Here is a 60,948-nt window from a genome sequence, read left to right as displayed (position 1 = left end):
AACAGCAAGGGATACAGGGGTGGGAGGCTGGGCTGGGGGGCAGTGGGCTGTGGGGGTGGAGGAAGGGGAGAGGGTCGGGGGGTGAGATCGAGAAGGAGCAAGGTCAGAGGGGAGGGTTGAGGGACCAGAGAGGTGGATGGGCTCGCAGGCTGCAGCCAGGGCAGGAAGACCTGGATGTGACCTTCACCTTCAAACAGGTGAAGATACCTCTGTGGGGAGGTGTCTTTAGGACTGATCTGGCCTCTGTCTTTTCACACTCTGGCCCTGCAGGGCTGCATGGAGCTGCTGCAGCAGGAGGAGCCCCTTGGGTTTGCTGAGGGAGGTGTCCGGGTGGGCTGAAGGGGGGCTGCATGGGGCGTCCACTCTGGGCTCCCTCGGGGAGAGTGGGGGCTGGCAGGCTCTGCCCCTGCCCAACACTGTGCTTTGCTCTGAGAGGACACTCCCTCGCAGGCTCAGGTGGCTGAGAGCACATGCTGTATTTGGGTCTTAAGGCACAGCTGTGTCTGCTCCCCTCTCTGCCTCTCCCACGTAGGAGAGGGAGCTCGGGGGACCAGGAGGTGGCCACCTGTGCCCACTGGCACCTCTGTGGTCTCAGCTGTGACCGTCTTGTGCTCCTCACTGAAGGCAGGGGTGGGGAGGAAGCCTGGACCACCGGTCTTTCTCCTGCACGCATAAGGCAGGAGTATCCAGATACAGAATGTGGGAAGGGGAGGGAGGCGGGCCCCTTGGGCCTTGGGGTCAGGACATAGCTCTTCTAGAGTCTGCATGTGGCTGCGCCTGCGAGGGGAAGTGCAGGGGCTGGTACTCTGGTCCCTGGCCCTACACCCTCCGGCAACAGCCAGCCCAACGGACCCATGTCCACAGAGAAAAAGCCAGGGAGGCCTGTGAGCACATCGGGAGCCAGAGATCAAGCAAGGGCCTTCCTCCCCATCCTGTGGGACTGAGAACTAAAATTCACCAGTGCTGGCAGCCAGGGAGTCACCACTTCTGTGCAGCAGTGATGCCCCAAACCTTTCACTGAATCTGATTGTGAGAAAATGCGCTCTGATCTTGGAAGAGACAACTGGCCTATGTTAAAACGTCAAGGCTGAGAGATGCAGAAGAGGGCCAGGTGGGACTCTGCCCAGCTTAAGGACACAGGAGAGGCAAGACAGCGCCATAAGGATCACACAAACATTCTGGACACAGTGTGGGGATAATCAGAAAATCTGGATGTGGCCTGTATATCAGCTATTATTGTATGTTAAATTTTAGAAATACGATGTCTGTGTGTGTGTGAAAGAATGTCATTTTTAGGAGGTACACACCGAAGAATTCAGAAATATTCTGGGGATATTTTATAATGTTATTTACTATTTTCTAATGTTTTGAAACGTCCCTGTGCATGTGTGTGATGCATGTGCCACAGAAGGCGAGTGGGAGTGCAGGATAATAAAACACGACACAGTGTTAACCCAGGTGAGTCTCGGGCAAGGCTTCATGATGCCCATGAACTACTTTTTCAATCTGTCACTTGCAGTCTTTTAAAATTAGAAGTTGAGGGGAAATAGGTACTGAGAAAATAAACAGATGGTGTGGGCCTTCCTTAAGCTGGGCTCATCTTTTCAGTGGAGAAGGAAATGGCAACCCATCCCAGTATTCTTGCCTGGAGAATCCCAAGGGCAGAGGAGCCTAGTGGGCTGCCGTCGCAGAACTGGACACGAGTGAAGAGACTTAGAAACAGCAGCATCTTTTCAAGTCCTATAATTAATGAGCTTCTTTTGGCCATGCTGCGAGGCTTGTGGAATCTTAGTTCCCCAACCACAGAACAATTCTGAGCCCTTGGCAGTGAGTGTTGAGTCCTAACCACTGGACCGCCAGGGAATTCCCGAAGTTATTCTTTGCGGTGATGACAGTCACATCTCTAACGTTCACAAAGCAAGGCGTAGTCACACAGTGTGTTAACTCCTCTTACTGGGCCTCTTTGGCCCGGAGGGAAGCCCATTTGCTCCTGTGATTCCTGGCTCACAGACACATTTCAAAAATCAAACTGGGATGGGCACCACGCCACGTGGGCGGCTATGTGACCACAGACCACACACACCAGTGCTCCTTTTCAGGGTTTATTTCATCTGCTAACATTCATCTTGACCTAGACAAAAACAATTAGATGATTATGACTTGCGTTTCCATCAACTCATTTTTTTGTATGAGTCACCAAAAGGTTTCTTCTCAACACTTTTTTTTTTTTTTTAATAAGAAGCTATAAATAAATAAAGCTTTAAACGCTCCTGGGTTCAAGTTAAAGACTTCCAGTTCCCAAAAAAGTTCACAGACTCATTGCTCGGACAGTACGGCTGTCCCTGACTCCTCCTCCGAGAGGGCGCTGCAGGCCGGCATGGGGAGGGAGCTGTCCGCTCTCCGCACGTTTGCTTCTGTCCCTCGGCCCTGGGAAGAGGCCGGGAGGCCACCTTTCCTGAAGCCCCAGCCCGTGGTGTCGGAGGAGATGCTGCAGGTATGAGAAGCTTTCGCCTCAGAGCGGGTGTTCTGAGCAGGCAGTGCAGGATGGGAGGCCCCAGCAGCTGAGGGTGACGCCAGCTGTGACCCTCACTGGCACCCATCAGGGTGTTGGCCGGAGCCGGGACCACCTCCTCGATGCAGTGGGGAAGCCGAGGAGACCGTGTGACTTGGGACAACGGGCCATAAGCTACAACGTTCCATTATGTACAAACAGATCCTGCACTCAGGCCCTCACACTCAGGAGCCCGCCTTGAGGAGGGTTGATGCAGCCAGGTTACTGGCTGGGTGCCAGGGGCTCAGGCAGAACAGGGCTGAGCTCTCCTCCTAGTGGGAGGCCACTGCACATGCTTGAGTGAGCCCTCAGGGCGCTTGTGAACCTGGAGCATGCCCACCTCACGTAAGTATCAGCAGATCCCCACGCTGACTCTCACATCCCTTCAAAAGAGCCACTCAGTCACCTGGCGCTCACTCCTCAGCATGATGCGTCCACTCTGGGGGTCTGCTGACTGCTCTGCCCTTGAACTGCAGGACGAAGTGGCCAGTGGCATAGGAAGCCCCTGTGCCAGACAAGCGATAACGATTCTGCCTCCTGGGTAGCCACCTCATTTGACAATACCCTAACTTTCCCAGTGCTGTGGAAGGGTCCCCGCTCCCACTCTCTCACTCCACAGTAGGGCAGCTGGGGTGGCTGGGGGAGCCTGAGGCAGACAACCTCAGGGGGATCTGCCCAGGAGGCTGCTGTGGCCCGTGGCCCTCACCTCCTTGAGTCACGTATGAGTCCTCTATTGGACAGAAGAGCAGCCTGTCCACCTCAGGTGTGGGGCTCACACTCAGCTCCCCAGATCTCAGGTCTCACATGGATGGGGGTACTTCCAGAGGTGATGCTGGCCTGGCCCCCTCGAATATCAGAGGGATGGGAATGGGGCAAGTGTTTGCAATGGACTGAACATGGCTTCTCCAATCGGCAGGGTGTGGGGACAGGCCTGACCAGCTGGTGTGGGCAAGGGCGCAGGAAAATGCGGGGAGAGGCTGGGATGGGGGTTTGTGTATCTGGGCATAATGAAGCCACCCAGAGTTTCTTCCAACTCTAGCTGAGAATCTGAAAGAACTGTGTACCCTATCCTGGCTGTGCTGAGACAACATGACCCCAAACTATGGCTCGTGGGCACGGCCATAGTCTGCAGTGTTCTAGCCAACGGAGGCCTGACTGAACTTTATACACAGGGTTCTGGGGGCAATGGGGTGTAACCTCAAATAAATGTCCAAGTGGTGGGCTTGGAGCCAGGGGCAGTCCACTAACAAAGCCCAGAGGGTCAGGAGGGAGACCGGGGTCAGGTGGATCTCTGGATTTCCACCCCCTTCCTGTCTGAGCTGCAGGCTGGGTGGTCTGCTCGGTCACAGGCAGCACCGTCCTCAGCCACGGCCTTCCTAATCCTGGGATGCCCTCTGCCCATGGGAGGGGGGCACTGCAGTGTGGGGCTATCCCCCCACAGCTCCCCTCAGTCTAGGGATTGCAGACAGTGGGGTGGGGGACCCCAGGCGATGTGCTTTGATCTCCTCACCCAAAGCATGAAGCCACACTGTGGGTTTTGACCTTGGGCTAGAGAGGGGAGTGGGCTGCCCAGGGGCTAGACTAGAAACGTCTTGGCTTTACACAAGGTGTGCCCTGACCTTGAAGACGGGTGAGCTGAGAGCTCCATTCCTGAGGCCACCTCAGAGGGCTGCCTGTGTCCCCCGAAGGCCCTCGGGCAAGGGTTTCCCTGGAGGCTGAGGGGCTGCTGGGTGGCCTGAGGCTGGGGGAGGTGGCCATGTGCCTGGCGGACATGCCACACACCTGACCTGGCAGGGCTGCTCTCCACCACACAGGCCTTTTCTAGTCTTCAAACCTGTGGCTTTTGTCACCATGAGGTGGGGGCCAGGACAGTGGGTCCCCGCTTGCTCCCAGCCCTGCAGGCCAGGTGGGGTGTCCTTCAACACACTTCCCATGCTGATTTCACAGACCCCAGCCTGGCAGGGCGAGAAGAACCCACCCGCCTGGCTTACTCCTCCACCGCTCAAGGCGCGTCTGCCTTCTGGCTAGCGGATGGGGGTCCTCTTCCCCGAGTTCTGGGGGCCGTGTGTGCTGGTCAGTCTGTCCAGCCCCGCTCCCCCCTGCCAGCCGCCACTACCACTTCTCGATGATGTGGCTCATGTAGTCCTCCGTGGGCACGCGGCCGGGTTCCTCGGCGTCCCCCCGCGACGGCGCTTCCTTGGCCCGGTGCAGCAGGCGCTCCTCGCGGCTCCGGAGGCGCTGCTGCCGGCGCTCCAGCTGCCGCTTGTACTGGTAACGCTGCTGGAAGAGGTCCCGGGCATAGTCGTACAGCTGCATGTCCAGGTCGTTGAGCTCCTCGATGCGCCGGATGGTGTCCTCGCCCACCTCCACGCCGCCCGCCCGCGTGCTGTTGTACTGCATGAAGGGCCGGATGAACTTGAGGTTGAACGTCCGCTCGAACAGGTACTGCGTCTTGCGCTGGAACTCGGTCAGGCCGAAGAAGGCCATGCCCCGCAGGTTCTTCTTGGCGCTGTCTAGCAGCAGCTGGGCCCGCTTGCCCTCGGGGATGAAGGACAGGTTGTAGCAGCCCACCAGGCTCAGGTCCGCCAGCATGCGCACTTGGCGGTTGTTGGCCAGGTTGTAGGGGCAGTCCATGAACTCCTGCAGCGTGCAGCCCGACCAATCCGTGCCTTCGTAGCAGGGCGGCAGCTCCTCGGGCGTGGGCGTGCGCCCGTCGCACATGTGCAGCGACGTCTTCCACGTGGCCCCCCGCTGCACGTGCCGCCACTCGCTCAGGTACCGCGACACAGGGTCGCGCAGCAAGGTGATATAGTAGAACTTCCTGCAACGAGACGGGGAGGGGGAGGTGAGGCTGGGTTGCCAGGAAGGGGCTGGAAACACAGGGGCCGTCTGGGGGTGAAAGAGGGGGCAGGCTGCAGTCCTAAGTCTGACTGCTCAGCGTCTACTCTATAGACCTCCAGGGAGTGCTGGCCCCCACATCTCAGTTCTCCAACGGCCACGGCCAGATGAGAAACCCAGGTGTGAAATGTGGCATGACCTGCAACGATCATGGACCACCGCCTCTAATGCAGAGTGTGACCACTGCAGCGTCTTGCAGAGCCCAGCCCTGGCGCCCTCTCGAACTCTGGTCCAGGGTCCTCTCTAGGACCTTCTCCTGAGCCCTAGATGTCATGCCTTGCTAGGGACAACCTGACTCTGCTCCCCAGGGGGTGGAGGGTGGTCCCAAACCCATGTGGATCCAGCATTTTAAAGGAGCTGTTCATGGGGGCAGGCTTGGTGCCACCCGGGGGGCCACTCAGAAGTCATTCACACACCCCCTAGATCAGGGCCCTCCCTTTGGGCCCACTCCATTCGGCTCCTGCAGCAGTCCAGTGGGGGAGGGGCACCAGGAGCTCACCCAGCTCAGGACCCACTGGGTGAGCCATAACTTATCATTTGTATCATCTCCCAGCAACTGTTCCAACCCCCACGTCCCTCAAGATGCCATCTGCCCAAACTGTAAGGAAGGGGCATCTGTGCCACAGGTCTGTGCCTGGCCAGCTGCTGTCCTGAGCCCCTGCTCCCATCTCTGCCCTCCTTCGCCCATTATATGTATCAGCAGACACATCAGCTGTTTATGTGCTGGCTTACCATCTTTGGAAAGGGGAGTGAGGGCACTGATCAAAGTGAGCAGAGGGCAGGTGCAGCGTGGGGTGGGGAGGGCATAAGACCCCCAGATGACCCACCCCCGCTACCCCCACATCCAGGCAGCTCCCTGCCCAGGATGAGACTGGATGTGTGTTTTCTGGAGGTGCTCATGAATCAGAGACACGAGGAACTGGGCAGGCCGCACGTTCATGGGAGACCAGCCCCTGCTGCCGAGTGCCCAGGCTAAGCTGGCCCTGCCCCAGCCCCACACTGGAGCAAAGTGCGGAGTCTCTGCCCAGAGCGAAGCTCCTCCTGCACTCACATCTGGGGTCCCTCACAAACAGGGGGCACCCTGCCTCTCACCCGCCAGCAGGATCTGCCCATCCAGGCCGTCCAAGTGCTAGTCTGTAAGAGTCCAGAGGAGGGGAGAAAGGACACGGGGAGGAGGTGACGAGAGAAACAGCGAGAAGTAGGGCACTCAATTCATCTAGAGTGAAATGGCTCACCCACCGCCTTGCGAATGAATGTGGAGACCAGACCCAGGACCACAGAGATGACCCATGAAGCATGTGGACAGAAAACCAGAATACGTAGAGGGCTGGCTGTCAGAATGGCACTCAGCTTCTCTGTGGACCACCAGATGCTAAGAGTCAACGGAACAACGGCTTCAAAATGCTGGCAGGAAATGACCAAATGGGGTCTAGCCAAGCTATCAACCAAGTGTAAGGGGAGAGGAGAGACATTTTCACACCAATGAAGGCTTGGGAAATGTATTTTCTGTGAAATCCTGCTCTAGGAAGACACTGGAATGTGTACCAAATTTAGTAAATTAGAAAAAAAAAAAGTGTGGCAGATAGGAGCTGGAACCCAGGGAGACCCTAGATATCCCCTGGGCATCCCACTCGGCCTGTCAGGAGTAGAGGGACAGGGCTCTAGAGAAAGGGGCACGGACAGATCACCTCACACCACAGAGCATTTGTGGAAAAATCACGTTATGGTAGATACACGGCAGGCCTTTGAAATCATTTGGAAAAAACCAAGACTATGAAGATGGAAGACAAACCAAGTAAAAAGTAGGGCAATCATTACATCCAGGAAAAATGAAAAGTTACACACAAAAGAAAACTAAGTGTGCTACTGGACTCAGAAGAAAAACACTGGTTTTTGAGACATCAGGATGTAAACGGTGGTTACTAATTTAATAAAAACTTGAGCTTTAACCCTCCTTGGAGGATGGGTGGGGTATGCAGAAGGATAAGGGCGTTAAGAACCTACCTCATCCACCAGAACAGAAAGCGCACTGATAATGTCTAAAGTAATCAATCAAGAAACAGCTCTACAGGACTTCCTGGGTGGTCCAGTGGCGAAGACGCCGCGCTCCCAATGCAGGAGGCCTAGGTTTGATCTCTGGTCAGGGAACTAGATCCCACGTGCCACAACTAAAGATTTTACATGCTGTGACAAAGATCCTGCATGCTGCAACTAAATATCCTGTGAGCTGCAACGAAGATGGAAGATCCTGCAACCAAGAGCAGCTAAACAAATATTAAAAAAAAGAAATAGCAATAAACATTATTTAGAAACATGACAGTGAAAACATGAAGGCCGTTCTCCATCTATTATTTTTGGTTGCGCTTGGTCTTCGTTGCTGTGCTCAAGTTTTGTGTAGTTGCAGTGAGTAGGGGCTCCTCTTGCACGGCAGTGCACAAGCTTCTCATTGCACTGGCTTCTCCTGTGGAGCACAGGCTCTCGGTACACGGGCTAGCAGTTGTGGTGAATGGGCTCCGCTACCCTGCAACACATGGAATCTTCCCAGATGGGGAATCAAATCCATGTCCCCTGCATTGGCAGGTGGATTTTTAACCTCTCTACCACCAGGGAAGTCTGACATGAGACTAGTGAAGAGAGCTGTAAGAGGTTCTTTGGGGGAGCTAGAAAGGAAAAGCAGATCTGCTGGTTTTTATCATAAACCTCTTGGAGCTATTTGTCTTTAAGCACTGTGTGAATTCTTATAACTAAAACCATTAAAACAATGAGGAAACTGGCCAAAAAGACATATGGAGAGATGCTCCCCTTCTTTAGGCATTGAGGAAACAGCACCCTCAGCCACAATGGGATACCTGCTGGAATGGCAAACAGAAGAGGGGCAGTGATAACTTTCAACAACTGTTTCTGGGATGTTTACCAGGGACAGCTGCCATGGAGTGGCTTCACAGGAAGGCTGACAGCACACACAACCCCCCCATGACCCTCGAGTCCTCTCCTAGGCACACATCCTGGGGAAGCCTTGTCCGTGAGCTCTGGGAGACATGGACGAGACCATCGCAGCACACTGCTGGTGACAGCCCCGAATATCCCCCGCAGAGGCATGCATTCACAAACGGGGTGCATTCTTCCAACAGAGCATGGCTCAGTGACAGAAGAACAAACCATAGCTACTCCCAGCAGCGTGGGTCAATGTGATGAATAAGATGTCACAGGAAAAAAGCAAATTAAGAAAACATAGAAGAGTACTACCGTCTGAGCCGCCAGAGAAGCCCTAGGGTTTATCAAGCTTCTAAAAATAAAACCAAAGAAAATACTCTTTAGTGGCACAAGAAAAGGTGATGTTAAAAGATTGTTAAAATATTAACAAGATGAGATGATGTGATACACAGGAAAGTTCAAGCCAGAGGTTAGCTTTGGTCTGTTGGGGGGAGGTGGGCACGGTGGCTCCCATGGCATTGTTCATGTCCTTGTGCTTAAGACAGGCAGCGAGAGGTTTACCTTTATACTTTATTCCTTACGTACATTCAGGCAATTTATGTTTGGGACGTATTTGGGACATATTTCTTTTGTGTGTCCCAAACACTTTATGTTAAGGAAAGCGGTTTTAAAACCAAAGTTCTCCAGGGCAGCCTGCGAAGGCCCTAGAGGGCTTTGTCAGAGTGTGCTGGTTCCCCTCCACTTCTGTGCCAGCCAGCTCCAGGTGTCTGCAGCTCCTCCCTCACCCACTCTGTCACACCTGCTAACGGGACTAGGCAGAGGCTCCACGGGGAGGGGAGGACCCCTGTGGGCACCACCTCTGGGGACCGTGAGGGTGGCCAGCATTCTGGGTCAGCCGGGGCTGCCCTGAGGCTTGTGAACTAACCACACGATCAGCAGCCAGCTGCTCCTGACTCGGGGAGGAACCACAGCTCCTCTGGAGCTGCAGGTCTGGGCTGCTGGCCAGCTTCCCATCGAAGAGGGCTTTGGGGTGCAAACAGGGCCAGCAAACAGTGCACTCCACTCCCTGGAGCAAAGGGAGGGGGCCGCACGCTCAGCCTGTCTGCCTCCAACACTGAAGTTGCCCATGGGACTCAGTGGGCCGGGGTTGGTCTCCTGTGGGGGGAGGATCCACAGTGGGCATGACTGCAGCTGGGTGGGGAAGTGAGGAAGAGGAGGCAGTGGAAGCCCTGGCACTCAGGCTCCAAGGCACTCCATGAATGCATGGCAAAGGACATGAACCAGCAGCATCCCCAGGGCCCCAACGGCCACGACCACCATGCCCACCACAAGCCAGGCACAGCCCAAACCCAGACACTTTCCCCCTTCAGGCTCAGAGCGGGCAGGGCTCTCAGAGTGCGCTGGGCTGGGAGGGGCAGAACCAACAAGCATGCGAGGAGGTAATGAATGGCACGGCTCACCAAGGGGGAGGTCAGCAGGGCTTCTCAGAGACGGTGGGGACACGGCCTTTCGTGACTTGAGAAGGGGGCAGTACAGGCTTGAGGCGCAGGCAGGGCCAGACAGAGAAGGGTCTTGTTCATTTACAGGAAAACAAGCTCAGATGGGAAATGGCACAGCGTGTGAAATTCTCATGGATTTCAAAGACAGAACATGGGACTTCAGAGAAACTTCAGGCTTGAAATAATTCTAGCCTGCATGGGCTGCAAGCAGCCGACAGCCCAAACACGAATCTCCCGTGTCATGCTTCCTTGCGTTTAATTGCGCTTCGTTTAATGCTTTCTGCAACCTTGGCTGTTCGGACATTTTTGTGTGCCCTGGTTCAGTGCATCCCACAGTCACAGACGTCCTAGCGGACAAGCAGTGCGTTTTGTTCTTGGGTGCAAACACCGCTAAACAAGGAAGGGCTAGCTCTACAGTTTTAAGAGTCTGAGTTCTGGGACTGCCCTGGCGGTCTGCTGGTTAAGACTCTGTGCTTCCACTGCAGAGGGCATGGGTTCAATTCCTGGTGGGGGGACTAAGACAGCTCTTGCTGCTCGGTTCAACAACAACAAAGCCTGAGTGATGGCCTCTGGGAAAATTCTGCAAGATGCAGCTTTGTGATCCTTCCTTGGAAGGTGACAGCTTCGAAGTGGCTGAATGGCAGGGGCTGGGGAGCCGACCCTGCTGCAGAGCTGGGATCATGGAGAGGACCCTTCTCACTCTGTCCTCATAGCCTGCTCCCTCCTGCACCTGCAGTGGACATCAGGCAAGCTGGAGCCCACGTCCCAGTTGGGAGGCCGGCTTTGTATCCCTCGCACTTTATCAATGATGAGGAAACCAGAGCCGGCACCTGTGCTCTGAAGCAGAAATGGCCCCTCCCCTTCCACAGGTCATACCTACAGCGAACAGGCTTTATTTTCTCTCTTCTGCCCAAGTGTGGGTTTGACCCAAACCCCACTCCTGACCCTCCTTCTGGGAGCCCAGAGCCGAGGTGGGTACAGAATTAGAAGGTAATCTGCCCTAAAGAGAAAGGTTGAGTAATGGTGAGGTTGTTGCATGTTGGTGTCATGTTGGCATCATGGGAGATATAGATGCATAAGTTGAGGGCAGACCCACATGGCAGACAGTCCTGCAGCCAAGGGCACAAGGCTGCTGGCATGGAGCAGGGCCTGTGCCCACCTGTGTGGTGATGACTCGTGATCCCCATCCAGGATGGGAAGGCACTACAAAGAGGCTCTCAGGATGGTGAGACTATGGATCTTTTCTAACATTTTATAATGAAAAACTTCAAACTTAAAGAAAAGTGAACACTCATATGCCCAAATAGGTGATTTAAAAATTTTCTTTTTTATACTTTGGCATTGCCTGCAGTGAGCACACATTATTTAAGTAACTGAAACAAGTAATAAAGGTTATAAAACATCCCTGTTGCTTGGGGTGCAAAGAGGCCATCAAAAAGGGCCAGCTTTGCAAGTCTGTGCTCCTGTGTGCCCTGTGACAGGATGCCAGCCGCCCTCTCCCCTCCTGGGTGGCGGGCTCTGCAGGCAGGCGTCTGTGAACAAGGTCTAACTCACAGAAACAAACTCGAACCCTGAAACAAAGGTGAATTTTTCTACCTGCACTAACAGAGCTGTAGCTCCCTAATTGCAGGTGAGGACACTGTTATTTAAGATTAGAATGATAACACTCCCTCTTTTTTTTTTTTTTAAATACTGTGTATTACTTCCAGATACACAGTCAGTGAAAATAAAAAATTAATGTATAGGGGGACTGGCTTCACTGCCACTTTCTCCCCCCAGGACGGGCTTTGGGGTTCCACAGCAGCAAGGGAAACTCTGTGAGGGGCACCCCAGCTGTGTATCGTGGTCTCTCAGGGCCCAGAAGTCTCTTCATGAGGACAAAGGCCACACCGTGAAGCCAGGATCCAGACAGTTAGTTGTTTTTAAACCACACTCTGAGAAGTCTCTGGAACTTCAGAAGGAGGACCCAGGGGAGAATTTGCCATGGGGCCTGCTCAGGGGAGCCAGCTCTCTCACCAAGCCCTGGGTCCCTCTCCCAGCAAGAAAATGACAACCTTCAGGGGATCATGGCATGAACCACCTTAGTTAATTAGCTCACCCAGTTGAGCTCTGGCTGGCAGTCAGCGCTGCTGACCTCAGGCCAGGCGCTCCCCAGGGCCTGCGGCCTGGCAGCACCCCACCCGCCACGGCCCCCTGGCTTTGGAAAATGCCGCATGTGGGTCCGGCCAGCTCCAAGGAGTGCATTCACGCCATAAAACAATGCAGCGCAGAACTCAGACGAGGGGTTTGGTGCCTTAAAAAAAGCCCAGGCCTGACCTAGCTCTGATTCCCATGGTCAGGTGGAAGCAGCTGAGGTGCGGGGCTGGCCGCCCCTCCCCTTCCTGTCATGGGAAGGGGCCACGGGCAGAGCTCCCTGGGGGCATGTGACCTCCCTCTCCTCACCACGGCTGAGTGGGCTGCACGGGCCCAAGCAAGTGGAGTCTGGTGGGAGAAGAGGTGGGCCCCACTCTGATCAGAGCGGCAAGGATGGGGCACTGGACCATTCCCAAGAGCACAAGAGTGAAACCAGCTGACGGGTGAACGGCCAGCCTCCACTGGCGCCGACCAGCACTCGCCTCCGTGCACCAGAGTATGCCCCTGCCCTGTGCCACCTGCAGACCATCAAGTGCTGGGCTGGCAGCACAGGTGGGGAGCCCCATCCATATGCAGGAAAGGCTGGCCCAAGGCCGTCCTTCCTGGCCCACGTGTCTGCACAGCAGCTGTGAACTCACAGCCGTTATTTTAGTCAGTTCACTGACTCTGCTTCCCAAAATACCTGGGGTGGGAGAGTGGCCCCACAGCATCAGTGGCTGGGTGCTGTGTGCAGGCAGGCGGGCCAGTTCCCACCCTCCTCCCAGAGCCCCTGTGCCCTGGATGCCCAGGGCAGACAGAACCTAAAGCTGACACCATCTATGGCAGAACCAGAATGGAAGCTCTGAGACAGGCCTGGCCCTTCACTGGTCATCCTAGCTGGACGGGCGGGGAGGTAGATGATGGCCCAAGGCCACCTGGGCATGGGAGTCCAGTCTTCCTTCTCCAGCAGCAGGCACACCTGGAGGCACGTGGCCTCCTGCAGGCTGGTGCCCAGCCGGTCTCACAACTCTGCTCCCTGCCCCACCTACCTCCAGTAAAGTGGGGAGGCCCTCCTCGGCTCACCCAGTGAGCTGAATTCTTACAGACAATGGGGAAAGTCCAGCTATAGGGAGTGGTGCTCACGTGGACCCCCAGGTGACTCCACAGGCTTTGGAAACAGCATGGAAATCCCTGAGGAGGAAGACGCTCAGGAAGTGCCTTGTAGCCGGGGGTGGCTGTGTGACTCAGCCTGGCCATCAGGATGTCCTTAGAGACACCTCCCCATTGTTTTGCTTCTGCTGGCTGGAATGTGGATGTGACTGCAGAGTGCCAGCAGCTACCTTGGGCCACGAGGCAGAATATTGCTTTCTGGGGATGGTAGGGCAAGAGAAAAGGCCTGGGTTCCTGGTGTTTCCTGAGGCTGCACCACCTACCTGGCCTGCCTATGCTGGGCTCCTTTTCAAAGACAGAAAAAAAAACTGCCACCCTATCTTGGTCTCTGAACCTTATCCATCTACTCTAGGGCCAATGTGTGAGGACCCAGGCGTGATAAGAGGTGAGGCCAGCCAGGCCTGAGTGTTAGAAGCCCAGTAATAACTTGCATCACTTAAGTGAACCCTCAAGGCTTTACCCTGGTTGTTCTGGACACTCCCAGATACTCTTTGGGAAGGAAATATCCCCATTTTGCAGATGCGGAAACTGAGGTCCAGGAAGGTTAAATAGAAGACCCAGCCACAGAATTGGCTGGTGGCAGTGCTCAAGCCCCTGGACCCTCTCACCGCCTGGTGAGAACTGTTTACCTGCTGAGCTACACCCTCCTAGAAGGCACACAATCATATAACCTGGCACGGTTGGTCCTGGCCACCTGCTGACCACTTGCCAAACAACAGTCAGCAGTGGTGGCATTTTAAACTAAACCATGGACACAATTTATGATTCATTTTCTTTAAAGAAGAGTAAGCTAATGAAGAGTCAGAATGGTCTGCATAAAGGAAAAACACATCCAGGACGAACTAGCCGTGCTGAGCAGAACCCCTTTCCCCGGCAGTGGGGGCCATCCTCCTGACAGCTGTCCTGGATGGGGAAGAGCCAAGACCCCGGATTTGGGCGCCTCGCCACAGGATGCTGGGGAGGGTTTTCTCTGGTCACAGCCTGCTCCAGCCCTGCCTCCTGCTGGCTCATGACCCCGATGCAGGTGCAGAGCCTGGGCAGGGGCAGGGCTTGACTCTCACGAGGGCCCCGTGCCCCTGCCAAGGCAAGAGCAGTAGGGCTGAGAGCCAGGCTGCCTGAGCCCTCACCTCAGTGCTTCTGCGGCTCTGCCCCTATGCCCTCGCTCCCCACTCCAAGGAGAAGCCCGTGCCCCCAGGGGCTTCTGCCTGAAGGAGGGGGGGCCTGGCTGGAGGCCTAAGTGTGGCTGGCGACACGTGAGTCCACAGCTCTAGATACAGGCCTCTCTGAGCATCTGGCTTCCAGAGCCTCTGGGATTCTGCGTCTCAGGGGATGGAATGACTTGTGGGGGAGTGCCAGTATGGCCCTGGAATGCAGTGCGCCCCCTACCGGCCAGGGCTGGTATGTTCAGGCTGTTGGGAGGGGGCTGACAGACTGTGTGGGGCTGCCTGAAAGGGGAACAGGGGAGGGGGCTGTTGGCCTCCAGGCTGTGGGACCTGGGATGGGGCCGTCCCACAAGTCCACAGGAGCAGAAGGCCCTCCCCAGGCACCTGTGCCTCAAGCCTCCACCTGGAGGCTCATACATTGTCTTCGTACCCCTGTGGGCACCCTGGCCGTCAGTGACGCCCAGTGCTGGCTCAGGTGGGCGGTGCTGGGAGCTAAGAGCCCCAACCCGCTCCCTGAGCCAGGACAAAGGCCCCGGCAGCGCCCAAACAGCTGTCCCGGCAAGGAGGCTGTGTCTGTAAGAGACAGGAGGGTGAGCAATGGGGGCTCTGTGTCCTGGCGCTGCGATCCGAAGCATCAGACTCGCCAGCCCCCCACCTCCACCCATGTGGCCTGGGGAGGGTCACCGGCCCCTCTGAGCCCGTGACTATTTCCAGCACCTCCCAGGTCCCTTCAAAGATCTGGCGAAAGGTTACATGTAACGGACCTCGTAGCCCAGGCAGGTATGGGTGTGTGAGCTCTGAGACTGCATCCGTGTCTGGGATCGGCACCCTCTGCAGGAGCCCCCGGCCCCCTCGGGTAGGACTGCTCTTCTCCTGTCACAGAAGCACCTGCAGGACCAAGGCAGCCCCGCACTCAGGCAGCATCGGAAGGGCTGGACCTGTGCCCGTGAGACGCGCGGACGAACACACACCAAGTGGTCAGGTGCCTGATGCCAGGGCAGGGTCAGGTGGGCTGCCAGCGTGTGACACCTGACCTGAGATCTGAAGGACAGGCAGGAGCAGGCCTGCCGGAGGGTGAGGGGTGGGAGGCAGCATTCCTCACGAGCCTCCAGAACACAGTGGGTAGAGAGGAGGGGTCCAGCCAGGTCAGAATGGGCACACTAGGAGAACAGAGCGGCTCATCAAGGGCACGGGCGGGGGGGTGGGGAGCGGAAAGGAGGCTGCGGTTTCAACAAGGCAAGGACATTGTTATCATGGAGAAAACAGGAAATTTTCGTCCTTATTTCAAAATTCCAAGTTGCTGAAAAACATGTATGAAGAAAAACAAGTCTTCCTAGTTGAGGCGGAGGAAATATCTCAGCAGTCCCTTCCTTCTCCCCTGACAACATCCAGAGTTTCACAGGCATGTGAACATCTTCCCTCAGTTTATAAACAAGGTTAGCACAGTTTCAGGAAAGCAGAGCAGGCTATCTTAGCCCCCAGCTCTGTGGCACAGAGAATCCAATGAATTGCTGAGCACGCAGGGATGGCAAGGTGTTCCTGAAGGCTGGGAACATTCCCGAGTGCATTCCTGGGGCTGCAGCCCTGCTTTCCCCGAGGCAAATGACCAGGAAAAGGGATCCCCATGGAAGCCTGGCCCTCTTTTCCCAAGCCCCCTGACCTTCATGATCCCACTGGACCCTCACAAGGCCCCCTCAGGACACTAATGGGGCAGGGGTGTGTGTGACTTAACCCCCAGGCCAACACACACTGGGGGCGGTGGGGGGCATAGCCCTGGGCACACGCAGTGGGGAGGAGAGGCCCACAGCGAGAGCTGGGTGCTACGAGCGGCAGGCCTCCAGTCAGGCCCCCGGCTCAGTCTGCCCTCCTGCTTCCAGCCTGTGGTGCCAGTCGCTGTCGAGTCTTGGTCAGGGCGATCATCCTTCAAGAACCTCTCAGGCAACACGTCCAGCGCTGGGGGCTTGGGTGCTCTGCCCGTGAAGGTGCAGGTGAGGCCGCCTGCAGATGCAAGCAGGAACAGACCCTGCTGTGCTGGTCAGGGCTGCACAGACCCGCAGCAGGCCTCCCGCTGTGGACGCACGTCCTGCCATCCCTGACACTGACGGACCCAGCATCGATGCCCAGCCCTGACCCCCCTCCCTCCAGGCAGCTGACTGGAAAGGCTGTGGCTGACCTGCCTGAGGTCTCAAGAGGATCCACTGGTCCTGTCCTCCCAGCTGTGGCCAAGCCTGGGGTTACATGCCACCTACCCAAGCACAGGTCTCTCCAGGGATGTCCTTTCCACCAAGCAAAGGACTGACTGACTGACGGCTTTCTGGGAGTTTGTCCGCTGTCCCCAAAGCCCCCATGGTGAGGGTCAGTCTCAGCCCTGGACTGCTGACCGATCATCAGAAGCGGTGCTCCATCCGGGGCCATCCAAAGGCAGTAGGGAGCTTCCCCTGCCCTCCAACTCCACCAGGCTCCCACCCGCGGCTCCTGAGCAGGGCTCTGGCCAGGGAGGTGCTGCTCAGGTGACCAGCCTGGCACTGGCAGAGCCCCATGGGGCTGCTGTTCACACATGCCTGCCCCCTGGCACTTTCTGGCTTCTGACACTGGCGGGGAGGTTCCACTCTCACCTGAACATCACATGTGCCCACCTCGGGGTAAAGTGAAGGTGCCCAGCCTGCTCCTTCCCTGGGAGGGGCTGTGTGCTCAGTGATGGGGCCTGAGACCTGCCTGCAGAGCCTTCGTCTCCTGTCATCAGCTTGAGTCTCGGCCAAGAGCTCTCGGGGTCACTTTCTGTGCCTCCCCGTCTCTGCTGGTCCTCCCATGTCCTCTTAAGCTCTACCTGCAGACCCGCTGTGGCCTGAAGAGGGTGGCGTGAAGGATGGAGAGTGTGGCCTGGGGGCAGTGTCGGGCCCTGCCAGGGCATGCAGCACACATGCCCGGCTCTACCTGCTCCCATCGTCTGCCAACCATGCCAGCCTCTGTGTCTCTGTGCCAGGAACAAACCCCACAGCAGCCAAGAGCAGCACAGAAGGCGCACGCAGTAGGGCCCAGCTCAGCGGACACCGGCCCTGCCAGGTCACACAGTTCAGGGCCTAAAGAGAGCTCAGGGAGCTTGAAACCTACATCTGATGACCCCATGCCAAGTGGGACAGCCCTCCTGGGGACCCTGCAATGACGCAGGGGCACACTTAGCATACGCATGATGAGCAAAGGCGCCGCATCAGAGTCCGGGTTACAACCTGACGCCAGCTCTGGGCCACACACAAACTGGGCACAGAGGAAAGGCAGGGCAGAAACACAACACACGCCAAGGGTGCAGGGGGCTTGGCCCCAGGCTGGAGCTCCAGGCAACTTTTTCTTCTGCTTCCGAATTTTTTGTTATTTTCCCCGTTTTATATAACCAAGCATGTATTACAGAGAAAACAGACAAAAAGATTAAAGGCCCTTTGTGCGCCTGATCTAACCTGATTCTCTCACTAGAGGTGTGAAGTCAGAGGCCTAGGAAGCTGTGGGCCTCCCCGGCAGCCATGCAAACGTCTCCAAAGCCGTGAGACCAGCAGTGACTGCTTATCTGGCAGCCAGCAGGGCCAGCACTCGTCGGGGAACCACTAGGGGCGGCCCGATACTCCCTCCAGGCTCAGCCTTCTGACCCCACAGCTGGCGGCTGGCTCCAGGCTCCACGACACCCCTCTTCCCGGACGAATGCCCCTGGTCCCTCCCTTGTGGCTCCACGAGGGCTTTGAGCAGAGAGGAGGGGCTGGCCCGCACCCCCTGCTCCGTGCACACACGTTCTCCCACAGGAGCATAGGGCACAGGGTGGGGCAGGGAGGACGGTCTGACGGGCTCTTTGAATAGGAACTGCTCTTCCCTGATACAGAAAGTCAGAGCCTAAACGGCACATGCTCCAGACAGAAGCCACGTGACGCCCACACTGACTCAGAGTCCTGCTTTCCCCTGCGGTGTGGTCTGCATGTTCTCAGGGAGGCGACCACCCGGGAGCTGGGAGGGTGGCCACCTCAGCAATGAACCTTGGTCCCTGGTCCTTTACAGAACAGGGACCCCCAGGCCACCTCAGAAGCCCCTGAAAGGGCTTCTGTGGCCGGGGCCCACCTGGCACTCACTTGCTTTATTCCCACGACCTCCGGGGTGGGCACCACTGTCAGACAGGCAACCTGAGGCTCAGGGGGTCCTCAGCCAAAGTCACTCAGTCACGAGAGCGGTTAAGTGGTGTGTTTGCCACTGACCCTGGATGCAGGATCTCCAGGAGCAGCTGGGGCAGGATGCACCAGGAAAAGGGGTCCCTGCTTGCCGGGAGCTCAGCCACTTAACTGCTCTGTGGCCCTGACAGGCAACCCAAGGAACATCTCTGTATCCATTTCCTTACCACGCAACACAGACCCCACGCCATCCCAGGGACCCCCACCTGGCCAGAAGGCAGGAGAGGAGGGCCACGGGAGAGGAAATAGCCAGAACGAACTCACCTGCTCTTGCCGCCCGTGGATAGGGGTGCCAGGAGAACGTGCGAGAGAGAGACAGAGAAGCCGTCAGTCAGAAATAGAAAACTCACAAGTAGCCCCATAAGCTTAAAAAAAAAATCAAAGCAGCAGTTAAAAATCTTCCTACAGGTTTTCGAGTACTGAGGAATGTCTGCAGCCTAGGTTCACACAGTTCTGCCAAAATGCAGCAAAACAAAACCAAGCACAGACACACACACGGTACAATGTACACACACGCACATACGTGTAGACGCACGTACATGTAGACACACGTATATAGATATACACATGCAGGTACATGCATACACAGATACACAAGTACATGTAGACACACGCACACACAAGTACATGCATACACAGACACACAAGTACACGTAGACACACGTACATACACACACACAAGTACATGCATACACAGACACACAAGTACATGTAGACACACATACATGTATTCACACGTACATGTATATACACACAAGTACATGCATACACAGACACAAGTACACGTAGACACACGTACATGTAGACACACGTACACACACACACAAGTACATGCATACACAGACACAAGTACACGTAGACACACGTACATGTAGACACACGTACACACACACACAAGTACATGCATACACAGACACAAGTACATGTAGACACACGTACATGTAGACACGTACACACACACACACACAAGTACATGCATACACAGACACACAAGTACACGTAGACACATGTACATACACACACAAGTACATGCATACAGACACACAAGTACACGTAGACACACGTACGTGTAGACACACGTACATATACACACACGCAAGTACATGCATACACAGACACACAAGTATATGTAGACACACGTACATGTAGACACATGTACATATACACACACACACAAGTACATGCATACACAGACACACAAGCACACATAGACACACAGACAAAGCACACGCATACACAGACACACACACAAGAGAACAAGGGATAGTACACACATCCACACATGTGCCAAAATGACAGACATTAACAGCAGCGTCTTTCTAGGGGAAAGGTCTAAAGTTTTACTACTATTTTAGTAGTACTTTGTAGGTTTGACATTTCTCAAAATAAAAAGTGAAGGGACAATTCCTACAGAAAAAATTTCTACCAAATTTTAAAAGCAGATTACCCAACTTTATGCAAACTCTTACAGATAATAGTAAGGAAATGCACACTTCCACCTGCAACTCATTCTATGAGGCTAACATAACCCGAATACCAAAATCAAACATACACAGGAGAAGAAAGGAAAATTGAAATTCTTTTCATTATCAATATAGATGTAAAAAAACTGTAAACAAAAATCTCAAATCGAATCTAGCAGAGCATATAAAATATATGACACTATGACTAAATCAGGTAATCCCACATATGTAAGGATGATTTAACATGAGAAAATCCACATATGGATTTTCACACCAACAGATTACAGACATCAACAGATATGTAAGAAGTTATGTAAAATTATATTGCTGCTGTTGCTGCTGCTAAGTTGCTTCAGTCGTATTCGACTCTGTGCGACCCCATAGACGGCAGCCCACCAGGCTCCCCTGTCCCTGGGATTCTCCAGGCAAGAACACTGGAGTGGGTTGCCATTTCCTTCTGCAATGCATGAAAGTGAAAACTGAAAGTGAAGTCGCTCAGTCGTGTCCGACTCTTCGCAACCCCATGGACTGCAGCCTACCAGGCTCCTCCGCCCATGGGATTTTCCAGGCAAGAGTACTGGAGGTTAAATAATTATTCATGATTAGAAGAGAATTCCTATAACCTGAAAAAGTATCCAAAAGAACCTAGAATAAACATGGTCCCCAGTGGGGAAAAAACAGTGCATTTTCTCTGCGACAAAAAATGGGGCAAAGAGGCCCCTCCTCTCCCAGCTGCATCTCTCCAGTTTAACGATGAAATGACAGGAAGGAGTCTGTCTACCGTGTCTCTGCTGAGCACCTGTGTGCAGGCTTCACCCTCAGAACCCGGCTCGGGGAGGGGGCTGCTTTGCACGTCCAATGCTCTCTGCTGGGACCTGGAGTGACCCACAGGTAAGGTCTGGCTTGCTCTTGGAGGGCTGAGGGTTCTGGAGACTTGGGGCAGCTTTGCACCGGGAGCAGCTCTGCATGCTCCCTGTGCCGAGCCTCCTGGGGCCTGGACCTTGGGCAGGGAGGGCCCCTGGCCCCACGTGAGCTCAGTAAATGCGTCAGCTGCCTGAGTGCCTGCTTCCGAGTAAGCTCAGTGGGCTGGCTTCTGGCCCCGAGGAAGAGCCCCTGGCTGGAGACCCCTGGGGTCTCCAGAGGCTGCTGTGTCATCTGGAGCAAGTGGCCCAAGAGTGCCCCCATGGTGGCAGGAAGTGGAGCCAGGCCTCTCCAAGCTCATTTCCTGCTTCCTGGCACCGGCCCTCACTGCCTCAATCAGCTGGCCCCTTCTCCGTTTGTGGGAGGGCTGGGTTTACTCAGTAAACACAGGAGGCATATGGACCGACTGGAGGGGACAGCCCCTGTGAGGATGAGTCCCAGCTGCTCTGCCCTGAGCTCAGAAGGCTCTGGCCCCAGGGCCGGCTTGCGCTCCATCTAGTTTGGCTGAGGGGCCCACAGGCACCCTCCTGCTCAAGCGGAGCTGTGCCTCCTAGGAGACGGTTCTCAGCGCTCCCTTCCCTCCATCTAACTCCCTCATGGCCCAGGGTCACCTGGATCACACTGTCCTAGACCCACCCAGGCGAACCCCCGCTAAGCTCCTTGATCCTAGGGTGGCCGCAGGGAGAGGTTCTGGCCTGGGAGAAGGCCCCTGCATGCCAAGCAGAGGAGCCCTGTCTCTCTGGGGTGGAGGGAACCAGCTAAGGGAGGCTGCCCTGGGCAGCACTGGAGGGAAAGGGCTGCACAGGAGGCAGGTGGGCCGGCCGAGCAGGCCCCAGGTCCTCCACCAGCACAAGGACGAGCTCAGGTGAAAGGGGTGAGCCCTGAGAGGGGCTGTCCTCAGTCACCCACGTCTGTCCTGCCCTAGAGGCCGAGCCCGGCTGCATTCTGGCTCCCCTACGACCACACACTCAGGCCCAGCAACTGAGGCGGGGACACCCACACCACGTGCTGACGAGGAAGCGCTGGGCCCAGGTCCACACGAGCCTGGACACAGAACCACCCAGGGTTGGAGCCTTGTACTAAATTAGGGCAAAGAGTGTTCGGTGTCCAGAAGCTCAGGGGCCTGCTTCCCAGGAGAAGCCAGGCCAAACCGCCCATCAGCAGGGCTCTCCAGGTCTGGCGATAGGGCAGGACAGGGCGGATGCCAGCATCTGATCTAGAACTCTATCTCTGGTGGGGGCACTGCCAGTCTACCCAGAAACCCCTTGGTATTACGCCTATGTGAATGGGCAGTAGCAGCACATGGGTCCCTCTGGGCTGTGGGCACTGGGCACAGGCCCAGGCTGTCCTGCAGCACAGGGAGCAGCGTCTGAGTAAGTGAGCAGGGCCCCGGGTTCAGGGATCTCCAAGGGCTGTGGGCCAGGCCATAGGGTGTGACTCACTGGGCATGAGGGTGGGGTGGGGGGCAGCGGTGGGCAGGGTACAGTCAGTCGACAGGCTCCACCTGCAAAGGAAGGCTTGACTCATGCGGGACGATGTGGAGACACAGATCCCAAAAAAGAGTGTGCGAGGGAGGCAGCCTGGCAGCGGGGCTGTGGTCAGGGCTCTGCCTGTCCCGCCAACGCCTCTGGTCACCAGTGCTCCGCTCCACTGCAGCAGTGGACATGTCCCAGCACTGACAGTCCGCCCACCATCGCACTGTGGCAGCAGGCAGGACCTGGGGGCCCCCTCCCGGCTCAGAGGCAGGGCACGGCTAGCACGAGGTACGTGAGGAGGGAGAGGTCACAGCCCAGCCCTAGAGATCAGGGCACTGGGGGGCCCCGACTGGAGGGCACCCACCCCTTCAGGGCCTGTCTAGATAAGTCCAAAGGGCTGCAGCACAGGTTATCCCCCCGCCGGAGGGCAAGCCACCTTATCTGCTTCCCCCAGACACGCATGGTCACGCCAGCGTTCCCCTCTGGTCATGTCTGTCTCCCCCAGGTTCAGGGCGGGCAAAGCCCACGGCCAAGGCCTGTCTGTCGGACTCCATGTGGGCCTGGCCCGCTGGGCGCTTGAGGCGGGGCTATGCAGAGCCACCCCCATTGCTGTCGATTGCTGGGCCCATCCCAGCCCAGGTCTTCCCAGCGCTTCCAAAGGACTCGGGCCCTGCGAGTCCTCTGGAGACACAGGTCCTTTTTAGGACCGAGGTCCCTGTGCCATGGGAGCCCACTCAGCCCATCACCACCCTCAGAGCTGGGCTGACAGATCGAGGGCAGGTCCCACACGCCTGTCACAACGAGCGTGGCTGATGGCTGCCTTCTTCCTGCCAGGGCCCTGGGGAGGGGGCTCCCTCAGGGATCTGAGTGCAGGCTTTTCACCCACTGTGACACTACCTGCCTCTCTTTCCTAACTCTGACCCCACTCCTGCCACAAATGGTCCCTGGAGACTACCCTAGATGACTCTGGGGACATCCAGGCCCAAGTCTGGGGTCCTCTGTGTGGCTGCAGGTTCCTAGCTGTGCATGTGCAGCCTGAAGTTTTCTGTCTCATGGGCCCTGGCTGAACTGCTCCCCTGCTTAGTAACCCTCCATACTGCATCCTTCTGCCCCAGGAGGCAAGCCCTCTTTGTGCAGCAGGGACCCGCGTGAGCCAGGCACCCAGCCCCAGCTGCACGTGCATCTCCATGCCAAGAAGTGCTGCTCCCCAGTCTTGTTCGAGGGACCCTCCTTCTCCCCTCCTTTCCCCTCAGACCGTCTCTGCCCTTGCCTACCTCTCAGCCATTGTGTGGTTTTTTCCTTCTCCTGGCCTGTCTCCCACTAGCCTGGCCCATCTGCCCTAGTCCCCAGGGCCAGCATGGGGCCTGGGCAGAGCAAGGACTCAGAGAATGACTCAGGCTCTGAGGCTGGAAATGAAAGTGATCAGGGAGCCTGACGCTCACTCCCTGAGGCCCCGAACAAGAGCAGTGAATGGTGGTGGGCTCGGCCACCATTGTTCACCCATCAGGTAGCTTCTGTGTACAGAGCAGGCGGTCGGGAGCAAGCTCCCGGACTTGCCAGAAACCACGCTCTCCGACTCCTAGAGAGGAAGGACCCGGAGGCTGAAGAGTGTCAGCAGCAGGAAAACCATGGGCCCCCAGGCCCTGGGGGTGGACTCCCTGCTGGCCAAGAGCACGTCAGGCTGTGTGTAGCCTGCGTGGAGAAGCAGGGTGGGTCTGGGGGTGGACGGCACCCCTGGGACCCAAACGAGGGCGCTGCAAGATGGAGTCTGAGTGTGTCCTGAAGGGCAGAACCATGGCCCCTGCATGGGCTCTGGCGCCCTTGCCTTCTGTACACCACAGTTGACCCCACGGGGGCTCTGGAGGGAGGGCTGGGGACCCACTAGGGGGCCTCGCTGCCCGGCAAGCTTGCCAGGCTCCAGGAGGACTCAGAAGTGGGGATGCACACTTTGGAAACGTCTCACAAGGAAGGAAAAACCATGGCCTGAACTGCGTCTGGACAGTTAGCCAAAGGGCCGTGGCCTCCAGGGCTCTAGGGCGCTGCCATCCGGCCTCTGTGTACCCAGGGCCTTGGCTGCTGAGCGACAGCCTCAGAGGCAAAGGCCACTGCGTGGCCCTGATGGGGCGCGAGTCCTGGTGGGAATCGGGAAGCAGGAATGTGAAGGCAACAAGCCTGCGGGAGGTGCCAGGGGCGCTGTAAGTATTCTGACTGCCATTCAAAGCCCTGCGCCCGGGAGAGCAGCAGCGACAGCGCTGCAGCCTGAGACCCCCGAGCCACGGACGGCCCTATGCAGCGACGCCGTGTGAGTCCATGGTCCCCAGCACCCTCAAGCCTGGCCAGCATGGCGCCCCGGGGACACACACGCAAAGAGGACACTGGGGTGGCCTGACTCAAGAAGCCCATGTGTGCGCCACCGCAGGTCACTGGGAGAGGGCAGGCCACCCACTGGAGCAAAGACAGAGCCACTGCCCGGCGTGGGCTGGGGCTGGGGAACTAACCACCAAGCGAGCGAGTGGGGAGGGACCTGCCTGCCACACAGGGCAGGGGTCCATGGCCAGGGCGGGGCCTGCTTAGTCTCCCAGCTGCCCTTAGACGACGAGACGGCCACGCTGAGCCCGGCACAAGCGGACTAGCCACGCTGGGATTCCCAGGGTGTGCGCCTGGCCCCGCCGTGAGTCTACACGGAGATCACTGCAGGGCCAAGCACACCACGCAGCTGCCAGTCATCAGCTCAGTGCTGGAGCCAGGGTGGGGGGAAGTGCCTCCTCCTCTCTGCACCTACCCAGACCCTCCGCTAGACACCTGCCGCCAACTCCACACACCACTGTCCCCCACCCTCCAGCCTTCCCCAACTTCCAGGCGCATGGAGTTTGAACTTGGCTTTGCCAGACTCCTCCTGAGACCCTAAGCAACTCCCGTGCCATCATTCTGCACCACATTCTAGACCGTCCTGCCCTAGGTCACGACCAGCCAGTCACCAAGCAGCAGAAGGAGACACGTTGGCAAGGATGTGGAGAAACTGAACCTTTACGTATGTGCATTCTTGATGGGAAAGTGAGGCAGGATGGCGGTTCCCTAAAAATATTAGACATATAAGTATCCCGTGGCCCAGCAGTTCCACCGAAACAATGGAAAGCAGAGACGCGGACAGATACTTCTGCACCCATTCCCAGGAACAAGAGGTGGAAGTAAGCCAAGTGTCCATCAAACGGTAAGTGGAAAAACAAAGCATGGTATACACGTGCAGTGGTGTGCTGCTCCATCTGAAAAGGAGAGAGATTCTGTCACCTGCCACACGGACGGACCTTGAGGACATCATCTTCAGCGAAACGAGCCAGTCCCCAAAGGACAGATGCCATCTGACTCCACTTACATGAAGACCCTTGAGGAGCCAAGTTCACAGAAACAGAGAGCAGAAGGGGGACCGTCAGGGCTGGGGGACGGGAGCGGGGAGTCTGCTTAATGGGTAGAGCTTCAGCTGGGGGAGGCAGCCAAGTTCTGGAGACGGATGGGGGTGCTGGTGGCTGTACAAGAGGGTGACTGCACTTAATGCCACTGAGTCACACACTTAACAACTGTTAAAATGGTAAATTTTATGTGACGTGTATATCACCACACACACACACACACACACACACACACACACACACACACACACACAGCTCTTCTCCAGTGGAATGTCTGCAGCCTGTCCTGGCTGAACAAGTTTCAGGCAAAACCAGACCAGACTTCTCAGGAAAGAAAGCAGCCCTGCTCCGTGTACAGCCACTGCAGAGAGCCTCAGCGACGGGGTGACAAGTGGAACTCGCCCCGTCTGAACCTGCCCCCAACCATGGTTGATGGGGCACATCCACAGCTCTCCTGGCAGAGGGGACACAGGACCAAGATGAGCCCAGGGCATGACCTTGCTGAGAATCCCACTTCTGTTCCTTGGCTGAACAGAGCGAGGGGGCAGCAAGCACCTGCCTCGTCTGGTGGGGACAGGGGCACACAGCCACCCCCTGCACACCACGCCAGCAATGGGGTCCCTAACCCCGACTGCCTGTGAGGTGGGGCTCTGCTGTCCCACCCTCCTGACAAACTAACTGGGGCTCCAGGCCTCTGCCCCGCTGGGTGGCCCAGCACTCTCAAAGCCAACATGGCACAGACCTCAAGCTCAGCCCAGGGCAGCAGGGAGACAACTGGTAGCCCTTTCAGGGTTCCCTGGTCTCAAACCTCTCACACAGGGGTGGACAGAAGGGATGGCGGGCAATGCCCTCTCCTCTGGGACCCTCCCTGGGTGCCAGGTACCCCAGCAGGCCACACTTCCTGCCCTCAGGGGTATCAAAGAGTAGCCATGGCCCCAATGGACAGATGGAGAAACTGAGGCACAGACTCATCACATTTACCCAAGAGTGCAACTGGTGAGGAACACAGAGCCCTTGAGCTAGGGTGCCTCTAAAGGTCACAACCTACTCTATGCTCAGGTCCTTAGCCAAGACCCACAGAAGAGTTCCGGTGGCCTGGGCCTGACTTGAGGGACCCCGACTGTAGTGGGACAGAGGCCAACAGGCAGGGGGCTATGGTGGAGAGAAGCTCAGGGCCTCTTCCTGACCTCCGGCTCTGCAAACACTGCCCATCTGCCAGGCAGAGGCTGGGGGCTGTTGCAGGGGGCTGCACACCCCACCTTGGGGCCAGGGGTCCTGCTGCCCTCTTCATGCCCTCCACACCCAACCACCACATTTCCATTTCATCATGACCCAGGCCAGGGCAGCAAGGGACATCAGACCCCAGCCAGGTGGGGGCTGCCCAGCTCTGCCTGGCAAACGGACTCTAGGGCCCCTTCAAGCGAATTGTGACCCTGAGTTCTCACAAATTCATAGGCCCCTCACCCCAGTCACACTTGCCTGAAACCAGGACAGATGTCATCAGCCAGGGGCCCTACTCCTGGGAGGCAGGAGAGAGGCAGGGAGCCCAGAGGGCCAGCTGTTGAGGAGTGTGGCCTTTCACCCCTAGAGGGCCTCCTGCAGAGCCCAGGCCCAGGTCTCTGGGGGCAGGGGACTGAGGGCTCAGCCCTACTTTTACGACAAGAGCGAATTTTCCATGAACACACTATTTCCTTAATGTCCCAGCCTGTTCTGAGGTGGCAGGGATGAAGGGGTGGCCCAGCCACGGAGTGGAAAAACCATTCAGCTCTTAAACATGGCTAGTGGGAAGGAATCAAACGGGAGGAAATGTCTCAAAGTGCCAACCACTTGGAAGGAAAGAGGAATTCTTGTTCCAGGGTGTTTCTGAGTCACCACTGGCCCTGCAGCACAAGCTGTGGCCAGGCGCGTGTTCGGGTGCCCTGCACAGCCTGTGGTCAGTCCTGGGAGGCTCCCAGCCCCTCAGCCTGCCCTCTCCCTGGGGAGGGGTGCGTGTCCCTGAGGAATTCCGGCCCCAGCCCGAGGTCACTGCTCCACGAGCTGGAGCAGACATCACAAAAAGGGCCTCTGAACTAGAGCAGGGGTCATGCCGTGCTCCCCAAAGACGTGCCCGTCGGCGCTTACCCTGGAAGTGTGCAGGGCAGGTGTGGGGCTGGGAGCCAGGTGCAGACCCAGAAGGATCAGTCCAGGAGCTGCCCGGTGTGTGCACAGGATGTAGGGGGGAGGTGCTGGTTCTGACCTCAGGAACACCAGTGTGCAGGTCCAAGGCTGTGGCCCTGCCAACCAGAGCCTGGCCCCTCCGTGTCCTTCAGCACCTGTGGAAACTGCAGTGCTGAGTGCCCTCGGGATTCGGCTCCCTGCGTCTCCCCAGCCAGACCCACTGAGGTCCCAGTTGGGCCTGAGGGTGGAGGCAGGGCAGAGTGCCAGCCCGTCCATGTGCCCACCATCCTCTCCCTGGGTAAAGTCAATTCCCAGTCAGTCAGAAAAGACTCCCGCCTGGCCCCTCACCGTACAGTGTGGCCAGAGTGCAGAGGCCTCCCCAGAGAGGCAGCGTGAGAAGGAGGCCCTGTCCGGGCCCCACGACTCCCAGGCAATTCCTGAGCTATGATACATATTGCTGTTTTAGTGAGAAAAACGGAAAGTAAATATTAAAAAAACTAGTTTTCAGGCCCAACATAAAATTTTCCACAACCACGAGCTTCCCTTTTGCTGTACATGGGACAGAGTGGACTGGCTCCAGGCACCCTCAGACCCCACTAGGACACCGGCTGCCTCCCTTTGATAGGCTCTCCCTAGGCCACTGCTACCTGGGCAGGCCCAGCAGGCCATCTGAGCACGACCCCTGCTGAGTAACAGCTGCTAAGGGGATGCAGTCATGGGTGTGGATGGGAAAGATGGGATCACACCTATCTGGACACTCGGGTCTGAGCCTGGGGACCCTCGGCAGCTCCCTGACTGTTCTGTGCCTCCGCTTCCCCACTGGTAACAGGAGAACAGTGGAGGCATCTCACGGTCCACCTGGGGCAGTGCCCATGGGTCCCTGCAGGCCAGGGCCAAGTGCCCAGAGTCCAGCAGAGCCACTGGGGGTACAGCGTGTGCATGTGCAGGGACCCTGACTGGGTGTCACTTGGAGAAAACCAGAGTGTAGGTTGGCAGTCACCACCTGAGGGGCAAGGCCCTCGTGCTGCCTGGGAACTCGAGGGGAGCTGCAAGCACTATCCGACGGTGGTGCTGGATGCCGTGAAGCCTGGGGCCTCCTACTTCTGGATGCCTGTCAGACACAGCTGGGCAGCCCTGCCGGGGACGGCTGGGGGCCAGGATTCCACACCGGCACCCTTCTGGAGACTGCACGGAGTGAGCGCTCAGTCAGAACTTCCTAAACGAATTTAAGGACTCAAAGAGGTCCATGCACAGAGCCCCAGGTGGTCGAGGCGACAGCTGCGGGCCTACAGATCTGGGACTCCTGTGTCAGCTGACTCTGGGTCAGGGGTCAGAGCTGGCATGGACTGGCGGGGGGGAGCGACCGAGTGCCACACACAGCGCGGGCCATCGCCCTGGGCTCCGTGCTCACACACTGACCCTTGGAAGGGCAGTTCCTCTGCAGATGCTCTGCTCGGGTGCTGTACTGGCTCCACACGGCAGCTCTGCAGTAGGCCCACCCCTGCCTGCCACCCCCGCTCTGGCCCACGGTGGGGGCTGCTCAGTCAGTCCGCCTCCCCGCCCAGCAGCTCTGTGACTGCCCCTCCATGCCCGGTACCACCTCAGGCTGCCTCTGGCCTGACTGGCAGAGGGCCAAGTGGCCAAAGACAGCAGGGCTCTGGCTGGGGGAGGGTGACAGGGGCTGGCACACTGGCCCGGCTCTGCCATGTGGGGTTCAGCCCGGGCCCTGTAGCAAGTCCTGTCTGATGCCCACTGGGCCCCCTTTTGATCCAGTGATTGGGGTTGGGTGTCTACTTCGGCTCTGGGGCAGCCCTTCCACCCCCCACCATCCCACTGCCTGTCTCTGACCCACTTGTCTGAAATGTGACCGCATTTGACTTGATAAAATCAGTATTTTCCTCTGGGCACTCTGCCAGCCAGGCTTCCAGGAAAGCAAAGGACGGACCTCTCCTTACAGGCCTGGGCTTCCTGACTGAGGCATGGTCTGAAAGCAGGACGTGGTAGGCCTTGAACTTCTGCAGGGTTCAGACCGCGGGCCAACGAGCAGCCTTCTGTCTAGGCTTGTCTGAGTGGAGCACCCTGCCCGGACCTGCCTGTCTGCCGACCTGCTTGCTAAGGGAATGGGGGGTGGGTGGCTGTGCCCAACCTGTGGTCTCTCCTTTGGGACAGAGGCTGGGGGGCTATAGCAACAGGGGGAAGAGGACTCCAGAGTGGCAAGGCTGGGAGGCTGGATAGGCGAGGCTGTGGTGCCCCAAGCAGGTGGGAGCTGTGCTCCCAGGCTGTGTACTTGCCTGGCAGGGCCCCTCCTCACAGGTGACATCAGAAACCTCCAAACCCCTGGAGCCCATGTGTTCCGCTTGCCCTGGTTCCACCTGCCTCCATTCCACCTGCCTGCAACCTTTGGGGAGCAACCTCACGGCTCAGCTGCTTCCAGAGGGCGGCTACTCGCCCGGCTGGGGCAGAGGAGGGGGGTCAAAAGTCACCAGAGGTCTCCCCCCAGGACCCTGTACCTTCTCGGGCTGCTGAGAAAGCCCACCCTCAAAGCAGCCACGTCTCCCTCCATGGCAGGCAGGCAATGCGGGGAGTTTGAGCCCTATCTGCCTGGGTGATGCCTGGCTCTCCCCTCTAAAGGGACCCTCCCCTCTCCCTGCCACTGGGGAGAGGTTAAGAGGAAACCCTGGGGCCACAGGCCAAGTGTGAGTCCCAGCCCTGTGACGTGTGACGTGGGTGATGAGTCATTTAGGCTCTTGGTACCTTGGTCTCCTCATCTGGAGGGGAGGGCCCTAATGGTGAGGTGGGAGTGAGGCAGGCCTGGCACCCAGGCTGCCTGTCGTCACAGCCACTCTTTGTGCCCGGACTGTGTCCTCTGGGCGAGGACACCTGCTCAGCCCGCTCCCGGCACGAGCACAGCACGCTGTATAAGCGGGGTGCTCAGGGAACGGGGCTTTCCCAAGCCCCTGCCTCCCCGACCACGGTCTGGCTGGAGGACTTCCTCTCGCTGAGCAGCATCCCAGAGGATCCTGCTTCACCCAGGGCTTGGAGGAAACTCTCACAGCTTCAAGACGGTGAGCCAGCCAATCCTACCTCCTGCAGCGGAGATGCAAACACAAAACATCCACGTGCACAGGTCCTCCTTTTCCAAGGACACCAACGCTCCAGGGAGGTAAATATTTACATGCGAGCCTTTCAAGCGCGTAACTCTGAGGGGAGATGCTCGCCCACTGCCCACGGGCCGCAATGCCTGCTGTGCTTGTTCTAGGGGCTCTGTTAGCCCTGCGGTGGCTGGAACTAACTCTAGATGAACGGCGTGGGAGGTGGTCCAGGCAGTGGCCAAGTTGGGGGTTGCATGCCAAGGCTGCCCTGCCCCGAGTGCCTTTGCAGGAGGATGTGGGAAGCTCTGTTCTAGAGAAGGGTCATGCAGGGGTTAAGTCCTGGGGTGTGGCTGCTGCAGATGGGGGGACCAGGCACCTGGCTGGAGGTATAGTAGGCTGGGGGGTGCTGAAGTCAGTCCTCTGGGAAAGCCCTGTCCAGATTTCCATCAGGAGGGGAAGGGAGGTGCCACGACTTCAGAGCAGTGGGCTCCAGCTCTGGTTCTGGTGGCAGGATCCTTCTTCTAGCCTGTTCTCACCGGGCCCTCACAAAGCAGAGCTGATGGGTGTGAGATGGAAGACTGCCTGTGTGGCTTTCTGGGCTTGCGCAGCTGCTCTGGGTGCTGCTGAGGACAGACTCAGATGAGGGTCTGGGGCCTCCCTGGTACAGGGAGGACGGCCGGTCAGCTGGGCACCTGTCTGCCCACTCCCTTCCGGGCCTCTGGCTGGGTCCCCACCACAAAGGGGTCCCGGAGGAGTTCCGAGGTCGGCAGGAACGTGCCCCTCCCTCCCTGGCAGGGGTACTTGGGGCTGTCGGCACGAGGACAAGGACATGTCTGGTCCACTGGGCCCCTCCGGGTCCAGGCACCAGCACACCAACGGCCCAGACCCACAGGCTGGTCAGGAGGACAGGCCCGGCAAGCACAGCATGCACAGGACTTCGTACCAGGACACACAAGGGGACGAGCCACCTCCCCGGGAGATACAGCCCAGAGACGTGAGCAGGTGAGCGGCTGGAGGGAACCTCCGCGGCCAGGAACCACACATGGGGATGCCCATCTCGTCTGTCACGGGAAAAGAAACGTGTGCTAAGACCACAGTGGACGATCTCCCTGGTTTGGCAGAAATGGCAACACCTCACAAGCCAAATGGTGCGGCACTCAGGCACGGCTGGGGTAGGGACAGGGGTGGTGTGTCAGCGGAGCACATCTGGAGAGCGCTGGCTGTGTCCAGCAGAGCCGAGGATGGGCCGCCTTCCCTTGCTTCACCCCTGGGGACACGGAGGGTGGGCAAGTCTGGTCCCTGTCACCTGGTCTGCGAAACACACCTACTCTTGGAGTGAAGCACAAGGAAGAGGATGTGTCTAGACAAACCCGGGAGTCGATGCACCACATGTGCATGTCACGGAGCCACACAGACCAACCTCACCAGCAAGGCTGCGCGAAGGGAGCGAGGCGCAGGCCGAGCACAGCCTGACACAGGCTCCAGAGTGTGGAATAGCCAGCGGTGCTGTGCGCTCTCCACACGACCGTGTCCACACTGAGTGAACGTGTGGGAGGGGGCGCAGGAAAGACAAGGGACGCAGACAGCAGAGTGGCGGAAGTGCAGTGGCGGGCGCATGGTGCACGGCGGTCGCCATGGGAATACACGAGCCTGCCGCTCCACTCCTGTCGCTATCCGCGGTGACTGCGGACCAGGCCCAGAGCAGACGGGGGCCAGGGAGGGGGACGGACCACCGCACCCCTGGGTTCCTGCGGGGGAGGGGGGAGCGGAGCAAGACCCAGGGACCCACCTGGCCTTTCTGCCCCTCCCTGCCCTCTCCACTGAGCTCTTCCTGGCTGGGTCTCTCGGGGTTTCAGGGAGGCAGGCAAGAAAGTTGCTGCCAACACAGACCAGACACCAGGCCTAACCTGCACTGTCCCCACAGGCAATGATCACAGGCAGGCAGGGGCTCTGTGGCGATCCAGGGAGCGAACAAACCCTTTTGTTAAGTGGGCACAGGCAGGGAGGTGCCCAGTGCCACAGCCTGGGTGATCAGGAGACCCCTATGGCAGAAGCAGAGCACAGCCCAGGTCATCCTATTAGAAGGCCCCTGATGCCTGTGGACAGCCCAGACAACTGCCCAAACTTTAGCGGCTGGCCCCTAAGCTGAATGACTCTGATGGAGGCAAGAGCCAAGTTCCCGGCCGCTTCTGAAGGGCTCTTTCCTGTTCCCAGAGAGAAGGGATATGCTATAGCCTCTTGTAAAAAAAAACAGAGTCCCCAGCAATAGGCACAGTTCCAAGCCCTTACCTACAAGGCAGGCACTGTCGACAGACCCATGTTACAGCTGGAAAATCAAGGCACAGGAGTCACAGAGTTGGCAGGTGACAGAACTGAGAATTCAACCTAGCTGCTGTGGCTCCAAGCCTGGGCCCCCAGCCTGGCTCTGCCGCCATCCCTGGTATGGAGCTGGAGTTCCCTGGAGGAGGCAGGGCCTGGCCACTGGCTGCTCCCGCTCCCCCACTGGTGGGCGGCCCAGGGACGACCTCTGTCCTTCCTTGTCCTGGAGGGCAGAGATAAGCTGATGCAGCTGACAGCCTGCTGGGGAACAGCACACTCCACTGAGTCCTCCATGGCTCCACTAGGCAGGTCAAGAAAATGATGCTCAGAGCCGCGTGAGGATCCAGGTGAGGAGCAAGGCCAGCCCTGGAGCCCAGACTGGTCCGACTCAGGTCATGTCCACCTGGCGCGCTGGGGCCAGCACAGACTTCCGTGGAGGGGCCTGGCCTGCAGAGAGGCCGGGGGCCCAGCTCCTGCCTGTGACCAACGGGCAATGTGCGTCTCCCACACCACTGACCTGCTTCAACTCTACAGCTTTATAAACCGCTAGCTCCAGAGTTTTTATTTTTTTAGTTACAATTAACACATTTCCAGACAATTACTGATTTGCTCTGATCGCCCGCCCTGGGCCCCTTGGGGCCTTTTAAAGTTCCCCACATAAAAGAGGCTACTGCGCTGCTCACAGGGGACTCTCACAGACAGCCGGACGCTCCCACGGGGCCCCAGGCCCATCCCCCTTCCACACTTGTGCCGTGGGAAGCTGCTGACAGCCCCCTGCACGACTGAGGGCCTGGACCTTGCTCCCGGGCACTGAGGCTCGCATGCATCCCTGGACTGAAGAATTCTGTGGGGTTACCAGTGGCTGTGGCTTCAATAGGACACACACAATCTGGGGCTGGAGGGCCCAGGGGCCATGGGCTACAGGGTCCCCTACAGACTCAAATGATAAGCTCCCCATCCCCATGTTAGAGATGGGGAAACTGAGCCTCAGATGGTTGTTTCTCTGTGCCCACGAGACCCACCAGCTCCAGGCACAAGGTTAGAGAGGATCCTGGGGCTCCTCTCTCCTCCTCTGGGTCCCAGTCTGGGCTGCTGGGGCCCGGAGCTATGGGCTGGGCTTCCTGAAAGGAACCCGAGGGCTGAGTCCCCACGTACCTCAGGCCCTGGAGCCTAAGCCCCGGGGCACACAGAGAGGGCGGCCTTGCAGAACTCAGACAGCCCTGGTGAGCCGAGGCTCCGGATCCTGGGTAGCTGGCTGAGTGACTACAGCCAGGGTGGGGACAGGGCCTCCAAATGGTCCAGCTGTCCTGGGGGAGCCTTGAGAGAGATGCACATGGGCAGCGCTGCAGGAAAGGCTGCTGGCCAGCTGGGGAGCTGCATGGCCTCAGCAAAGCTCCCAGCACCCAGAGCCAGCTGGGAGCCTGGCTGGGGTCTGTTGATGGTGGTGGGAGCGCAGGGCTGCCCGGGATAGTTTCTGTGTCCCCAGGTCCACACGGAGGCTGGGACAGGGCGTGTGTGGTCCCCAGGGGCTGAATGCCTCCTCCCTGGGCCCACCTGCTGACCCTGCATCCTCCAACGGTACCCACCTGGGTGGGTGGGAAGGGGCAGTCCGGGAGCAGTGGTATAGGGATCTTCACACAACACTTTTCCAAAATAAAAGGCCTTGTAAGCTGGGGACTTGGGACAATGCCACACCAGGAAGGGAACACTTCACCAGGGAGGAACAGAGAGTTCAGGCCGCATATCCCATAGCCAGATGTGACAGGGCCCTTCTCCACGCACACCGCCTCCCTGCCCCCAGTGCCCTCTTTCCTTACCACCTGCTCCCGTGACTGCCCGTGGGTCTCAGGCAATACGAGTAACCTTGGTTCTAGAGCACTGCTTTGGTCTGCACTCCTAGTGACCCTTCTGCAAAGCCCCGTGCAGAGGTGCCCCCTCTAAACCCCTCAGATACTGCAGGTCACACCTCCTGCTGTTACCTCTCACATTCCTATTTTTGTGATCAGGAGAAATTTTTTTCTGTTATGCAGAAAAAAGGTCCAAATGCCACCCCCCTCCCCCGCCACAACCAAAAAATAAGACAAATTAAACTGAGAGCAAAAATGTAACAGCAAGAGAAAGAGTGAACTGAACTCTGGAAGAGTCAGGACTAAGAATCTTGAAAGACGGAAACTCTGCAAATGTGCCTTCTGCCTGTGAGCGCTGGCCAGTGAGGCCAAAGGACAGGCCCCCAAAGAGGAGAGTGGGTGGCCATGAGATGGATCTCTGTGCTGTAAATCCCCGCCAGGAAGACCGTTGTCAGGAGGGCCCACAGCCCCTTCCCGTTCTGTCCGCCCCACAGGCCCACTGAATGAGGTCCTGGCCTGAATCCCACAGCCCTTCCAGCAGGGCCGGGGTGGGGCAGCAGCTGCAGGCCCAGGACCGCGTGGGGAGGATCTGGTCCCCAGGATAGGTGGTGGAGCACTGGCTTCACTGGGCTGGGAGCCGCTGCGCTGTGCCTGGTCTTAGCTGCCAGCAGCGCTGGTGCCCCCAACAGATCCCCCTGCGCTGCCCGCCAGAGACAGGAGCATGTGGCCTGATTCCCACCTTGCTACTACACAAGTCAAGGCTGCCAGACATCCTCCGATAAATGGACAGTGCAGATCTGCATAGCAAACTGCCCGTGTCCGCCCAGGGTCTGGGGAGCCCACGCCTTCTGCCTGGGTGGGATGCCCGACAGTGGGCAGCGGTTCTCACCGCAGCCAGTCTTTCCAGGTCGGGGCACCACGGCGGGGGGTCGGTGCGCAGGGCACACAGGCCTCAGGACAGACAGACATTGGGACGCCAGCTCCTTAACTCTTCTGGGTCTCGACTTCCTTGCGGAGGAATATGGGGACAACTGTTATTCACTTGCTTTGTGGGAGTGGGGAGCTAAACAAGATGACCCCCGCTCCCCTGTTCCAAATACCACTGAGCACTCGGGGGACAAGAGCCAATGTCTCATCTATACCCATCCGTCTGCTGACCCTGGCTTCCCAGACTTGGGACCTCATGACCATCACCCTCCCCTTCAGCCCTACGTGGCAGAGAGCTGCACCCTTGCTCTCGGCAGAGGTGAAATGCAGACATCTGTGACCATACGGACTGGCATTTGGGGTGGCTGGGCACACCCTGTTCACACTCTCCACCTCCAAAGTGATGCACCGCCCTCAACGGTACACTTGTCAGGCAGGACTTCTCAATAAAAACCAGGTACAGCTTAGTCATTTAAGAAAGTCAACTCTTTAAAAACCCAGAACATATTTAATACCATATATAAAAAGAACAAAAAATGAGAGAATGTGGGATTTTCCAGGCAAGAATACTGGAGTGGGTTGCCACTTCCTTCTCCAGGGGATCTTCCTGACCCAGGGATTGAACCCGTGTCTCCCGCATTGCAGGCAGACTCTTTACTGTCTGAGTCACCAGGGAAGCTAAGGGTGATGAGACCAGGCCCCTCCTGACGGCCTGCCTCTCCAAGGGCAACAGCAAACTTCTCAGTCCTGCCACCGAGAAAGAAACCCTGACTCCACAAAGACCAAGGGCTTCACCAGTCCCTGGGCCCCAGGGCTGTGCCCACTGGGAAGGTTCTCTGACCTAGTGGGGGGCAAACAAGCCCCCCACCCTGCGTCCAGCCCACTCTGCACTGCTCAGGGTTTTATACGGGAAGTAGCTGGGAGAATAGAAAACCCTGGTCCTACACGCTCTATGGTGCTTCGGTGACAATAGTTGTCAAGCCTGATGACTTCGCAGTCCGGGCATTATTTAAAATGATTGCCAGAAAGTCATTTAAAAGTTTGTCTTACACGTTTGCTTAAAAAGAAGAGGTTTCTTTTTCCAAGGAAAATCTGGCTCTGGATGTCTTGACCTTAGATTCCTTTTGTCTCAACCCCAGACCTGTCTGGGCGACTCCCCCGGGGGGCCAGTCCCTGCCACGTGCTCCGGTGCCGTCTGCCCCCCTGCAGGCAAACGCAGATTTTGTCTTTTGACTGCATTAAGACTATGTGAAGGCAAGCTGCGAACTGTCGAACTGTCGGGTGCCATAGCAATGCTCCAAGCTAGCCTGTGTGGGGCCACTGAGGTTCTCCGGTAACAGCAGCGCACTCAAGGCTGACTCCTTGAACCTGACTCACCAGAGGACACTGGGGGAAGGGCAGGCTGAGTGCAGCTCCCAGAGAGCCTGCAGGACCAGGCGGTGAGCTTTCTTCTTGTCAGATTGGGCAGCACCGATCTGGCCTCCGGTGCCCAAATGCCATGGTCACACCAGGATGGCAGATGGAGAGCGGCCAAGGGCACCTAAGGCAACAATGGCGCAGCCAGGGAAGCCTTCTTGGAGGAAGGGGCAGCGGAACTGAGGCTGGGGTGGGGGGCAGAGCCAGCAGAACAGTGGCAGGGAGGAGGGTGTGCTGGGCAGAGGGCCGCACAGAGTCAGCTGCCGGCCCCAGATCTCTGAACCCAGAGAGGCCTCTGGGACAGTGGAGGCAGTGTGAGTGGCCTGAACGAGGCTGCAGCACTGACACGGAGATGCCTCCTTCCTGCCCGGAAGGCTCTGCCAGGGAGGGTGGTGGGAGCTCAACCAGGGGCTCCCGGGGTGGGGGGGTCCTACTGCAGAGAGGACCCCATGAAGGTGGCCCAGAAGCCACACTCAAGTCCCAAATGCCCTCTGTGGCTCCAAATGAAACCTGCCCAACTTTAGGGACATGTCCAGGGCAACTCAGGCAAGATCCTGACGGTGGCTCCTCTTCCATCTCCTCTGGAAGAGGAACTGGGGCCATTCTGGCTTCTAGGAGCACTGTCCTGACCCTACAAGGTGACAGGGGAGCAGGGGGTGCTGAGACGCCCTAACCAACGTGGGCCTTGGCAGCGCTTCGCCACCAGCCTGCTGCCATGGACAGCCACACCCCTCTGAGACCAGTCCTCCCTGGGGGCCTCACAAACACTCCTGGCAGATGCCAGCAGGTGTGGCAGTTCCCACCGTGGACACAAGACCAAAGAGGGAGCTGCCAATGCTTGTACCCACACCTGTTCCTCTCTGCCAAGTCAGGAAGCACTCACAGATGCTGGAAGTGCCAAACCATATTCCAGCAAAGCGTTGGAAACCCATCCATCTCCACTTGTCACCTTGACGCATACCCAGCTCAGAGGCACCCAGGCCGATGCCGTGTGGCAATGAGGCGTGGGAGCCGTGAAAACCCTCACTTCCCTGCACCACAAGCCCCAGAGCACCGCAGACACTGGCACCAGGAACTGGGAGAGACTGGGGAGAGCTTCTAGTGGCACACCTCACAGCAGTGAGATATCTGGCCACCCTCCACCCCGCCCCTGGCCCAGAGCAAAGTGCTTGGCTCTGGGGACTAGAGAGGAGGAAAGAAGGGCTCCTGCCCAGGGCCAGACCCCAAAGTGCCCGTCACTTCTCAGTTCAATAGTCAGGTGGTCATTCCAAGCACAGGTTGAAGGAGGGCGAGGGTGACATCTGAGCCTCCTGAAACCAGGCACCGCTCAACACCAGGCACCCCTTGGAGGTTGGGCACTGCCACTGCCCTTCTGGGTGCTGGGTCCCTGGGCAGATGAGGGAGCTGCACCCTGACCCCGGAGCACTCTGGCCCAGCCCCAGACTAGGGGAGCAGCACACAGGCTTGTAAACACACAAAGCAGAGATTTCCCTGGCTCCTCCAGGAAGCTTGTTAAGAAAGCCATCTACCTGGCGCCTGGACCGGAACTGAAGGGAGAGGTGGGAGAGAGTGACAAAGAGTACCGGCAAGGCTCCGTCACCTGCCTGGAGGCACAGCCCACTCCCAGAGCAGACAGCAGAGGGCGGCGCGCAAGGACCCTGGAAACCCCTCCTCCACGGCCGGCCGCCGGAAGCTGCTGAGCTCAGCAACTTCCCAGAGTGGCGGGCAGCAGGCCAACTGCGCATGGAGTCTTCCATTCCTGCTCCTCACGTCCACCTGGAGGAGGGGGTGCCAGGCATCCCTCCCTCCTGCAGCACCTGGGGACTCTAGTTGGCTTCCCCACTTCCCCCACTCCTGTCTGTGGGGGTGGCTGGGCCTGTTGCTCTGGTGGACAGGCTCTGGAGAAGAGAGACCAGGGGCTTTTCACCCTGACGACCCAAAGAGAAAATCAGCCTCAGAAGATGGGGCTGTAGGAAAGCGTCCTGGAGGCCAACTAGGGCCGAGGGATATGTCTGCTGGGCAAGCTCGACTCAAGCCTCTAGACAGTGCCCAAAGGGAGGCCGGCACACTCTCCCCTCCAGGGCTCTCCCTAGCTAATTCTCTCTGGCAGACAGGACCCTTCTGACTCCCACTCCCCACTGCTACAGGCAGAGAGGTGCCTGTGTGTGTGTTAATCACTCAGTCATCTCCGACTCTTTGCAACTTTACGGAATATAGCCCACCAGGCTCCTCTGTCCATAGAACTGTCCAGGCAAGAATACTGGAGTGAGTAGCCATTCCTTTCTCCAGGGTGAGAGGTGCCTACTCAGGCCTATTTGGGCTGCTCAGTGTCCAGTTCTGGGGGTCTACGGTCCTGGTGAACAGGATGGATGGGCAGGTAGCTGCAAGACCCTGTGCTCAGCTCCATCTAGCACAGAGTGGCTGGACCCTGAATAGCAGGGGGGGACAAGGAGGTGGTACAAGGCCAGGAAAGTGCACCTGTACAGATTAGACTGAGTGCTGGGCAGGCACCAGTGCTTTAAAGACCCCAGACAGGCTGACCAATAATTCATGTAGCCTTAAATGACCCAGCAGGACACTTCTCAAGCTGAGAGCTGCTGTTGGTGTGGGGACAGCCAAGGGAAAGTGGGAAGACCCCTTCTCTTCCCCTCAACTCGACAGCCTAGGAAACACTACAGGAGGACTAAGAGTCGAGCAGGGAATCCAGAGCTGGCCAGATACCAAACCCTCATCTTCCAAACACACCCAAGACCTTGCACCTTTGACCCAGGAGTGCTGCTGACAAACAGCTATCCAGGTCACACAGCTCCCGAAGCCCAGCCTTCCCATGAACGCAGTCTCAAGGCAAACATGGAACATAAACAAAAGGCAGGCAAGAAGACCTCCCTTCTGGCCCTTCCTAGTCTAAACGTCCTAGGGAGAAGGCCCCACAGGGCATGAACACAAACCGGAGAAAAAGAGACCCAACTTTAACCCTTGGAAACCCTGCACCGTGGGGAGGGAGGGTGTTTCTGGCTAAAAAAGTCCTTCCCATGAAAACTATCCCTGCGACAGGTCAGCCCTGTGTCCCCAGTCTCCCAGGGGAGGTGTCTGGGTGTCCAGGTGCCTCCAGCCAGCTCAGCTCCCCCCAGCCTGCCCTTGGCCTGCTTCTGCTCCGCTTTCAGAGCGAGTTTGCCCCTAGTTAGGGCTCAACTCGCAGGGGCGGGGCGGGCAGCACTGCTTCCTCCCCGCCCCCAGCCCCAGGTGACACTCGGGCCTTTGTTCTTCCTGCACACCTGGGCACTGCAGAGCCAACCCCCTTCCCTGGTAGCTCCTCCCTAGCCCTCTCAAGGCAGGCTGGCGGGCCGGGGGGAGGGCCCCCGCAGGTGCAGGGGGAGAGGCCCCTCACTTCTCTCACTTTCAATTTGGGCGCGAGAGCCGCGCCGGGAAGCCAGGTGGGCTACACGCGCACAGAAACCCGCTATCCCGCCCGACGACACAGGCCAGCCTGGACGCAGAGCTGAGGCATGACAGGTGACAGTCCATGGGCAGGGGGCGGTGACCCCGGGAAGCCCAGACGCCGCGCGGCCCGGTGGGTGGTGGGGAAAAGTAAAGAGATGCCGAGCACGAGGGGAGAGGGGGCATTCGAGCACGGGGACCACAGCGGGCCGCGGCAGACGGACAGCGGGCTCGGGCGCCCAGAGGTAAGGAGGCGGTCCAGAAGGCTGCAGCGAGTGGCAGCCCCGAAAGGGCAGGAATGCAGGGCAGGGAGCAAAGGGCGGGCCCAGGACCGTCCGGCGGGGACCCGGCCCGTCGGTGGACGCTCACCTGGGCGTGCGCAGCGCGGCGGGGTCGCGGCGCTCCAGCACGCCGGGCACGCAGTTCGTGAGCTCGGTCCAGTCGGCGTGCAGCCCGCAGCTCCAGCCCGTGGAGAAACGGGAGAAGAGCCAGGTCTCGCGGCGATTGGGCCGGTAGCAGGTGCACTTTTTCTGGCCTGGCCGGCAGTCGCAGGGCACCTCCAGGCGCACGTTCTGCACGAGGTGGCGGCCAAAGGTGGTACCGCCCGTTTTCTGGATGTGCAGGAAGACGATCACGTCGTCGCCCTTCATGTCGAAGTGCAGCGAGCGCTCCAGCTCGCGCACCGGGAAGTAGTACTTCTTCTCGTAGTGCGGGTCGGGCGTGGGGAAGAGATCCAGGTCGTCGGGCGGCGCGCGGCCGCCGGGCGCGCCCAGGCTCAAGCCCGGGCCCGCGTACTGGTAGAGGATGAGCATGAAGCACGCCGAGCCCACCACCACCAGCAAGAACTTGCTGGCGCGCTCAACCATGGTCCTGCCGCCGGCGCGCCGCCGCCGCATGTGTCACCATTGCCAGCGGCCCGGGCGCGGGGCGCGGGGCCTGGAGGGCGGGGGGCGCGGGCGCAGCTGCTCTGCCGCCGCCGCCGCCGCCCGCGCTCCGGCCCGGCCCGGCTACTCGGCGCCCAGGCCGCCCGCAGCGGCGCGCGCCCCGGCCCTTCGCGGCGCCATGGCTGCTCTCCGCCCGGCCCCCGCCCTCCGGCCCGACCCCGGCTGGGCTCCGGTTCGGCTCCGGCCCTGCCCCGGCTCGCGCCCCCTGCGGCCCCACGCCGGTCACTCGGCTCCGCTCCGCGCCTCGGCCAGAACGCTCTGCGCCGCCCCGCGCGCCGCCGCGTCTCCGCAGTCTGCCGCCGCCCCGCCCAGGCCCGCCCCCGGCCCGCCCCCGCCGCGCCTCTTGCCGTCGCCGCCCGAGTTGATCCTCGGCCCCGCCCCCAGAGACCCGGGGCTGCAGGCGGGTCCGACCCGGCGCTCGGACGCTGGTCTCTGGCCTTATCGAGGCTCCTCCGAGGCGGGTAGCGAAGACTGGGAACTGGTTGATGTCCGCAGAGGCGTGGGGAGCGACTGGAGAAACGTGTAGCAGGGCGCAGATGGCCCTTCTTGGGTGTATGGGGGGGGTGGGGGTGGGGCTCGCGGCGACGGGTTCCTCTGGGGACTGGGTCCCCCTTCCCGCTTCACGGGAGGGAACACCTTGACTTTGCAAGCCGGGCACTCTGAAGTTCCAAACGCGAGGGGTCGGGGGCTGGATGGACTTGGTGGGATCTGGGGGCGGTGGGGCGGGGCGCGGGTCGCGAAGGAAAAAGGGAAGGTTGGGGGCGGGGAGCCTGGGGTCCACGACGGCAGTCGACCTTCCTCCTCTATCCCCGGCACCCCGGTTTTGGGACCTGGACCCGGAGCCCCTCGCGGAGAGATGCTCCAGTGTCCGCGGAAGACTTCGGGCCAGCCTTAGGCAGTCTTTCGTTCTTTAGCCAACGTGCATTTTTTCCCCTCCTAGTTTAATTATAATCTCAATGAGAAAGTTATATAAAGTTGAGCCAATATTTAAAATTGTAAGCGTCCACCAAAACATTACAACTTTTGGCTTTGGTACATGGGTCAGAGGGTCTGGCGGCCCTGGGCCTTTCCTGTCCGTGGTGGCGCCCCACCGCCCCCGCGGGCCTTTCTGCCGCATAGCCCAGCCTGCCCCCATGCCTTCCGGCTTGGGCCCTGAGCCGCACACCCTGCGCTTGCCCCGGAACCACACAGCCTGGTCCTGACTGGGCTCAGACGCTCTGGCGTCTCCATGGAACAGGAAGTGGGCCAGATTGTGAAATGACCTGTTGAGAGTCTCTGCCCTGCCTCGCTGAGGGCGGGCGCTAGTGTTTGGACTCAGGTCCGGTGGTCTCAGAGCGATTCCGGCTGTCAGGCCTGGGTTTAAGTGTCCGCATAAACCTCTGCCACGGCCTTCCCTGGTTTCTGTGATATGGGTCCTGAAGAGGCTTTGTGAGGGTTTATTGTGTCAATCATAATTCAACTAAACTGTTGAAAATATTAATATATAAAATCACACCAGAAATCCTTTCTGGAAGCAAACCCAGAGAACTGGAAAACTAACCACCGACACCCCAAAATCCAACTAAGAGGGGAGCATGCTCTTTTCAGAAGGGCTGAAGGCACATCTACTCTGCTGCAGCACCCTGAATATAATACAGGGTGACCTAAGGCCCACTGGGAGTGTGGTGGGGTGGCCAGGCCCCAGTGTGACCCAGGGCCTCAAAATCCCTGCCCCCTCTGTAGCTACTTTCGAACTACCTGGTCCTGGAGCCCTGTGGGTGGCCTGGTCAGACTTTTCCAGTGAGGATCCATTCTTGGCAGGAGTGGAGGCAGGCCCAGCGGTGACTGTCTGCAGTCACGTGACCCCGTTTTGGCCTGAGGCCTGAGGAGTCTTCCTGCAGGACCCTGGAGGCGGCAGTCCAGACCTGGAGGGCAGAGCTGCCCTGGGGCAGCCCAGCGGTGTCCTTCCCCAGATGCCAACACTCTATCATGTGGTGAATAGTGATTAAGGCTGCTCTTTATCTAGAACCACTGGGTACCAGTCACTGTAGGTGTGTCATTTCTGATCCCATCAGCAAGTCTGCAGAGAAGACCATGACACACATTTTACAGAAGAGAAAACTGAGATCCGAGAGGTGAAGATGTTGGCCAGGATAACGTGGGTGGCTGGTGGTCTCTTCCTGACCCACGAGAGTAGGGTGAACAAAATCTGAGCAAAAGCCCCCCCCTCAGGCACCCTGCCCCCTCAGCCCTGGATGTCTAGGCCCCCCGTGGAGATCCCAGGTGTCCCCCAGGCCTGGCTGAGCTCCTTTCTTGTGAAGTCAGCAGAGCTGGGATTCTGATCCTGGCCTGTCTGGCCCTTACTCACCCCTACACTCCACTCAGCTCCTGAGATCAGGGGCCAAGGCTGGAGTGGGGCGCAGAAGGAGGTCTGGAAGGACCACTCCTCAGCTCCTCGTGATGATCTCCGCTGCCACATGGGAACGTGGTCCAGAATATTCACAAGAAACCTGGACTGTTACCAAAAGGCCACCCAAACCATCTGTGCTTGGCCTGTGGCCTCATCTTGTGACAATCTGATTGTTCCAATGGAGAAACTGAGGCCCAGAGAGGGTAGAGAGTCCCAGTACAGGGTCCCCAGTGGGTGGTTGCCTTGCCCAGAGCTGCCTGACCCATGCATTAGCAGCTGCCCCAGGGAAGCTGGAGGCCTCCCTGGTGGCTCAGTGGTAAAGAATTTGCCTGCCAAGCAGGAGCGGAGAAGGTGATGGCACCCCACTCCAGTTCTCTTGCCTGGAAAATCCCATGGACAGAGGAGCCTGGTAGGCTGCAGTCCACGGGGTCGCTAAGAGTCGGACGAGACTGAGCGACTTCACTTTCACTTTTCACTTTCATGCACTGGAGAAGGAAATGGCAACCCACTCCAGTGTTCTTGCCTGGAGAATCCCAGGGACGGGGGAGCCTGGTGGGCTGCCGTCTATGGGGTCGCACAGAGTCGAACATGACTGAAGCGACTTAGCAGCAGCAGCAGCAGCAGCCAAACAGGAGACATGAGTTTGATCCCTGGGTCAGGAAGATCCTCTAGAGAAGGAAATGGCAGCCCACTCCAGTATTCTTGCCTGGGAACTCCCATGGACAGAGGAGCCTGGTGGGCTACAGTGCATGGAGTTACAAAGAGTCAGATATGACTTAGTGATTAAACAACAATAGGGAAGCTATTTAATCCAGCTTTGTTTCTGCCGGAATGGTCATAGGGAACCCCATATTTAGCTTAGAAGCCCTTTCTTCATAGAAATTCTCTTAGCGGGGAAGAAACTCTTCCTAGATGGCCATAGGATTTTACTCAGTTATCCCCTTTATATTGCACACACATTATGAGATCCCATGCCTGTAGGTTCTCCATCTCAGAGTTGAGTCAGAGGAGCCGTGAATGGAGTCAAGTTGCTTCAGTGACTCAGTGGACTTTCAGGAAGGGATGGAATCCTTTCCCTCTCCCCAGCCTAAGCCTCATCAACTGTCACTGTCATCCCCTGACAAACGGGCAGAGGCACGCACACCAAAGGGCAGTGTGCGTTTCATGTGAGGTTGCAGCATCGCCAGGTGCCTGGCGCTCAGGGGATCCTCCTCAGCCACTGTTTCCTTTGTCTCCCCACTTGATGAGCTTGGTAGCCAAGATTCCCCATAGTTCTAAGATCGGGTATGAGTATAAGGAGGGCTAACAGTTTGCTGGAGGCAGTGCCCAGCCTTGAGTATTTTCAGAGTTCAGGGAAAAGCAGTCGCCGCCCTCCCGTCTGTGATTTTCTTTGTCCTCTGAATATTCACTTCATAAAGTTTAGTGTATGATTTCTGGTTTAATGTCGAAGAAAGGGGAAAGAACATGGCTAATGGTAGAATGTGATGATCAAATAAAAACAAGTCACTGTACGTCTGCTTTGGGAAAGTGCAAAAAGTGAGACGATTCAGGATTTAGGAATAAAATGTAATTTCCCTTGAGCCTAAAATAGCCTTAAGAATCCAAACGCAAGCTTTCCCTCCCTCGCTGCCGTGCGTCCTCAGAGTCTGAGAACCAGGAGATCAATCTACGGCGCCCCTCTCTCCCGGGCTTGGAGTTCCACCGAAGGGCGCGTGGGGGCAGCACCGCGGCCGCGCGCCCGCCTGCCGGCCGTGTACCCAGCATTGACATTGCGGGACTGGGGGATTTTCCACACTTGATTCCCTCCTTCTCTTTCGGCCGGTCGCCTATTGTTGTTTCTGAGGCGGGTGGAGGAAGGCAACCCGCCTCTGTCCTCAGACCCTCTCCGGGGATGGCCCCGCTTCCCACGGAGGGGCAGAGAGAGAGAGGGGGGTTTGTCTGGGGACAAACTTTTAAAGCCGACCCTGGATCGCGGTGGAATCGGCGTAGCTGCGATTGACCCCACCTGCGGGGACGGGAGACGCTTGTCTTGACCCCAGTGGGTCTGGGTGGGTAGGGTGGGGGCGCCAGAGGCTGAGTTGGGCGACTCACGGCCACTCTGGTTTAACCTCCCCTCTACGGAGGCCTCTCTCTGCAGGGGTCCCCACTTTGCTTGCTCCATCTGTGCCTCCAGTCTTGGCGCCATCTACCCTCTCCCCTGGTCTGGGGAGTCCTACCTGCCTGTCTAAGGTCTCCTCCTCCAGGAGCCTTCTCACCTGCCCCTTACACCGCAGGGCTGTCCTCTTGTCCAGGGCTGGCTGGCACTGCAGGCTCTGCGCGGTACCCACTTCCTTTTATCCCAGCCCAGGGTTATGGGTGGAGAAGGCAATAGCACCCCACTCCTTTACTCTTGCCTGGAAACTCCCATGGACGGAGGAGCTTGGTAGGCTGCAGTCCATGGGGTCGCTAAGAGTCGGACGCGACTGAACGACCTCACTTTCACTTTTCACTTTCATGCATTGGAGAAGGAAATGGCAGCCCACTCCAGTGTTCTTCCCTGGAGAGTCCCAGTGACAGCGGAGCCTGGTGGGCTGCCGTCTATGGGGTCGCACAGAGTCGAACACGACTGAAGCGACTTAGCAGCAGCAGCAGCAACAGGGTTATGGGTTGAAGGGCAGTCCCCACCTCTGCCTGAACTTTGGAAGCCTCGGGGCCTGTCCGATCTGGGGGAGGGGCACCCGAGCCGCACTCTCCCTTTGCGTGTCCTGAGTGCTCAGTGGCCAGTGTCTGGAGGGCATAGCAGAGCCTGACAAGCAGGACTTTGCAAATGCCATTCTGAGATGAAAATGAATTAGTCCACATCCTCTCCGTGCCCCTGAAAGCTGAAGTTTGTGAACTAGCTGTGGCTGAGGGGGAGATGGGTGTGAGTGACTCTTCAGCAGCTCCCGCTGGGGTCAGGGCTGCTGACAGCTCACACCTGGGAGCTTGGCCTGCTCCTCTGCCTGGTCCCTGCTGTGTAGAGGGGACTGATGGGGGGACGGGGGGAGGCAGGGACCCACTTGGCCTGAGACCCATTTCTGAGTCTCCCTCCTCAGCTGGCCCACAGGACAGCTGTGAGGCCCACCCTCCTCCCGGGTGGGCCCTTCATCCGCCTGCCTCAGGTTGTCGACAGAGCAGTGCCTGAAGCAGTCAGGGCCAGGTCCAGCCAGCTTGGGGAGGCGTGGATGGGCGTCACGTTATCCTGAGGGCATTGTCCCCTTTCTTCTATGTGGAAACTTCTCATAAAGGGACACACCTTTGGAAATTCCAGGGCAAAGGAAGGGTGACATGAGAAGTGTCTATTTGTGTGTCCAGCTCCAAATGGGACCTCATTCCAGATTCATATGATTTTTTTCTTCCCAGAAGGGGCCCTGGCCTAGCTGGTGTCGGAGGAGCCGCCTGGAAGGGCAGTGAATATCCCCTCGTGGGGACAGCGGCCCTTTTGAGGGCAACATGGAACAGATGGGGGTGAGCCCCCAGGACCATGGCTCAGGGCCAGGGCACGGGGTGGGGGTGAGGGAGGGTGTGTCCAGGGCCCCGATGCCTCACAAAGCTGGGGGTGTGTGGTCAGCAGCCTCCACCCCATGCGAGGCTCATAACCAACTCGCGTCTCTCTGTCTCACTTAGCGTATGCCCCTCCACCAATTTCTCTGGGGGCCTCGTGGGGGTGTGTTTCCCGCTTTTGCCTCAGCTGTCCTTCCTGCCAGATAACGGCCTGCTCCTCCTGTCTCTGCCTGACTCTTTTTTTTTTTTTTTTTTAACAGATTCTTCTGTTACTTTAGGCAGTTATTTAAGATTCACCCTCCTGAAAGATATTCTGGCCTAGAGAATTCCATGGACTATACAGTCCATGGGGTCACAAAGAGTCGGACACAACTGAGTGACTTTTGCTTTCACTTTTTGCTTCTGATAGATTCAAGTTGGTGTGACATTTGGTTGATTTTTCTAATGGTAGCTTCTCTCCCTGACAGGCCCAGGGCCGTCAGTGGGGCCTTGAGCCGGGGTGGGAACACCCAAGTGGGGATGCTGGAAGCTTTACGGAGAGGGCGGGATGGCAGAGAGAGTCCCTGGGCTGCTGCTAGTGTGGGCGGGCTGCCCCAGTGGCCTGTGGGGAGGGGGCTGGCCTCTCCTGGAGACTGGACCCTGGGAGGCATGGCCGCTCTGTTCCCCAGAGCAAGCAGCTGGGACCTGACTGGCCACGGTGCCCGCTCCCTGCTCCAGATGGGAATGTTCTTGCCACTCATTTTTCTCTCTTCACTTCTTTAACCTCTTCCTTTACAGGGGAGTGTTTTGTGACCCAGGCCTAACTGGGCCCTGGCCGAGGGGTTCTGAGCAGCTAGTAGGAGGTAGGTGACACCCCTCTGGGCACCACAAGAGGGATGAGGGTGCTCTTCCCTGGCCACAGCATCAACTTCAACTCTGTGGCTGCTAGAGGGCAGGGGTGACGTTGTGGGTGGGGTGAACTGGGACATCCGCTTGGCTGAGGCCTGGGCTGTGGACAAGGCCCGGCGGTGGCTGCATGCAGCAGGTGGTCAGGAGAGGGGTCTGCTTCTGGCTCAAGCAGGCAGCAGAGCCTGGCAAGCACAGCACAGACCCTCTGACCCCAGGTGGTCAGCCTGCTTCTGTGCCCAGAACCAGCCCGACCAGCCTCTCAGGGAGCTTCTTATGGAATCTGTCAGCGCACACAGCAACTTTTCGGGCAAGTCTGGTTGTTGCCCCCATCTCTACAGATGAAAGTGAGACTCGGGGAGGCCAGGCCAAGGCCACGAGGCCAGCTAGAGGAGGAGGCAGGCAGGGAACAGGGGGCTTTCTCTGCAAGGCAGGGAGAGGCTAACCATCAGAAGAGGAGGCCCGGGGAAGGTGGCCGCCTGCACACCCTGGCTGCCCTGGGGCTGGGTAAGAGCCTCCTTGGGGACTTTTGGCTTTTGGGTGACCAAGGCTTGGGACACTCCTTCACTCCTCAGGCTGGTCCCTTGAGGCCCCCTGGGCTGGGATCCCAAGGAGGAGGGTCTCCACCTCTGCCATATAAAAACAGTGGGGCTTCTAGGAATCTGAGTGCTATGTTCACGTCCCAGCTCTGTCCAACAAGCTGTGTGACCCAGGGCAGGTTTCTTAACCTCTCTGAGCCTAGATGACTTCATAGGATTGTCATAAGGAATAAGTGAACTAACACACATCAGGAGCTAAAGATCCAGGTAAACACTCCATTGAATACAGACCACCAGCTCCTCTCATGTGCTGGCTTCCTCTGGACATTATCTTATTCAGTTCTCTCAGCTGCCCTATGAGCATCATTGTGCCCTGGCAGAGAGGGTCCCATCACAGATGGAAAAGTCGAGGCTGAACCAGTGTTAAGTACTTGGCCAAGGTTTCACTGTTCTCTTCTTGGGGAAAACTGTGGCTAAGGGTCCTGTCACTTTCCCACTTCTGGGCAGCCAGCCCTGGGAGAATTCAAGAACTTGGTTCTGGGTTGGGGTCCAGCCTTCCCCTCTCCCTGGCTTGGCAGGTTTGGGACTTCCGTGTTCCTACCCTGGGACTCCACCGAGTGCACCTCCAGTCTCTTGTTTCCCTCACACAGCCTCTGGCATGTCCTCATGGGAATAAGATGTTTTGAATATGTTAATACACCCATCTCATTTGCATCCTGTGGTCCTGACATCTCTCTCTTTTGCTGAAGGCACCCTCTTGCCTTGGGCAGCTTGGGCATGCAGGAGGAATCTTCAGCTTCAGAACTCAAAAATGAGGCTTTCTGACTTTGCACCTGGCCAGTTGGCTTGATGAAGAAGGAAATGGCAACCCACTCCAGAATTCTTGCCTGGGAAATCCCAAGGACAGAGCAGCCTGGCCGGCTACAATCCTTGGGATTGCAAAAGGGTAGGACATGACTTAGTGACTAATCAACAAACAAGTTGGCTTAAAAGGCAAACTTCACTGAGAGACACAGATGTTCTAAATCTTTTATCTTTAACATTTCAAGATGAAAGTAGGTGTTTGTGAATACTGAGGTGTCTGTGAGGGGCCCAGTCGCTTCAGAGGTGCTTGGTGGGGTAGTCTGCTCTGCAAAGTAGCCTGTGCCAACAGGGGCAGGCCCCAGGGGGGTAGAATTTGTTCTCCAAAGGAGCCTTTGGTTTCTTTGTGGCTGAGAGGGGGCCCAGAGGCTTCTGGTGCCCCTTCTAGGAATATAGAACTTGACTGTATCCCAGAGCAGGATGGCTTCCCCTGGGCCAACTGGGGCCAGGCTATTTTGGTGACAGGCAGGTCTGGGGCTGCAGCAAGGCCTATGACCATGCATGCGGGGCGCTCCACCAGCCTTCCCTTGCAGGACAATGGCCAGATCCACCCCAGCAGCTAGCCCACTTCCTGTGCATCTCATGTGCTCTCTTGCTCTGGGTCCTCCTAGACTCCTAAGAATTCAGAATTCTGAAAGAATTTATTTGAGCCATGCAAGTAGCGATCAGGTTGTCCAGAGGGAGGGTTTGAGGGTCACAGTATGATGAGAGACACAATTTGAGTGACTTATGGAATTTGCTTTTAATATGCTGGAATATGCTTCTGTGGAGAGGGGGTGCCTATGAAACATGGTGGGTGTGGGCTGCTATCTGTAGATGTTGCTAACTGATGAGCAGGTGCAAGTTCATTATGCTATGCTCTCTACTTCCGTGTCGGAGAAGGCAGTGGCACCCCACTCCAGTACTCTTGCCTGGAAAAATCCCATGGACAGAGGAGCCTGGTGGGCTACAGTCCATGGGGTCGCACAGAGTCGGACACGACTGAGTGACTTAGCAGCAGCAGCAGCAGCAGCAGCTACTTCTGTGTGAATTTCTACTTTTCAAAAACAAAAGCTAAAAATTAAAATAAAGACTTAACAATGATTGGATCAGACTAGAATGACCGGTTGGGGCTAAATCAGGGGTTCTCTGCTTAACCCTGGCATGGGACTGTCAAGCAAATTGGAGCAGATGGAGAAATCGAAAGCAACACTTCAACTTCTGGTCTGGACCTGTTTGTTCCTAGTGCTTCCTGCTAAGTACAGCTTCGAACCCTGGAAAAGCACAGGAAACCACCTAAGGGGGCTTCTGGGAGGTGGAAGGGGAGGGTAAGCTAGTGTGAGACCCCAGGACTGGAGGGCAGCTCAGGGCAGGGCTGCACACAGACCCCATGTGACAGAGGAAGGGACCTGGGCTTAGTGTGTCCTGGCCCAAGACTGGGAACATAAGGAGCCTAGATGGGCTCATCCCGCCCCCAGAAGACTTGCGGTGAGCTGGGCAGCACCAGGAGGAGAGTTGATGGGGAGGTCCCTGACAGGGAGCGGCCAGGTGAGATGCTGTCCTTTCCTGCTGGGCCTCCACTCTTTTCTGTCCTCCCCACCAGCCCATAGTAAGGGAGAGCTCCACCTCCACAAGGGACCCCACCCTGGGGAAGCCCCATCTGCCTGTCTAGCATCAGCAGGAATCAATGGGTGCTCCAGCAGCATGGGGTTTAACAGACCAAAATAGTCCTGTAAGTCTCTGAAAAGTAGATTCTTATTGGAAACCCAGGCCATAAAGGTAGGACAGAACCTCCAGGCTAAATCTAAATTGGTGACTGCTGTGGTGAAATGTAGGATCATACAGTTGCCAAACATAATAAGGAAAAATATCAAGAATATCATAAAAGTCAGGCATCATACAATGAATCAGGAAAATCACAACTGAATCACAAAATCTGTGATTGGTGAATAGTCCTGTAAGTCTCTGAAAAGTAGATTCTTATTGGAAACCCAGGCCATAAAGGTAGGACAGAACCTCCAGGCTAAATCTAAATTGGTGACTGCTGTGGTGAAATGTAGGATCATACAGTTGCCAAACATAATAAGGAAAAATATCAAGAATATCATAAAAGTCAGGCATCATACAATGAATCAGGAAAATCACAACTGAATCACAAAATCACAATATATAAAAAAAAATCAATGCCAACTCAGGATCAGATGTTGGAATTATCTGGCAAGGATTTTAAAGCAGTAACCATAAGCATGCTTCAACAAGTAATTACCAAATTCTCTTGAAGCAAGTGAAAAAAATAGAAAATCTCAGCAAAGAAATCAATTATAAAAGCTATACCTGAAAAGTACAATTACAGAAATTTTTTAAAAAGTCCACTGGTTGGGTCAGGAGTATAGTTTGATGACAGAGGTTAGGAAATCAGTGAATGTGAGGACAGAACAATAGACTTCATCCAGTCTGAGCAAAAGAGAGAAAATAGACTAAAGCGAACAAACAAAACACCCAAACAGAAAGCCTCAGGGACCCACTGAACGACAAGAGATCCAACCTTCGCATCATGTATCCCTGGAGTCCCACTGGAGAAGTACAGTGAGCTTAAGAGTACTTGGAGAAATAATGACTGAAACATCTCTTATTTGTCAAATTACAAAAACATACAGTCTCATGAAGCTGCTGCTGCTGCTAAGTCGCTTCAGTCGTGTCCGACTGGGTGAGACCCCACAGATGGCAGCCCACCAGGCTCTCCCATCCCTGGGACTCTCCAGGCAAGAACACCGGAGTGGGTTGCCATTTCCTTCTCCAATGCATGAAAGTGAAAAGTGAAAGTGAAGTCGCTCAGTCGTGTCCGACTCTCAGCGAAGCTGAGTGAGTCCCAAATAAGAGAAACCCAAAGTAATTTGTGTCAAGACATGTCATCATTAAAGTTGTGAAAATAAAAGATAATAAATTCTTTGTAGTGGTCAAAAAGAATCTTGCTTTTTTTTTTTTTCTTGGGATTTCCCTGAGACTCATTAAAAAAAAAAACCAAAAAACCACTTTCCCTAGTTATTTTGGTGTGTCATTTGATTTTGAAACATTACTTCTAGGTTAATGAGTAATATATGGTGATTGCAAGAAAATTAAGCATGTTATTAATTAAAGAGATAACAATCACTACAATCCCACCACTCAGCAGACACCACCATTTGTGTTTTGTTATTTGTATTTCCCGACTTTTTTCTATGTACACAAATGCATATGAACAAACATTTTAGCTAAAATGTAATCATAAAATGCTTACATTCTATAATTTCCTTTTTTACCTTAAAAAGATATTGTGAACATCTTCTTTCCTTGTCAAGAAGCATGCAAATATATTGTTGTTCTTAATGTAGAATTTCATTGTATGAATAGACACAATTTCAATAACCCCACATGTTGAAAGTGTAGGTTACCCCATTTTATATTTTATAATATAAATATTAAATATTTATATTATTTTCTCAACAGTAAATAATATTGTGATGAACATTTTTCTATGTATATCTTGGTGCATTCATCTGATTATTGCCTCAGGGTAAATTCAGAAATTTTGAATATTGAAGTCAAAGGATATGTGTAGTTTAAGGCTTTTGATAACTGTCATTAGGTTGTCCTCCAAAGAGTTTTGCCAATGAGTTTTTCTGCCAACAGTGTGTGAGAAAACAGGAATTCAGGGTCTCTGCTTCATCACTGTTTGCTCCTCTTCAGTCCCAGACAGGATGGCTTTCCTACTGTTAGAGTTTAAGTGTTCCTAGCACATCCTGCCATCAGGGGCTGATCCCTGACTTGACTTGCGGATCCCTCTTGAAATCTTTTTTCCTCAGAAATCCGAATAGGCCTCACTGTCTTCAGGTCTCTCCTGAGATACTATTTGATTAGAAGTGCCTTCCCGATTCATCTTGTGTGAAAGAGCCGCCCCTCTTCCCTATTATCTCCTTTCCTGTTCTCTTATGTCTCCCCTTATCACCTCATCTTGCCCGTACTAGGCCCTAAGTGCAGAGACTGTCAATCCACTCTCCAATTCCAGCTCCCAGGGGCACATACAGATGCTGCATGTAGAAGATGCGGAACAGATATTTATTAAATGAAGGACTCATTATTTTCAAACTGTAGTAGCTTGACAGGTGATAAATGGTACCTCACTGTTTTAATTTGTATTTATTCAAGTAGTATTTACAATGAGCCGTTTTCATTCTTTTTGGTCATATGTTTTTTTCTTTTCCAAGTTACCCATTCATTGAACAGCATTAAATGCTGAAATGAAAAAAAACAAAAACAAAAATAAAAAACCTTTTCACCCCAGATCATACAAATATTGAAGTGATAATGAGAGAATATTGTGAACAACATTATGCCAGGAAATTCAACAACTTAGATGAAACTGACAAATTCCATGAAAACTGCAAATTACTGAAACACACAAGAATAGAAAGTCTAAATAACCCTATGTCTATCATAGACATTAAACTTATAATTAAAAATTTTCCTACAAAGAAAACTCTAGGCCCAATGGCTTCTTCAGGAAATTCTATCAAATATTTGTGGAAGCACTGTCAATCTGACAAAACTCTTTGGAGAAAATAAAGGAGGAGGGAATGTGTCTCAAATCATTTTATAAGGCCAGCTTGACCCTGATACCGAAACTTGACCAAAAAAATAAATATCCCTCATAAACATATATGCAAAAATTCTTAGCAGTATATTAGCAAGAAATCAGCAATGCTAGAAGGAACACCATATAATGATCAAGTGGGGTTTATGTCAGGGATAAAGAACTTTATCCCTTTAATATTAATTACAAAACAAATCAATGTAACTCACCACCATAATGTGATGAATAAAGAAAGCTAAATGACTAAAGGATAAACAATGTATCATTTTTAAAAATGCAGAAAAAATGTGATAAAATTCAACATATATTCATTATTAAAAAATCTCTTCTACCTACAAATAGAAGAGAATGTCTTTAATCTTATAAAGGAGGCATACTAAAACTACAAAAGTGAGATTAAAAATGCTCAAAAATAACATTAAAATACCTGTGAATAAATCTGATGAAAGATGAACAAGACCTTCATACTGAAAACTGCACAAACATTGTTGAGAGAAATTAAATAAGGGCCAAGTTAATGGAGAGATACACCATGTTCATGGATCAGAGTTCACAGTATCAAGAAGGCGCCAATTTTCTCCAGATTGGTTTATGGGCTCAGCACAATACCAAACAAAATTCCATGCAGTCATTTTGGAGAAAGCTGATTTTAAACTTTATATGAGAAAGTAAAGGATATAGATGAGCCAAAATATCTTGTAAAAGAATAATATGAAAGAGGTGCATACTTGGTTTTAGAACTTCCAACCGAGCTGCAGTAATCAAGGTGGGATAGGATGCCATAAAGATAGATGAATGGACAAGTGGAACAGAACAGAGAGCTGGGAAACATACCTACGTAATGTGGTCAACTGATGTTTTAAAAAAATTTGCTCCTTTTCTCCATGCCCCAGACCTTAGTATTCACTATTTCACTTTCTGTTACTATGAGTTTGGATTTTTAAAAGAATACACCACATATAAGTGAGATCATACAATATTTATGTTTATGTGTCTGGCTTATTTCACTTAGCATAATGTCCTCCAGGTTCATATATATTGTCACAAGTGACAGGATTTCCTTCTCTTTGAAGGCTGAGTAACACTGGGTTTTATATGTGAAGCACATTTTCTTTATCCGTTCATCTGTGGACGGATATTCAGGCTGTTCCCACATCTCAGCTGATGTGACTAGTGCCGTGGTGAACACAGCGGGGCAGAGGCCTTTGTCTTTCAGCTGATTCTTTATCAAGGAGCTAAATTAATTCAAAGGGGAAAGGAAAAGGTTAAACATACGATGCTGAAACAAACTGGATATTTGTATAAAACAGTGCTACTCAGAAAATAATTCAAAACTTCATCTAAATGTGGACTTAGAACCATCAGTCTTTTAGAAGGAAAACGGGAGAATATTTAAAACTTTGAGGAAGGCAAAGACACTGACTGGATTAGCACAAAAAAACGTGAACCATAAATCAAAAAATAATAACTGGACATCATCAAGAGCATCTAAAGATTCTAATAAGAAAAAATCAGCAGGCAAGCTACAGATGAGGAAAGCATTATCATGACATGGATATCTGATAAAGGATTCATATTTATAATATGTGCTGAAGAATTCCTAAAAATCATTAATATTCAGACAACGCAAATTAAAATGGGCAAAGAGTTGTAGACAACTCACAAAAGAAGATATATAAGTGGCCAATAAGCACTTACTAATATTGAGATGCTCAATATTAGTAGTCATCCAGTAAAAGCAAATTAAAACCACACAGAGTTCCCACTATATACCTACTAGATTAGCTATACCTTCTAGATCAATATATAGTGGTAACTGAAAATATCAAGTGTGGAGTAACTGAAACTCTCATGCGTTATTCATGGGCATGTCAAATAGGATGGCAGTTCCTTATGAAGCTAAATGAACACTTATGACCTGGCTATTCCATTCCTGCTGCTGCTGCTGCTAAGTCACTTCAGTCGTGTCCGACTCTGTGCGACCCCATAGACGGCAGCTCACCAGGCTCCCCCGTCCCTGGGATTCTCCAGGCAAGAATGCTGGAGTGGGTTGTCATTTCCTTCTCCAATGCATGAAAGTGAAAAGTGAAAGTGAAGACACTCAGTCGTATCTGACCCTCAGCGACCCCATGGACTGCAGCCTTCCTACATCCATGGGATTTTCCAGGCAAGAGTACCGGAGTGGGGTGCCATTGCCTTCTCCGATTCCACTCCTAGGGGCTTAAAAAAGCCTTGCACATAAATGTACCTTACAGTTTTATTCAAATTACCAAACTCTGGAAATATCCAAAATCCATTCATAGGTGAATGAATTAAACAATTTTGTTATATAGTTTTGGAATGCTACTTACCAATAACATGAACTATTGATATACATATCTCTGTGGTTGAATATCAAAAACATGCTGTGTGAAAGAGGCCAGATACAAAAAAGTTCATATGGTATGCTTCATTTACATGAATTTCTATACCAAGCAAAACTAATCTCTAGTGACAGAAATCAGAATGGTAATTGATTGTCAAAGCGTGTGTCAAAAATTGGCAGTAAAAGAGCATGAGGAAGCTTTCTGGGGTGATGGAAATATTCTGGAACTTGACTTGGTTGTTTGAAACTGTCAGAATTCTTGAACTCGAAGGTGGAAATCTGTGCATTTGGTTGTATGTAAAAGATATATCAATTAAAAGAACAGTACAGCAGAGAGAAATTTATATCTAGATATTTAATTTCTGCTATAAATAGAATACTTGTTTTTTTCTGTTGCAGTTTCTCATTGGTGCAAGCAATTTTGTAGTTAAAATCTACCAAACTTTAGGTAAGTTGTTCCCATAGAATTTCCTTGATGTTAAAACTTGATGAGGTCAGCACCTATGTGTACACATGTGTGCATACACACACACACACACACACACAGATGCACATGTGCATATAACTGTAGACCAAATTCACTTTTGAATATAAGTGTAAAAACAATAATAGGAGAAAATTAAATCTAGTAATACTGAACCATGACAAAATAGGACTTATACTAGGAATACAAGGAGAAAAAGTTCATGATTCTCTTAAAACACACGCAAAAACCTTCTGCAAAGGGCGTAACATAGGATGGTTAGGAGATGAGCTTGACGTTTTGAGGTGCGTGAACAGGCATGGCCTCTCTACTCACCAGGCAGGCCCCGTGGGGCAGCACCTGGCGTGTAGTAGACGCTCAGCCAGCGCTGCTCACGAAGAAACCGTGTCAGCAATGGTCTCAGTGTGACTACGAGGCATGCTGGGCCTTCACAGCCTCTGTCTTCCCACCAGCTCGTCTCTGTAGCCACACCCACCCTCTCCTCATTCCTTTCTAAGAAAACTCTTAATCCTAGCCAACTATGTTTGAAATCAGGCTGGTAAAGCAAGGGCTTTCCATGGTCCAGATCACCAGATCCAGGTGTGTGCCATCCCACTGCTGGTGGTGTGGGCACTGCTGGGGTGGTCGGGGTGCTGTGGTCACTCACCCTGGCCACGTCTTTTTCCCTGGCTGGAGGTGTTTGATGGAATGGAAGCCCCACCCACTGAGTGTTGGGGACCCTGAGGAAACTTGTCTAGAAGAGAACTAAGTATTTTAGGTGGTGAGACAGGTCCATGAGCACCTGCTTGGGGGAGGGGCACTGTGCCTGGCAACCTGAGGAGCACCGCCTCCACCATCCTCCCAGTGGCGGCCCTTCTGTTGTCCAGCTCAGAGAGGGGAACATCAAAGCCCTGGATGACCGGCCCGCCTGTGCAAGTCTGACCACAGTACTGTTGCAAGGTGTTGGTTTTGTGTGAGGATTTCAGCTTGTACAATTGAGGACAGGATGTTGGGGGGAGGGGAGAGAGGGATCGTGGAGAAGTGGCCTTGATTCAGGCCTTCACAGGGCACATCCTGGGCTAGTGCCTGGGGTCAAGATGTCAGGACTTGTGGGGCCGCGGCCTGCCCACTCACCCTGCCTGTGTACCCTCTACATACCTGCTGTGGACAAGCCTGGGGAGCAGGGCTCATGGGGTTCCCCCACCTACACTCACAGGCAGGGCTAACTGCTGGTCTACCCCTCGCTAGGTGGGTGGCCTGGGAGACATCCCTTAACGGCTTCTGTAAATGGGGGAAACAGTAACAATCTAGTTACCATGTTTGGTGCTCACGTGTGCCAGCGATGATCTAAGTCTGAGCACAAACACCCTGTGGTCAGGAATGCTTCCTGCATTGCTTTAGAAATAAGGAAACTGAGGTTCAAGGTCACCTGGCCAAGGTCACCCAACAAAGCTGTTCCAGGACTCTCCGGGTTCCTATACACCCTCAGGTTGGGGAGCAGATCTCCAGCCCTGTCCACCACCCTCATCTTCTGAGCCTGCTGCCCACCCCTCCAGGTTCTGATGACTACCTGGGCACCTGGGGCCAGACCTAAGACCCGTTCCAAACCCAGGGAGGCCAGCGTCTGCACTTCCACCTGCACCTGGTCCTTCGCTCCTTGCCGCCTCTACCGCCCTCTACCAGCCCCTCTCTGGAGCATGACCCCCTCTCTTGCCATCGGCAGGGAGCTGCCTCTGCACCTCTTGTTTCACCCCCAGCGAGTGGGGTCTTGCTGTTCTCACCAGCCCTGGCACCACCCACTCTGGAAGAAATGCCCCAGCCCTTGGAGTTCCCCAGGCATACAGACTTGTAGCCATGGCCTCGAATAACTGTGTTAATTGGTCTCAGTTGTTGGAAGTAAATTCAACACATCACCAACTGGAACACCACCACAAAATTTATGTTAAAAAATGGAAATAGTAAGGAACTGGAACATTAGTGGCATGCAAATACATTTAAGTTGTAACATCTCTTTCTAACACAGACTTTCAGCATTTTCAGCCAGTGAATTTTTCTCCTTGAACTTCATTTGCTCTGTCCTGCCTTTGACAGAGTTTGTTCAGTCCTTTGTAAAAGAAAAAAAAAATCAAACTGCTGTTTAATGACCCAATGGTTTTATCGCTTAATTCCATAAAAATTCAGTGTTAAAGCTTTAGAGTTAAATTTCACCAAGGACTGTAGCCTAGACAAAAGGGTAGTGTGAACAGTTGCTCCTACCACCAACAATGCTTATGGATCATCAGCTTCTGGAACTTGCTCATGGTGGTTTTTAATATCAAACCCAGAATCAGCAAAAGCTTGTGACTTTGAGCCAATTCTGGTGGAAATTTTGACAAGTCTGAAGTATCAACTTTTTATAAAATTTTATTGCTTTCAAATAAGGACAACTTCCTTATGTAAGCCAATGGCCAACAATAGACTTCTTACCTGAAATTTTATATTAAGTTTGCCTTCTTACTAATTGTATAAATATTACATGTGACTCATGCTTTCATGGTGATTGTGAACATGTTTGAAGAGTGTGCCTTTATGAGCTGGTTAAACATTACCTCCCACTGTTTTACTTTTAATAATGCTTTTTTTTTTCTTTAGCAGGTCCCTAAATCTACCATTAGTCAAGAAACTTTCTGCCCATCCTCTGTTATTATACACGAGTCTTCTGGAAGGAAGTGTCCCAGGGAGAAGAAGCGTATCTGTAAGAGTCAGAGGAAATGTAGTGTGGCAATGGCACCCCACTCCAGTACTCCTGCCTGGAGAATCCCATGGATGGAGGACCATGGTGGGCTGCAGTCCATGGGGTCGCTAGGAGTCGGATACGACTGAGCGACTTCACTTTCACTTTTTACTTTCATGTACTGGAGGAGGAAATGGCAACCCACTCCAGTGTTCTTGCCTGGAGAATCCCAGGGACAGGGGAGCCTGGTAGGCTGCCGTCTATGGGGTCGCACAGAATCAGACACGACTGAAGCGACTTAGCAGTAGCAGTGCATAGCCAGGAAAGCTGGACCTTAGCCTCCGGGGCCAATTGCGGGAGGGTGTGGCTTAACTTTCTATTTTATACTGGACTGCAGTAGATTTGTAACGTTGTGTTGGTTTCAGGTGTACAACAGGGTGTGGTGTCATCTGCATATCTGAGGTTATTGATATTTCTCCCAGCAATCTTGATTCCAGCTTTTGCTTCATCCAGTCCAGCATTTCTCATGATGTACTCTGCATATAAGTTAAATAAGCAGGGTGACAATATACAGCCTTGATGTACTCCTTTCCCAACTTGAACCATGTCCAGTTCTAACTGTTGCTTCTTGACCTGCATACAGATTTCTTAGGACGCAGGTCAT

At 55.3% G+C, this 60,948-nt stretch overlaps 1 protein-coding gene across 1 annotated transcript; it reads right to left on the bottom strand.

Annotated features, from left to right (window-relative positions):
- Nucleotides 1–2,089: 2,089 nt before the first annotated feature.
- On the bottom strand, nucleotides 2,090–41,958 carry HS6ST1 (heparan sulfate 6-O-sulfotransferase 1). Its single transcript, XM_061431804.1, has 2 exons — nucleotides 41,364–41,958; nucleotides 2,090–5,372 (listed from the first exon to the last, which is right to left on the bottom strand). Exons 1-2 carry the CDS (start codon nucleotides 41,888–41,890, stop codon nucleotides 4,664–4,666), a joined length of 1,236 nt encoding a protein of 411 aa, XP_061287788.1. The 5' UTR covers nucleotides 41,891–41,958; the 3' UTR covers nucleotides 2,090–4,663.
- Between the last annotated feature and the right edge of the window lie 18,990 nt (nucleotides 41,959–60,948).

Source organism: Bos javanicus, chromosome 2, assembly GCF_032452875.1.
Source record: "Bos javanicus breed banteng chromosome 2, ARS-OSU_banteng_1.0, whole genome shotgun sequence".
NCBI lineage: Eukaryota > Metazoa > Chordata > Mammalia > Artiodactyla > Bovidae > Bos > Bos javanicus.
This window is presented reverse-complemented; position numbering and strand designations above follow the sequence as displayed.

Coding starts and splice junctions, on each gene's coding strand:
- HS6ST1 (XM_061431804.1), bottom strand. CDS start 41,890: ATGCGGCGGCGGCGCGCCGGCGGCAGGACCATGGTTGAGCGCGCCAGC. Junction 5,373..41,363: donor GCCGCGCTGCGCACGCCCAG/GTGAGCGTCCAC, acceptor GTCTCGTTGCAG/GAAGTTCTACTATATCACCT.